Source organism: Chiloscyllium punctatum, chromosome 12 (assembly GCF_047496795.1).
Source record: "Chiloscyllium punctatum isolate Juve2018m chromosome 12, sChiPun1.3, whole genome shotgun sequence".
Taxonomy (NCBI): domain Eukaryota; kingdom Metazoa; phylum Chordata; class Chondrichthyes; order Orectolobiformes; family Hemiscylliidae; genus Chiloscyllium; species Chiloscyllium punctatum.
In genome coordinates, this window is record NC_092750.1 from 79,285,802 (window position 1) to 79,357,890 (window position 72,089).

The 72,089-nt window shown below is 42.4% G+C and overlaps 1 long non-coding RNA gene across 3 annotated transcripts; it reads left to right on the forward strand.

The window, feature by feature from the left end:
• The first annotated feature begins 19,240 nt into the window (after window positions 1-19,240).
• On the forward strand, window positions 19,241-51,163 carry LOC140483950 (uncharacterized). Of its 3 annotated transcripts, XR_011962071.1 has the most exons (7): window positions 19,241-19,298; window positions 20,956-21,062; window positions 27,394-27,482; window positions 29,910-30,017; window positions 30,284-30,463; window positions 46,298-46,415; window positions 50,392-51,163. It is a non-coding gene; the product is annotated as an uncharacterized lncRNA (long non-coding RNA). The 3 variants fall into 3 exon arrangements; XR_011962072.1 differs by lacking the exon at window positions 30,284-30,463 and having other exon boundaries at window positions 45,431-46,415; XR_011962073.1 differs by lacking the exon at window positions 30,284-30,463.
• The last annotated feature ends 20,926 nt before the right edge of the window (window positions 51,164-72,089 follow it).

The following is a 72,089-nucleotide window of genomic DNA, read 5'->3' on the forward strand; positions in this document are numbered from 1 at the left end:
GGTGCCTTTTCCTCAGGGTGTGGGATTCTCAAGAGGAGAGACCACATTTTTAAAGTTAGAAGAGAGAGATTTAAAAAAAAAGGCATGGGGGCAAATTGTCACACAGAGGGTGGTTTGAGTGTAGAATGAACTTCCAGAGGAAGGGGTGCATGTGGGTACAATTACAACATTTAAAAGACATTTGCATGAGTATGTGAGCAGGAATGGTTTGGAGGGATTTGGGCCAGCAAGAGGCAGCTGGGATAAGTTTAGTTTGAGATTATGGTGGGTATCAAGTGAAGGGTCAGCTTCCATTCTTTATGGCTCTATGACAAGGATATGGGTTAATTCCATTATTTAAGAAAAGCTGCAATAGAAAACCAGGGAACTAAAGACCAATTAGCCTAATGGTGGGTAAGTTGTAGATGTGATCCTGCCAGACAGGAGTCACATTCATTTGGAAAAGGCAAGGATTGATGAAAGATAGTCAGCACGGCTTTGTGCAGACAAAGTCAGGTCTCATTAACTTGATACTTTTGTTGAAGTGGTGACCATACATTGTCTACACTAAAGTCAGCAGGGTCTTTGACAGGATTTAGCAAGATATACTGGTTCATAAGATTAGTTCACATGGGATCAGGGGGAACTAGCCAACTGGATGCAAAATTGGCTTGACAATAGGAGACAGAGGGCGGTGAGAAAGGGTTGCTGTTCAGACTGGAGTCCTGTGACCAGCGGTGTGCCAGAAGGTTCAGGGCTGGGTCCACTGATATGCATCACCTACACAAACGATTTGATTGAGAATATAGGAGTCATTGTTAATAAGTTTGTAGATGATCAAATTAATGGTGTAGTGGGCAGTGAGTACAGTTATCGAATACAGTGAATACACTGACCAACTGGGCAAGTGGACCAGGGAATGAAAGATGGAGTTTAATTCAGGTTTTGGATTTTGTTAAGACAAACCAGGGATGAATGACACAGTTAATGGGAGGGCCCCGGCCAGTGTTGTCGAACAGTGAGAGACCAAGGGGTACAGTTACAGATGGACAGGATGGCGAAAGTGGCATTTAGGACACTTGCTGTCATTGTCCAGCGCTTTGTTAGATACGTTGGAGATATTTGTAACATTGTCCTAAATAGTTCTCTTGGGCAGAGGAGGCTACGGAGTGACGTTATAAAGTTTTACAAAACCATACAGTTCCTAAGAATGGTGAATAGCCAAGGGGAAGTGAGTCTAAAACTAGAGGCTATAAACGGGAGGTGAGAGAGCAAAGATTTAAAGAGGGAGCTGAGGGGCAACGTTATCCACAGAGGATGGTGCATAGACGGAATGGACTGCCTGAGGTACATGGGAGAAACAAGAATAATTACAACATGGAAAAGACATTTGGGCAGGAACATGGAGAGGTACATGGAGAGGAGAAGGTCAGAAGAGAAAAGAGCCAAATGCAGGCAAATGAGACTCGTTCGGTATAGGAAACCTGGGCAGCATTGAGGAGTTGGACCACAGATTCTGTTTCCGTGCTGTATGACTCTGTATGCAGTTAAAGAGGAGTAGAGTACCGAAATAAAGCATGTTGTAGACACTGAAGCACTTTACAGCAATAGGGATGGTAATCTAGAATGCAGTACCTTTCAAATATGCAGGGGGAGTACAGGGAAGGGAGGAGGTTACAGGGACAGGAACTGTTCTAGGAGTTACAAATTATTGAAGACACTGGTGCACAAGCCATGCCACAGATACAGTGTTACAGGTACTGAGTCTTAGTGCAGTGTTGGAGGGAGAACACAGAAGAGAAAGATCCCATGCAGCATTCCAAACGTCTTGTGGGAGGCCTGCTTTAACCTCTGTTGTACTGATGCTCACTAAGACAGCAGAGGCCTGGATTGATAGCTCTGAACTCCCGATGCTGTCTCACAACGTAAGTTAAAGTAGATGTGGTGATTGAGCCTGGGGTGTGTCTGTACAATGCTCCCCCTCCAGCACTGCATCTGTGTCATGTTTTGTTTGCCGGTGTTTGGAGCCCACTCATTGCTCCCTGCTCTGTGCACTGTGAGTGATCTCACCTCACTGCAGGATTTATTGAAGGCTCCAGATCTCTTTTCCCTTTGTCTCTTTGGCTGACCAAACATCTTCAATGTGGTGACAGACGAGACACCAAGCAGTTGCGAAGACTATTGAGCCAGGAACTTCCCGAGTACCTACAGGAGACAGGGAAATAGACAGAATGGGACATTAGACAGAATGGGACATTAGACTGATGCAGTGAGGGTTACACAAGGAGAATGGTACTGAGTCCCACAGAGATCTGGAAAATCCCAAACTCCATCCCTGCTCTGTGTTGCTGTGTCTTTCTGGAGGTAGAAATCTGTTGACCCAGGATCTAGACTAACTGCAAGAGCAGGAAGCACTGACAGAGACTGCAATTAGACCCACACCGTGAGAGATACGACATAGAGAGATACCGAGTGATATCACTAGAGTGCTGGAAGGTATTGGGATCACAGAATCATGGGTTTAGCTTCATGATGCACTGGTTTCAGGGATGAGCAACCAGTGAGCAGGTGAAGTGATGCCCTAGTGGTATTATTGCTAGAGCATGTATCCCAAACCACAGCTAATGTTCAGGGGAGACAGATTTGAATCCCACCACAGAAATAGGGAATTTCAAATGAATAATTTCAAAAATAGTAAGTAAGAATCCATAAGTAAGTATGAAACCATTGCTGATGTACAAAAAACCCAAACACTTGTCCTTTAGATTAGGACATCTGCCCATCCTCACGTGGTCGGCACGACATACCCGCAGCAAAGTGCTTGCCTCTCAATTACCCTCTGAAATGGCCGAGCAAGTTACTCAGCTCAAGAGCAGCTCGGGCTGGGCAAGAAAGGCTGGTCAGCCAGAGACACCCACATCCCATAACTGATTTAATAAATCGTCCATTAGGATGGTCCCACTGGAACTGGGTTGGGAGCAGTGTCCTGGCCAATCATGTCGGTAGGTTTATGGACAGGGCTTTAAACTGACAGAGAGGATGCAGGGCCAGGGTTCAGGTGAAAGGAGCTTTCCAAATCCAAAAAGAAAAGGTGAAGCACCGGAACAGCATGGGAATGTGGCTAAAGACAAGCAGAAAGGAACAGGATGGGACAAAGTTTAACTAAAACTGTACATCAGGGAATCGGTTTGTGACAGGAAATTGTGGGAAAGAGTAAAATATGACTTTTTTTTGGAATTGACGAATTCTCATCAATAAGGTAGATGGATTTGTGATGCAGTGATAAGAAGAGATTTCGTCACCAGGGAGACGTGGTTACAGGGCGAACAAAAGGTAAAACATAAATATTCAATGGTTCACAATCTTGTGGAAACTCAGGCAAAATCAGTAACGCTAACAATAATGGATAACAAAGGCATTACAGAGAAAGCATTTGGCCGCAGATCATGAAGTAGAGTCAGTCTGAATGTAAATTCTGGCTACTACTTGCCAAGGACACAAGCAGCAGAACAGTTTTTAGCCACCGAACAGTATTTCATTGCTCATCACTGCATTGAACAGGAACTCAATGGAATTTTTAACTAAGGCATTGTGATAATTTTGGGAAACTTCAATTTTCGCATAACCTGGGACAGTCAGATGGACAACTGTGATATTGGAAGAGGAGTTCCAAGAATTTTTTTTCAGTGTTGTTTTGAATAACACATTGGGCAACTGGCTAGGAATGTAACGATCTCAGATTGACCGTTGTGCGATGAAACTTAGTGAATGAGTCATATCACCTTAAGAGATCCTCTAGGAAATTGTGCTAAGTGCAGTTTTAAGAAATATAATGTAAAGAGACTCACAGAAAGGACAAGTTACAACTAGAAATGAAAATAGCCAATTACTTGTGTTTGAGCAGACAGGTGACCAAGGTAAACAGGCTAAACAGACTGAAATATGTGTCTGTAAATGAACAGTGGAAAACATTTGAAGGAACAGTGTAAAACACTCAACAAAAGGACATTCCATTGAAACAGACAAAACCTCAGCAAGAAATTCCCACTGGTCCCTCACTCAGGACAGAATGCATCATATTAGATTATCAGGCTGAGAGGATCACCAAATTCTGCAATAAGGGAGTGTTTAGGTGTAATTTTTAAAGGAATTACAAAGGGTCGTCTAGCAGGAGGAAGTCAGATGGAAGGGGTACAATTGTCAGGGCTTATTGTCACAAAAGGAACAGGGAGAGATGAAGGGGATGGAGGTGGTGAGTGTTACAGAGAGTGGTCAGGGCCTGAACGTTGTTACAAAGTCAGTACGGATTGCTGCAGCTGGAGGGGTTTGCAGAGGTAGGGAGCACTATGGGTATTTTTAGTTATTTATTCATGGGATGTGCGTGTCACTGCCTGGACTAGCATTCTTTGCCCCCACTGGTAATTACCCAGACGGCAGTTCAGAGTCAGCCATATTGCTGTGGGTCTGGAGTCACATGTAGGCCAGACCAGGATAGAATGTCAGTGGTCTTCCCTAAAGCAGGTAAGTGAACCAGGTGAGTTCTTCCTACTGATCAACAATGTTTTTTATGGAGGCCTCACCGATGTTTTGTACAGAGTAAACATGACATCCCAACTCCGACTCTCAATGCTCTAACCAATGAGGGTAACCATCCCAAACACCTGCTTCACCAGCCTGTCTACCTGTGACACTACTTTCAAAGAACTGTGTACCTACATCCCTGGGTCTGATTGACCACACCACCCAGGCCCCAAGCATTAACTTTACAAGTCCCACCCTGACTTGTTTTACCAAAATGGCACACTTCACATTTATCAAATTAAACTCCATCTGCTATTCTTCAGCCCACTATCCCAGCTGTACTGTTCATCCTGTAGAATCATAGATAACCTTCTTCACTGTCCACTTTACCACAAATTTCAGTATAACTCAAAAACAAAATCTTACTTTCCAGGATACCAATATTCCCATCCAAACCATTAGTCCAAATGACAAACAACAGGGGACCCACTGCACCGCTGGTCACATGCATCCAGTCAGAAAAACAATATGTCTCTCATCACCCTCTGTCTCCTATCATCAAGCCCAGTTTTGTATCCAGTTCCCTCACTCCTCCTGAATGCCATATCCTTTTACATTGATCTGAGCTCATTACCCACTTTACCATACGGAACAAAGAACACAGGACAGTGCAGCACCAGACCCTTCGGTCATGATGCCATGCCAATATTTTATCCAAACGTAAGATCAAACTAACCTACACACCCTTCATTTTATTATCCATGTGCCTATCCAGAAATATATTTAATGTCCCTAATGCGTCTAACTTTACTGCCACCTCTGGCAGTGCATTCCACTCGCCCACCACTCTGTATGTAACGAACCTACCTCTGAAATCTCCCCTTAAATACTCGCTAATCACCTTAAAATTACACCCCCTTGTAATAGCTATTTATGTCAGGGTAAAAAAAATGTCTCTCACTATTTACTCTTTCTGTGCCTCTCATCATCTGGTTCACTTCTGCCAAGTCATCCTCACACGTCTTCACTCCAATGAGAAAAGCCTTAGCTCCCTCAACCTTTCTTCATAAGACATGCCCTCCAGTACAGGCAGCATCCTGGTAAATCTCCTCTTTACCCTCTCTAAAGCTTCCACATCCATCCTGTAATGAAGAGACCAGAACTGAACACAATATTACCAGTGGGGTCCAGACAGGGCTCTATAGAGCTACAGCATAACCTCGCAGCTTTAAAACTCGATCCCCCAGCTAATGAAATCCAACACAATATATTCCTTCTTAACAAGCCTATCATCTTGGGTGGCAAACTTTGAGGGATCTCTGGACCTGTTACCCAAGATCCTTCTGTTCCTCCACAATGCCAAAGATCCTGCCTTTAACATTGCATTCTGTATTCAAATTCAATCTTTCAAAATGAATGACTTCACACTTTTCCAGATTGACTTCCATCTGCCACTTGTCAGCCCAGCTCTGCATCCTGTCATTGCCCCGTTGCAAACAACAACAGTCCTCCACACTATTCACCACTCCACCAACGCTTGTGTCATTGGCAAACTTACTAACTCACTCTTCCACTCACACATCCAAGTCATTCATAAACTCACAAAGAGCAGAGGTCCTCGCACCTCTCCCTGCAGAACAACACTGGTCACTGAGCTCGAGGATGAATGCTTTTCATCTGTAATCACCCTCTGTCTTCTGGGGGCCATTAATTCCATGTCCAGAAAGAGAGGTTTCCCGGCAACCCATGTCTCTGTACTTTCTGAATTGAGCCTAAAAGGTATTTTGTCACATTCTCAAAAGTTTCAATAAGATTTATACGGCATGATCAGCCCCTTACAAAGCCATGCTGACTATCTGTAATCAAACTATGGTTTGCCAAGGAATTATAAATCCTGTCTCGGAGTCCTCTCCAATAATCTGCACACCACAGACATAAGACTGACAGGTCTGTAATTCCCAGGATTCCATTTCCTCAACAAGGGAATAAAATTTGCAAATCTCTAATCATCTGGTCCGACTCCAGTGAACAGTGAGGGTGCAAAGGTCATCGCCAAAGTGCAACAATCACTTCCCTCGCTTCGTGCAGTAACTTTGGGCACATCCAATCTGGTTCAGCGGACTTATCTATCCTTATCTTTTACAAAATTCTCAGCATATCCTCATTCTTAACATCAATCTGTTCACGTATATCAGCCTGTTTCAGGCTGTCCTCACAAATGTCCCTCTCAGCAGTGAATACTGAGGCATAGGATTCATTGAGGTCCTTCCCAACCTCCTCCGACTTCAGGCACTAGTTCCCTCCATTATCCCTGACAGGCCCTACTCTCACTCTGGCCATCCTCTTGTTCCTCACTTAAGTGGAGACTGCCTTACGGTTTTCCTTAATCCTTCCCAACAATGATTTTTCATGTCTCCTTCTAGCTGTCCTAAGTCCACTCCTAAGTTCCTTCCTGGTACTTTCGAGAATCCCTACAGTATAGAAACAGGCCATTTAGTCCAACACCTCCATATCAACCCTGCAAACAGTATCCCACCCAGACTCATTCCCCCACCTTATTACTCCCCAATTGCCCTGACTAATGCGCCACACCTACACATCCGTGAATACTATGGGTAATTTATCTTGGCTGAGTCACCTGACATGCACATCCTTGGGATGTGGGGGGAAACCGGAGCACCTGGAGGAAACCCACACAGACACGTGAAGAATGTGCAAACTCCACACAGACAGTCGCCTGAGGCTGGAATCAAAATGGAGTCCGTGGTGCTATGAGGTAGCAGTGCTAACCACTGAGCCATCGTTCTGCTCTATGTTACCCTCGAAAAAGCTTTCTGACCCTTGCTTCCTCAACCTAAAATAAGCTTCCTTCTTCCTCTTGACAAGATGTTCGAAATCCCTTCGAACCATGTTAAATGCTTTGCTGTCCATGTGGACAATGTTCACTGGTCTGCCTTCATCGATCTCTTGGCTACCTCCTCAAAGAGTGAATCCGATTTGTGAAACACGGTTTTCCACTCACAAAGCCATGCTGACTATCTCTAATCAGCCCTTGCCTTTGTTAATATATGTGGTACCGTTTTCTCATAATCTCCTCCAACAACTTCCCTACCACTGGGCTCACTGGGCTGTAATTTCCTGGCTTTTCCCTGCAGCTCTTAAGTGATGGAACAGCATTATCCTCCCTCCAGTCTTCCGGCACCTCACTGCATCTGTTGATAATATAAATATTTCTATTAGGGGCAGTGCAATCTCTCCCCTAGATTTCCACAATATTCTAGGATGCACCTAATGAGCTACTGAGGATTGATCTAACTTTATTTGTTTTAAGATTCCAGCACTTTCTCTTCTCTGTTGAGGATTCTTTCTAAGACATCACTATTTACTTCCCCATTTTCCCTAACTTCCATGTCTTTCGCCACAGTAAATACTGACAACACTATTTTGTCTAATATCTCACCCACCTCCTCTGGTTCCACACATAGGCGAACTTATTCATATTTCAGAGGCCCTATTCTCTACCAAGTTACTCATTAGCCCTTATTGAAATTTGTGTAAAGGCTTCTGATAATTCAAAGACACCATTTCCCCTGTACCACTACACCCCTTCTATACCCATTCAATTCAGCCATTTATATTCACACAAACCAATTAAATCCAACAGGCTCAAAAACAAAGTCTTTTTTATAAAATGTGTTTCTAAGTGGCCAGTTATTTTATTTTAAAATATCCTTTCGAACAATTTTAATATGCTCCCGACTTAATGTCAGGCTAACACTATTTGGTTTCAGACTGGCAGGAGAAAGGGTTATGGGAGTTCTTGTTCATCAATCTAAAAAGGTTAGCTTCCAAGGTCAGCAGGTAATAGAGAAGTCAAATCAAATGCTGGCATTTATTACAAAGGGAATGGAGTCTAAAAATAGGCAGATCTAGCTAAAATTAGGCATGGTTCAAGTCAGACAATACCTAGAATATTATGAACAGTTTGAGTGCCCGAAGGAAAGATACTGTCGCATTGGAGGCAGGTCAGAGAAGGGTCACTCGGCTGATCCTGGGAATGGAGGGATTTTCTAGTGAGAATAGGTGAAGTAGATTGAGGTTGAACCCATTGAAGTTTAGATAATGAGAGAGAAATGGAATGAACCATCCAAGATTCTGAGGGTCTCTGATCGGGCAGATGCTGTGAAGTTAGGAAATAGAACAGTAGAGCACAGCAACAGGCCCTTCGGCCTACCATGGCTGTGCTGTGCAAGATGCTATTCTAACACATACCATCTGCCTGCACATGGTCCATATCCCGTATCCCTGTTCATGTTTCTGTCTAAATGCCACTTTGAAACTTTATTCACATTCTGTTGCTACGACATCCCTCGGTAACCTCCACTCTCTATATTAAAAAAAACTTGTCATACACATCTCGTTTAAACATCCTCTGTACCTGGTCTCCTGTCAGCCTCTGATACTCTCCCAAAACAATCCAACTTTGTTTAATTTCCTCTTACACCTAACACACCATGAAAAACCTAACACAGGCACCGTGCTGATAAACACCTTTTGTACCCTCTCCAAAGTCTCCCCATAATTCCTATTGCGTGGAGATGAGAACAGCACACAGTACTGCAAATGTGGCCAAGCAGAAGTTTAATACAATTACAACATCAGATGCCAACCACTATACCCAACGCTGTGACCGATGAAGGCCAGTGTTCTATTTGTTTTCTTTCCTGTCTGAAACACTTCTGTTGTCATTTTCAGGGAGTTAATGTCTTGCACCAAGATCTTTCTATTTATCAACTTCCCTCAGTGTCCTTAATTTCCGCTTGAATCTGACATCACCTCACACTTGTCCAGATTAAACTCAATTTGCCATTTCTCTGCACATCTTTCCAACTTATCTGTAAAGCTCTGCAACCTTGGACATTCTTGTTCGTTAACCCCATCTCCACCAATTTTCATTTCACCTCCAATAATTATCTTTGTCATTTCCCTTCGTTTCAGTTGTGTGAGAATCTGGAACCAGAGACCCTAAAATCCCATCAAGGGCTCACCTATTTAAGATGGAGATGAGGAGGAATGTCTTCACTCAGAGGGTAGTGACTCTGTGGGAATTCCTGACTGGAGGGGGCTGTCGAGGCTGGGTCATTAAGAATATTTACAGCAGAGATGGTCAGATGTTAATGAATCAGGGAAACAAGGGCTTGGGGAAAAGGAAGGAAAGTAGAGTTGAAGAGTATCAGGTCAGCCATGATCAGATTGAAAGGCAGAGCATCCTCAATGGGCCAAATGGTCTAATTTCACTCCTACTTCTCATGGTCCTAGCTCAAACTGAGCATCTACATTACAACATTGTGGGTCTCTGCTCAAAAAAAACACCTTTAGATTAGGATTTTTAGATATTTATTATTACACAGTATTTGATCTACAATAGACAATTTTGTTGATGGCTCCTTGATATGATGTTAGAGAAAACCATCTCGTAATCAATCCAGGATTCCATCCATTATAGCCCTGATATTCATTAGTTATCCAGTCGGGATGGAGACCACCGTCAGCCACAGTAACTATACTGCCCTTGCTCCAAGTATATTCAGTGTCCTGATCATAACCATCTTGACATTACCATCATTTTCTGGTGCCCATAAAATAATTCCTGCTAACGGTTGTTGCTGCTTGCTCCACCCAAACAGACTCCAACATTTGATCTTCAGATCCATATGACTGTCTCATTAATGCATTAACCTCATCCTTTCTTCACAACTTGTTGCCTTTTTGTATAGATCCCAACAACCCTTCAATATTCCCTTCCCAGCGATGGTGATTCTGCAGCTACATCTCCGGAATGACAGTTCCATCATATCTGTTCACTGTCTTTCCTTCTCCCTTATGGCGAATACAGGGAGTCATTCCTCAGTAGTGGGGGTTTGAACAGATGGATAAAGGTTACAGAGATAGGGAGGCTTACAGGGACACAAGGATGTTAGAGTTAAACAGAGTACATCTGATCAAGAATGTCAGCGGGACAAAGGTGTTTGGGGATTTGAGGAATTTACAGAGATAGAGGGAGCTGGATTTAATTCTAGAGATAGGGATTGGGATGGGTGTAGGGTGAGGCAGGCAGACTGAGAGGGACAGACAGGGGGTGTTTCCAAGAGAAGAGTCCTGAGAGAGGTATGGAAGGTTGTACTGACGGAAGATGTTTACAGATATTCGAAGGCTTCTAGGTTCTGAAGGCTCATAGATAGGAAGGCAATGGAGAATGCCAGGTTACTGGGTTAGAGACAATGACACAGATGGGGAGGGTTGCTCAAACTGAAAGAGGTTCCTGTGGTTGGGAGGGTTGGGGGAGAACTAGGGTGAAATGTAAAGAGATTAATTTCTAAGAATTGGAGAAGAATAAGCAGATTATAGGTAGGTTTTGATACTAGATAAACTGGCATTGAAAGTGAGTCTGATCGGAATTGGAGAGTCATAAAGATTGGGGAAACTGCTAAAATTGGGAAATCACCTGGAACTTCAAGAGATTACCCAACAAGGGAAGATCAAATGGGCTCCATAGATTGGGGGTTTTGACAGGACTAGAAGAGGGAATACAAATAGAGATGGATTTAGGGGTAGCAGGTGTTTATGGAGATAGTGAGGGGTTGGAACAGTTTACATAGACATGCACGTTTTTAGGCAGTACTAAGATACACAGGCTTTAGTTAATGCAAGAATGGGAAGCTTAATGGGACTGGAAGACCGAAGAAAGTTACGGACAGTAGTGGTGGCTGCAGATATTAACAGATTACAGAGACACTTGCAGATTAGAGAGAGTGTGGGCATCAGATTCTGACAGACATTGTAGGAACTGGAGTAGCCTTGGCAAACGGGCAGTTTGCAGTTATAGAAGGTGCTGAAGGGACTGGAAGCAGGAAAAGGTGTGGGGAAGGTTGTGGAGGCAGCTTGTGGTTTGAGATACGGATGGCTACAGAGACTGCAGGAGATCATACAGAGAGAGAGTGTTCTCAGAGCAGGAGAAAGTAGCAGAAATAGAGAAAGTGCAGAGCCTGAAGAAGGTTCGGCAATCAGGAGGTTTCAAGGTGCAGGATAATGTTACAAAAACAGGGGCAATTGTAGGGATTGGAGGACCATACAAATATAGGGAGAGCTTTTGACACTGCAGGATATATTACAGACATGGGGAGAGTTTCACAACTAAAGGGAGTTAGAAACACCAGGAGGCTTTGAGGTTATTGGAGCAGCTTTGACTGCTCCAGGGAGAGATGTGGAGGCTGGAACAGGAGACAAATTTAGGGAGGGTTTTATGAATCAGGAGGACTTTTCAGAAAAACAGAGGGATATAGGGATGGGACATGGTGAGAGTCGGTGAGAATTACGGAAGCTCATGAAGGTAACGGAAATAAATAGTGTAGTCACATGGGGAGGACGTTAAAGATATAAAGATATGTAGTGACTGAAGCAGATTACATGCACAAGGAGGGGAGTAGGGACCAGCAGAGTTTACAGAGATTGAGTGCGCTTTAGAGAGGAAGAGTTTATCATCATCATTAGGATAATAGAGACAAAGTTCCATGATAGGGACGGTTGAACTGGAAGATTTCTACAGACATGGAGGATGTTATCAGGTGGAGGGGTTCCTGAAGTCAGGGGTTCCTTGGGAGATTACACGGATAGTGAGATTCTCAGGTAGGAGCCTGACATAGTTTCAAAGACAGGGAGGTATTTAGATCTGGAAGGGATTACACAGATCGGGACAGCTCAATGGAGTGAATAATTTTTCACAGACAAGGAAGACTTGGAGGAGCTGGAGACGTTTACCCAGACAGGAAAGGATGGAGAGGTTAAAGGCAAATACATTTACATGGAGGGCAGTATTGGTAGGAGGGGCTTACAGGGATAAACAGGACTCTCGGGGTTAACCAGGATGAAGGAATTTAGTTTCTACTGGAGATGTATAGGGATTATGTTGTTAGGGATTGGAGAACCTGACAGAGATAGAGAGCATTGTGGGGACTAGAAGAGATTCCAAACAGAGGAAAGATGATCGGGAATGGAGGATATTACAGGGATCACTAATACAGCATGGGTCAAGATTGATACCTGGGACCACCTGGGTTGTCTCAGTGAGGACCATACATCAGAGGGGAAAGAAATGTCCTCACAAGATAGTGGGATTGAAGCCTCGAATATAGCTGTTCCTTGCCCAGCAGTGTCCCCACTCCCAGACCATACAGAACCTCATCACCTCAGGACATATCACACCCACAGCTTCCAACTTCATAGTCCGGGAACTCTGCACTGCCCGGTACTACCTCCTTCCCAAGATCCACAAGCCTGACCACCCTGGCCGACTCATTGTCTCAGCATGCTCCTGCCCCACTGAACTCATCTCTACCTACCTCGACACTATCCTATCCCTCCAGTCCAGGAACTCCTCACATACGTTCGAGACACCACCCACGCCCTACACCATCTCAAAGACTTCCGTTTTCCTGGCCCCCAACGCCTTATCTTAACCATGGATATCCAATCCCTGTGCACCTCCATCCGCCATGACTTGGGCCTCCAAGCCCTCTGTTTGTTCCTCTCCAGACGTCCCCAACAGTAACCTTCAACCGATACTCTCATTCGTTTGGCTGAATTGGTCCTCATCCTTAACAATTTCTCCTTTGAATCCTCCCACTTCCTCCAGACCAAAGAGGTAGCCATGGGCACACGTATGGGTTCCAACTATGCCTGTCTCTTTGTTGGCTACGTAGAGCAGTTGATCTTCCGTAATTACACCGGCACCACTCCCCACCTCTTCCTCCGCTACATTGATGACTGCATTGGCGCCACCTTGTGCTCCCGCGAGGAGGTTGAGCAATTCATCAACTTCACCAACACATTCCACCCTGAAATTAAAGTTACCTGGACCATCTCTGACACCTCTCTCCCCTTCCTGGACCTCTCCATCTCCATTAATGACGACCGACTTGACACTGACATTTTTTACAAACCCACCGACTCCCACAGCTACCTGGATTACACCTCTTCCCACCCTACCTCTTGCAAAAATGCCATCCCGTATTCCCAATTCCTCCGCCTCCGCCGAATCTGTTCCCAGGAGGACCAGTTCCACCACAGAACACACCAGATGGCCTCCTTCTTTAGAGACCGCAATTTCCCTTCCCACGTGGTTAAAGATGCCCTCCAATGCATCGCATCCACATCCCGCACCTCTGCCCTCAGACCCCACCCCTCCAACCGTAACAAGGACAGAACGCCCCTGGTGCTCACCTTCCACCCTAACAACCTTCGCATAAACCAAATCATCCACCGACATTTCTGCCACCTCCAAACAGACCCCACTACCAGGGATATATTTCCCTCCCCACCCCTTTCCGCAAAAACCGTTCCCTCTGCAACTACCTCGTCAGGTCCACGCCCCCAATCAACCCAACCTCCAATCCTGGCACTTACCCCTGCTACCGCAGGAACTGTAAAACCTGCGCCCACACCTCCTCCCTCACCTCCATCCAAGGCCTTAAAGGAGCCTTCCACATCCATGAAAGTTTTACTTGCACATCCACTAATATCATTTATTGTATCCGTTGCTCCCGATGCGGTCTCCTCTACATTGGGGAGACTGGGCGCCTCCTAGCAGAGCAGTTTAGGGAACATCTCCAGGACACCCGCACCAATCAACCAAACCGCCCCGTGGCCCAACATTTCAACTCCCCCTCCCACTCTGCTGAGGACATTGAGGTCCTGGGCCTCCTTCACCGCCGCTCCCTCACCACCAGACGCCTGGAGGAAGAACGCCTCATCTTCCGCCTTGGAACACTTCAACCCCAGGGCATCAATGTGAACTTCAACAGTTTCCTCATTTCTCCTTCCCCCACCTCACCTTAGTTCTAAACTTCTAGCTCAGTAACTGTCCCCTTGACTTGCCCGGACTTGTCCTACCTGCCTATCTTCTTTTCCACCTAACCACTCCATCCCCTCCTCCTTGACCTATCACCTTCATCTCCTCTCCCACTCACTCATTGTACTCTGTGCTACTCTCTCCCCACCCCCACCCTCCTCTAGTTTATCTCTGCACGCTTCAGGTTCACTGCCTTTATTCCCGATGAAGAGCATTTGTCCGAAATGTCGATTTCGCTGCTCGTTGGATGCTGCCTGAACTGCTGTGCTCTTCCAGCACCACTAATCTAGTATTTGGTTTTCAGCATCTGCAGTCAATGTTTTTACCTCGCAGTAATACCACTCGGCCATCAGCTCCCTCCTGTGATATTCATTATTTGTTGTTTTCAGTTCTCAAGAAATATGTTCTGCATTAATTTTGAACTCTGTAAAAGCATCCACAGTGAACACAAAAAGCCCACCTCCAGTCATGATGTTTGAGTCTGTATGACTCAGTCAGACTGGCTAATGAGGTGGAGTTACGCATTTTAATATCTGGCAGTTTCGGCTGGCGTTGGGCTGCTCTCATTCCTTCTGCGATGAAATGAAGAAATGACAGTCGATACTCCCCACTAAATCTCTAAATTCAATTGCACCGCAACCAAAGTAATTTATTTTAATTCAAAAATGTTTCAGTGAAAGACATTCCAGGAAGCTCACCACCACCTGTCTCAGTTTAATGGGAAATGGGATCAATTTTGTAGCGCCTACTGTCCCAGTGGAAAAGGCCACTGGTTTAAGCCCTTGAACAGGTTATCAGCTGATCTGAGTTTTCAATCTTATTCTTTGACAGATTGCAACATGTTTTGCACAAGGGGGCATGCAGACAGGGCAAACTTCAATTATATTCAACACAAGAAAAGGCAATTCCATTTAAATGAGGCAGATTAATTGAGATCAGGCCTCAGGTGAGGATACAAATCAGTCAAGTTTGGATTTTTCAGAGACCATCAAGATTGTCCATTCAATTACTGAAGTTTGTCTCAGTATTGCTTTCCCAATCAAACTATTTCAATGCATTATGACACCTCTGGAGGTGGGACAGTTCCAGGCCTTCTGGCTCAAAGTTGGAGACACTACCACAGAATCACAAGAGCACTGTGTTTTAGGCTGAGTGACTGGTGGGTTAATTTGCCCAATTATTTTACGAATCCGGAAGATGCTGTTACCATCCTAATGCTGCGAAATAAGCAAGGTATTAAGGGGAGCAAAGATGTTACAACAGTCTCTCTGACAAGGGACAAAATATCTTCCATCTGTTGTTTTGTTCATCCTTCGATAGTTTGAAATTTTTAAACTTTCTTGTCTACCATCATCTTTGCAGTTTTGTACATCTTTTCTTTCAATTTGATGTCACTCATAATTCCCTCAGCTATGCACCGCTATTCATCGTGCATTTCTTTTACAAGTTAATATATATTGTTGAGAATAATAAAATAACTGAATATATTCTTCTGCTTTGACATTCTAACTAGAGTCCCATTCCAGTTTAGCGAACTACTACCTTATCCCCTTGTCACTGCCTTTAAGTTTAGATACTAGTTGAAGAGTCAAATTCCTCACCCTAAAGCTAAATTCTATCATGCTGCATTGCATCTTACCAAAAGGGTCTTTTACTTTGAGCTCATTATTCAATCATATTATCAGGTCTAAAATAGCTGTTCCATGATTGGTTCCAGAGCATCTGTTCTGTAAAATTGCACAGAGCAGTCTACCTCAAACTGCTTCAGAAGGTAGCATAAGCTGAGTGCACAATACTATTTTAACTAACAGTGAACCCTCTGAATTCCAGGATTCTGTTAGATCCCCAAAATTACTCATAGCAAGGAATCCCTACGTTGTGGAAACACGCCCTTCAGCCCAACAAATCCACACCAACCCTGCAAAGAGTATCCCAACCAAAACTATTCCTCAATGTTTACCCCTGATTAATGCGCTGAAACTGTGCATCGCTGGACACTATGGCAATTTCGCATAACCAATTCACCTAACCTGCAATTCTTTGAATTGTGGGTTTGCAGCCCTGGTTCGCAGTTGCTTCGTGAAGTCTGAATGTTGTTGCCTCTATTAGTCCAACAGCACTGTCACTGACACAGGAGCTGTTCCCCCAGATCGGTTTGTGGCAGTCAGAGATCCTGCTACAACCTGCGCACATGCCAACCCAGTCATCTCAATCAGAAAGAATTAGTACAGCACAGATTAGAAGACAACTTGGATCACATTGTGCTTTTGAAATCGGAGGCCCCTCTTCAAACCATCACAACTGTGCTACCTTTTTAAAATAGGTATTTGGCTAGATCCCTGCTCTCACAGTAATACAAACAATTTCTTTTTGCAAGTATTCAAATTAATTTTGGAAATTAACAGCGAATCAGCTGTCACTTCCTTTGCAGCTGATCTCAGATCTTCTTTGAAACAGCAAAACCCAATGAGAACATTAAGGCATCCAATGTTTTAAAAAAAATCACATGCTCAGTCACTGTAATATGATGAGTTTTGTTTTACATAATTCTTAGCAAAAGTTAATTTGAAGCAAAAAGGAGAATGCGAAGAGAAAGGTGAACCGCCCGTGGGTAACAAAGGCAGTCAAGAGCAGTACCCACAAGGAAAAGAATGACATAGCCGCGGATGACTAAAAAGGGAGAAAACTGATCATGTAATTAAATTGACAAGAAACAAAAATGAATGACAAGAGTTGTACAGGTATATAAAAATTGAGTATCTAACGTCAGCATCGAACACTTGGAGGTTCTGACTGTGGAATTGATCATGGGTACAAGGAAACAGCAGATAATTTAAACCTATATTTTACATTGATCTTCAGGAAGGAGGATACCGTTATCATCCTAAAGGTAGCAAATAAGCAAGTTAATCATGAGTAGAAAAATGTTATAACAGTTTTGTCACAGGGGACAAAGTATTGACCAACTAATAGGACTAATGGCAGACAGGACCTAATGGCCTGGATCAAACACTTTTCGGGCAACTGACTGCAGAGATATTCAAGGCATCGATTGGAATATTCCAGAATCAGGGGATACAGGAAAAATCCAGTGGATTGATGCAGCTGTTCAAGAAGGGAAGGGAGACAGAAATCAGGAAACTATAGTTAGTTTAATGTCTGTGTTTGTAATATGGCAGAGTCGAATATTAAAGTAATAAATAGCAGGACATTTAGAAAAGCTTATCATTTAACATTGTAGACTGGGTTTTGTGAAAGAGACACTATGACAAATTTGCAACAGTTCATTTAGGAGATAACAAGCAGGGCTGATAAAGGGCAATCCAATGATGTTCTGTATTTGGGTTTTAAAAAATGCATATGATAAGGTGCTATAGAAAAGTTAATTGCATAATACAGGAGCTCACTGTGTCAGGGGTAACCTATTTGCATGGAGTGAGGATTGGTTAACCACACTGGCTGTTGCTGAGACCTCACTTGGAGTACTGTACACAATGTTAGTTCCCATATTTAATAAGGGATAAACCAGTATTGGAGACAATTCAAAAAAAATTCAGCTAGCCGCTTCAAGGATGAAAAGGTTGACCTATCAAGAATAGCTAAACAGGTTAGGTCATTATTCAATAGAATCTCGACAAACAGATTACATACAGTGTGGAAACAGGCACTTTGGCCCAACAAGTCCACACCGATCTGACGAAGCACAACCCACCCAGATCCATTCCCCAACATTCACCCCTTCACCTAACACTACAGGCAATTTAGCATTGCCAATTCACCTAACCTGCACTTTTTTTGGATTGTGGGAGGATACCGGAGCACCCGGAGGAAACCCACGCAGACAACGTGCAAACTCCACACAGAGAGTCACCTGAGGCAGGAATTAAACCCAGGTCTTTGGCACTGTGAGATATCAGTGCTAACCACTGTGCCACCCACATAATATAAGGGGTGATCTTATGGAAACAAGGTTCTGAGGAGCTTGACAGGGTAGATGTTGACTCGATCTTCTAGCACCAATGAAGTCTCAAACTAAACATTACATAAGGGAACATTCATTTTGTAAAAAATGTAAAGAATTTTTTTCTCTCAGTGAATGGCTAGAATTTTCTAGCCCAAAAAATTGTGAAAGTTAAATGTGGAAGGGGAATGGATCTGGTTGGGTTAGTCATCAGAGGGTCAGTGTGACTTGTTGGGCTGAAGGGCCTGTTTCCACACAGTAGGGAATTTATGATTCTGTCTCAAATTATTCTAAAAGAGGCCAGATAGATTTTTGAAATATTGAGCAGTTGAGGGATATGCGGATCAAGCATAAAAGAGGTGTTGAGGTCTGGGTTGGCCCAGCCATGATCTGATAGAATGGGGGAACAAGCCGAAGGGAATGAATGCCCTATTCCTGTTCTGATTCCTTGAGGCTCCATTTCATGCTTTTTTTATCTCCAAAGAAGAGTGTGATACAATGTGCTGAAGATCTCAGATGTTGTGAAAATGGTGTGTTTATGTACTGGTTCAGATGGCATTGATTCATCAATCACAGCTATGCAGCCATGAGTAGGAAGGGAATTCCCTCCATGAATAAAGGAAATCTACTGCAGAGCTCACACAAAGTGATCCTTCCCCTCAGTGAACTCTCCCATCACATGACCCAACATATCAGCGAAAGCAGGACGCACAGTGCATGCTCGAGCCAACAAAGGGACCAGGGGTGATTGATGTCAGCACCGGACCAATGAAAGGACGGTGGGCGGAACTGGAGGACCAGGGGAGGTTGGTCCTCCAACCAATCGAAGTGAACTAGGGGCAGAACTAGACTAAACCACGTGGTTACCCTCGCGCGCAGCGGAGAGTCGCTGTAATGAATTTTCCGGAAGTTATGGAGCGAAAGGATACGGTAAGGAAAGAAACAAATAAACAGAGGGAAACGGGAGAAAAACTGTATTGTATGAGGGGAGAGGTTTTACAAGCATGTTGTGCACGTCGGAAAACACAAATTTGAACTTCCCAGTCCCGTGTTTGTAGTAAAAGGGAAATTGCCTCAGCGCGGCTGCAGGCCTGAGTGAGCACCGCCATCTTTATTCGGGGCAACGATTCACTGGACACGTGCGCAGCCGCCATCTTTGTAGGGGGCATGGTGCAGCCAGGCGCATGTGCAGCCTTTCTCTGGTACAGAGTCATTGGGCAGGATTTACACAGTGTACATTCAAACTCAGAGTAATGAATGTTTATTTCTGGATTTGTTTCGTCATTCATTTAAAGGACTTGCTATCGTAACTGAGTTTGCAGGTCAATCAAAATTGGAGGTATTGTGCATAGGGAAGAAGGTTACCTCAGGTTACAGTGAAATATTGATCAGGATTCCTGAAGAAGGGCTCATGCCCGAAATGTCGATTATCCCGATCTTTGGATGCTACCTGACCTGGTGTGCTTTTCCAGCAATACGTTTTTCAGCCCAGGACTTATGCACTGAATGGAAAGGCCCTGGAGACGTTTGCAGAACAAAGAGACCTTGGACTGCAGGTTCACAGTACTTCCAAGTCAAGTTGCAGGTAGATAGGATGATGAAGAAGGTGTTCAGTGTATTTTCCTTTATTGGCTAGAGCATTGAATATAGGATGTGGGAGGTCATGTTGCTGTACAGGACATTCATTAGGCCACTTTTGGAATATTGTGTGCAATTCTGGCCTGCCTCCTATCAGAAGGGTGCTGTGAAACTTGAAAGGTTTCAAAAAAGACTTACAAGGATGTTGTTAGGGTTGGAGGATTTGAGCTACAGGATGAGGCATAAAAGGCTGGGGCTGTTTTCCCTGGAGTGCCATAGGCTGAGCGGTGATGTTATGGAGATTTATACAATCATGAGGAGCATGAACAGGGTAAATGAACAAGGTGTTTTCCCTGGAGTAGTGGTGTCCAAAAGTAGAGGACATTGCTTTAGGGTTAACGGGGCAAAAATTCAAAGGGGGCTAAAGAACAACTCTTTCATGCAGTGGGTGGAATGAGCTGCCAGAGGAAGTGGTGGAGGCTAGTACAATTAAAACTTGTTGAAGGCATCTAAATAGACACATGATATGATTAGGAAGCGTTTACAGGGATATGGGCCAAGTGCTGGCAAATGGGAATAGACTAGGTTCGGATACCGGGTTGGCATGGATGAGTTAAACCGAAGGGTCTGTGTCGGTGCAATACGTCTCTATGACTGTGGGATCATAACAGCTTCTACAGCTCTACTTCATCTCTGGGCTCCCTTATGAGCACTTTGTCAATATCTAGCTTGCTCAGTATCAAACAATGGGTGTATTTTTGGTCTGTTTAGTATTTTACGATTACTTTTACAGACATTTTTGTAAGTTAATTTTTCTCTGCCGCCCAGCCCCTGACCATGTGCTGCTTATTAATTTTTTTTCTGGAAAATCTTTGACACTCAAGAATTATTTTTCCAATAAGCAAGTGTATTTTCCTTCCATTTCGGACTATCAAATTCTGCACCATTTTCATTCCCTGTAATCTGTTTTGCACTCCCTGAAACATCAACTGTGTTTCTCCTTCCACAGGTACCAGTGATTAATGCCAAAGCCCTGTTGCCTGTGGAGAGGGTGATGTTTGACTTTCTTGTACAGCTGCAGTTTGTGTGGTGAAGGTACTCCCACAATGTGGTTAGGTAAGAGATATTACAGAGTATTCATTACAGCAACAGTGATGATTTGAAGGTAATGTCCAAATCAAGAACAGTTTGTAGTTTTATCATCATGCTTATAATTTCACAAAAATATTATTGGGAACTTTAGACATAAGGTCAGAGACTGATGATATTAGGTCAGGTGACCAAAAGCATTGCCAAATAAGCAGGCTTTGAGGAATGTCTTAAAGGAGGAAAGCAGACCTGTGAGGTTTTGGCTGCGAATTTCAGAAAATGATGCTTTGGCAACTGTAAAAGCAGCCACACAGGTGAAGTAATGAATTAATAGATCATTGGGAGTCTCGAACAGAATGGGTTGTCGAGGTCTTCACGGATGTCTGATGCGGCAAGCTAGGGATGATCACAACCAGGAATTAAAACAAGGGTCAGAATTTTAAATTGAGGGATGTGGGCCGGATGCTGGCAGGTGGGACGGAATTGGGTTGGAATATCTGGTTGGCATGGACGGGTTGGATTGAAGGGTCTGATTCCATTCTGTACATCTCTGTGGCTCTATGTTGTTGATTATGAATAGGAGCCTTGTGATGGATCAACAAGTTTTGGTACGAGGGAGTACTTGGGCAGCAGAGATTTAGTTTTTCTTAAGATTACAGGGAGATTGAATGTGGGAAGCTGGCCAGGAGTGTGTTTGGATACTGACGTCTGGAGATAACACAAGGTGGATGACAGTATATGAGCTGAGACAAGGGTAGAATCAGCTAGAAATAGTGATCTTGGAGTGGGACTGGGCTGTCACCCTCACCTCACCTCTGGGATTCAGCTGGTTGTCAGGTTGTGAATCAGGGCCGTAACACAATCGGGAGCTGAGTGACCCTGGTGGAGCCTAAAATGAGTGTCACTCAGCTGGCTGTTGCTGTGCAGATGCTGCTTGATACCCCTGTTGATGACATCTTCCATCACTTTACTGCTAATCGAGTGTGGACTGATAGATGGAAATTGCTTGGGTTGCATTGCCCTGTGTTTTTGTGCTGAACATCCCTGGGCAAGGTTCCACATTGTCGCTAGATGCCAGGGCTGGAGCGGTCCTTAGCTTGGTGGGTGGCAAGTTCTGGAGCTCAAACCATCAGTATTATTGCCAGAATATTGGTAGGGCCCGTAGCCTTTGCACTACTTAACCATTTCTTGATGTTATTCACACTGAATCAAACTGGCTTAAAACTCACATCTGTGATGTTGGAAATCACTGGAGAAGGCTGAGATGGATCATCCCACTTTGCACTTCTGGCTGAAGATTGCTGCAAATGCTGTCATCTTATCTGGTGCGTGGGCGTGTGAGACCCCTTCACCGGTAAGGGTGGGGATATCTGTGATGTTTCCTCCAGTGAGTTGTTTAATTGTCCATCACCGTTCACAACTGGGTGTGGCAGAACTGCAGAGCTCCGATCTGATCTATTGGTTGTGGGATCGTTTAGCTCTGTTGCTTGCTGCTGATGCTGTTTGACATGAAATAGCTTCAGGAAATGGTTTAAGTAGAATCCAAAGAGATCAAACAAATATATCACAGGCAAAAGATTAACTGGACCAGAGAATAGGACCCCTTAAAGATTAACGAGGCTGTCTATGGAACCACCAGGGGTGGGAAAGATATGGAAATATTTCACGTCATTTTTACTGGAGAAAGATATGGAAGCTCGAGAGTTTGGAGAAATAAACAGAGAGAACTTGAAAAGTATCCATGTTACACTGGAGGTGTTACTGGATGTCTTGAATCGCATCAAGTTGAATAAAGCCCTGGGACCTGATCAGATGTATCCCGGAACTTTCTGGAAATCTAGGGAAGTGATTGTTGGGCCTCTCCTGAGGTATTTGTATCATTGATAGCGACAGATGAGGTGCCATTATTTTTAAAAGGTGGTAAGGAGAGGCCATGGAACAAGAAAATAGTGAGCCTGAAGTCAGTGGCAGGCAAGTTGTTGGAAGGGATTCTGAGGGACAGGATATCCATCTATTTGGAAAAGTAAGGAATAATTATTGACTGTTCTCAATGTGGCTTTGTACGTGCACAATAGTGTCTCACTAACTTGACTGAATGTTTTGAAGTGACAAAGAAAATTGATTAAACCAGGCTGTGAACGTTGTTTATATGGACATTCGACAAGATTCCACAAAGCAGACTGGTTAGCAGGGTTACATAACATGGAATGAAGGGGAACAAGCCATTTGGGTACGAAACTGGCTTGATGGTAGGAGACAGAGGGTGATGATGGAGATTTGCTTTGTGGACTGGAGGACTGTGAGCAGCAGTGTGCTACAAGGATCAATTATTGGGTCCTTATATAAATGACTTGGATGTGAATATATGAGATATGGTTAGTAGCTTTACACAAGACACCAAAATTGGAGGTGTAGTGGACAGCGAAGAAGGTTAGTTCAGAATACAACAGGATCTTGATCAGATGGGCCAGTGGAGCAAGGAATGGCAGATCGAGTTCAATTGAGATAAATGTTAGCTGTTGGATTTTGGAAAGACAAATCAGGGCAGGACTTATACACTTACTGGTAAGGTCCTGGGAAGTGTTGCTGAACAAAGAGACCTTGGAGTGCAGGTTCATAGTTCCTTGAAAGTAGAGTCACAGGTAGGTAAGGGAGTGAATGCAGCGTTTGTTATGCTCTCCGTCATGTTGTTGCTGTACAGGACATTGATTAAGGCTCTTCTGGAATTCTGTTTTCAGTTCCAATCTCCCTGTTCCAGGAATGATGTTGTGAAGCTTGAAACATTTCAGAAAATGTTTGCAAGGACTTTGCCAGAGTTGGACAGTTTGAGGGCAGTGCATGTTTGGAGTGAGCTGCCAAGGGAAGGGGTGAAGGAGAGTACAATTACAACATTTAAAATACATTGATTAAGCCACTTCTCGAATTCTGTTTTCAGTTTGATTTTCCCTGTTCTGGGAAGGATGTTGTGAAACGTGAAAAGGTTCGGACAAGATTTACAAAAACGTTGCCAGGTTTGGAGGATTTGGGCTACAGGGAGAGGCTGAATAGGTTGGGGTTAATTTCCCTGGAGAGTCCAAGACTGAGAGGTGACTTCATGGAGATTTATAAAATCACGAGGGGCATGGATAAGGTGAGCAGACGGGGTTCTTTTTCCTGAGGTTAGATGGGTCCAAAACTGGAGCACATGGTTGAGAGGGCAACGATTAAAAGGAATCTAAGGGCAACGTTTGCAAGCTGAGTGTGGTGTGTGTATGGAATGAGCTGCCAGATGAAGTAGTGGAGGCTGATAAAATCACAACATTTAAAAGGCATCCGATTGGGTACGTGAACAGGAAGGGTTTTGATGGATACAGGTCAATAGCTGGCAAATGGGACTCCAGTAGTTTAGGATTCCTAGTTGGCATGGATGAATTGGACCGAAGTTCTGTTTCTGTGCTGTATATGTCTATGACATTAATAAACTAAGATGCATTCCTCTTTTGTGGAGAGCAAGCTGAAGCACAGATAATTGTCCTTGGAGCTGAGAAGGTGAAGCAGTGATTTTGACCTGGTGCAGATTTGGTTCCAAGGTCTTGAATTTGAGGAGAGAGAGGAATTGTTAACACTGTCATAACTTTTAGTAACTACTTTCAAGTAATTGTCAAATAATACAAAGTGAAAATGTGAACATTATTGTACTCAGTAAGTTCTGAGCATCTGGAACAGTCTGAATGACACAGATTCAGCAGGTATTCTGAAAGAGACTTGGAATTTTAATTTTTAAGGAAAGATTTGGGGGGCTGTGGGCAAATAGGAGGGGATTTGGGACAGATTTGCAGCATCTCCAGAGGGAGAGAGTACAGCCCCAATGGGCTGAATAGCCCCCAGGCCCTGTGCTCTGTGGTACTGCCCCATTCACTGTGAATGATGAAGCTCATCCCAGGGCAGAGAGAGGGATTAGCCCTCCACTCTCATCACAATGGGGCCCGGCTGATTGACGGCAGCTCCAGACCAATGGGAGGAGAGTCTGTGTGGTCCTGCAGCCAATGGGAGTGAATGAGGGGTGTGGCCAGCAAGATGACACAGGTCCATGAGCTGTGCAGGTGCCGTGTCACTGGGTGGGGTTGGGAGAGACAGCAGAGACTGGGACAGAGGCTGTTGGACCTGAATTACAAACTCCCGGGAAATTAAAACCAAAAGAACTGTGCAAGATGTAAATCAGAAAAAACAACCAGGAGGTTCTGGAAAAGCTCAGCAGGTCTGGCAGTATCTGTGATGAGAAATCAGAGTTAACATTTCAGGTCCGGTGTCCCTTCCTCAGAACTGATACTGAGAGAAAAAAATGTTGGTTTATATGCAGAGGGAAGGGTTTAGGGGAGGATGTAAGGATTAAAGGATAGGTGGGAATAGAGCGAGAAGAAGGGTTGGATAAAGGAGTGGATAACGATCTAGCTGGGGGAGGGCTACTAGCTGTTAGTGGAAACTGTTAGTGGCTAACCATAGGTAGTGTGTAATGACAGGCTGTGAGAACAAGTACTGGTGTGTGGGGTAGGGGGGCTAGGACATGGGGTTGCTAAACTACGGTTAGCCACTAACTGTCTCCGTCGTAAGCTGTTCTCCACAGACATCACTCCATGATTGGAGCTGCAGAGGACAGAGTTGCAGATGGGCGGCACGGTGGCATTGTGGTTAGCACTGCTGCCTCACAGCGCCAGATACCCGGGTTCTATTCCCACCTCAGGCAACTGTCTGTGTCGAGTTTGCACATTCTCCCAGTGTCTGCGTGGGTTTCCTCCGGGTGCTCCGGTTTCCTCCCACAGTCCAAAAATGTACAGGTTAGGTGAATTGGCCATGCTAAATTGCCCGTCGTGTTAGATGTAGGGGAATTGGTCTGGGTGGGTTGCTCTTTAGACGGTTTGTCTGATCTAAAAATCTCTTAAATATCCTTCCCAACCCCCTCTATACTCCTCAAAGATGTATCTTAAAGTTGTTCTCTTTAATCAACATTTCCAGCATTCGTGAAGCACTTTAGGAGATTTGTCAGTGTGAAAGGCTCCATACAATGCAGGTCGTTGTTGTTAATGTCTGACATTAGGAGAAACAGGAATGAACACTCTCTCTCTTATACCTGATAAACAGCAGCAAAAGCAGGAAGCACTGAGCATGCTCCAGCTCACAAAGGGCCTCTGGTGATTGATCTCAGTGCAGGACCAATAAAAGGATGGGGACGGGGCTGAAAGACAAGGTAGTGCCGGTTGGTCTGAGTGAATGAGGGGCGTGGCTACACTCAACCACGTGATAAGCCTCTCGATTAGTGGTGCTGGAAGAGCACAGCAGTTCAGGCAGCATCCAAGGAGCAGCAAAATCGACGTTTCGGGCAAAAGCCCTTCATCAGGAATAAAGTGATACCACGTGATAAGCTTCACTGGCAGCACTGTGATGTTGTGATCAAGGCAATGGAAATGTGTGAAGGTGCAGGGCATGGTTAAGGAAAGACATATTGATCAGGAAGAGAAGGAAATTTTAATGGAACGGGCTGAGACGTTTTACAGAACTTAGTGCACATCGGAAAACACAAATTTGAAAATCCCAGGCCTGTGTTTGTGGCAAACGGGAAAATGCTTCAAATGGTGAAAGGTGTGAGTGATCGCCGCCATCTTTATTGGGGGCAGTGATCCACGGGACATGTGTGTGGCTGCCAACTTTGAGAGGGGCAAGCTGTAGGGGGACGCATGCACAGCCTTCCTTGGCAGGGAGTGATAGGGCAGGATTTACACAGTGTCAGAGTCAGGATGTTTTCAATGTCAAAGAGTGTGATGCTAGAAAAGCACAGCAGGTCAGGCAGCAGCTGATTGGTGGGAAGGAAGATGGAAACGTAGGACAGGTCAAAAGGGCAGTGCCGAGTTGGAAGGCTGGATCTGGGATAAGGTGGGTGGAGTGGAAATGAGGAAACTGGTGAAATCCACATTGATCCCATGTGATTGGAGGATCTGAACACAGATGATGAGGCGTTCTTCATCCAGGCATCAGATGCCTGGGATTTGGCGGTGGAGGTGGCCCAGGACCTGCATATCTTTGGTGGAGCGGGAAGGGGAGTTAAAGTCTTTGGGCACAGGCTGTTTGGCTTGTTTAGTGTTTTACTGTTACTTTCACAGACCTTTTGTAAGTTAATTTTCCTCTGCTGCCCAACCCCTGACAATGTGCTGCTCTCTCAACGGACTAAATTTTCCACAGTATCTTTGCCAGTGAATAAATCTTTTTTTCAACAAAAGAGTGCATTTTCCTTCCATTTCTGACCATCAAATTCTGCAACATTCTCACTTCCTGTAATGCATTTAGCACTCCCTGAAATATCAACTATGTGTTTCTCTCTCCACAGACACCAGTGATTAATGCCAAAGCCCCATTGCCTGTGGAGAGGGTGATGTTTGACTTCCTTGTACAGCTGCAGTTGGTGTGGTGACTTGGGTAAGAGATGTTACAGATTATTCACTCAGTGACAGTGAAGAGTTGACAATGTGTGTGCAAATCAACAACGGTTTGTGTTTTTATCATTTTTATAATTTCACAGAAATTGAGAATTTCTGACATAAGGCCACAGATGGGGATATTAGGTCAGGTGATCAAAAGTATTGCCAAATAAGCAGGTTTTCAGGAATACATTAAAGGCGGAAAGCAAGTCTGAGAGGGTCAGGGTGCGAATTCCAGACTGTGTTCCCTTGACCGTGTCGAAACAGCCAGACTGGTGAAGCAATACATAAATGCATCTTTGGGAGTCTGAAAGAAAATGAGTTGTCGGGATCTCACAGGTTGTGTGGTTCAGGGAGACAGGGATGTTCACAGCCAGGAATTACATCAAGGGTGAGAATTTTAAATTGTTGCTTGGAAGGAGCCTTTTGATGAATCAACAAGTTTTGGTGCAAGTGAGCACTCGGGCAGGAGGGTTTTCGATACTCTTGGGATTATATGTAAGTTGAATGTGGGAGGCTGGCCAGTACTGTGTTTGGATAACGTAGTCTGGAGATAACACAGGGATGGACGAGTATTTCAGTAAATGGGCTGAGACTATGGTGGAGTTGGGTGATGTCACTGATGTAGAAATAGCAGTTTTGGAGTCGGGCCCCTCCTCATCACTCCCCCTCCCCAATTCACAAATATTTTTCGTTGTTCTGTCTGTCTTTTCTGGTTATGTCCTTCTCTCCAATTCTGCTAAGAACTAATACTTGACCTCAAGGTTGTTGGAAAATCCTGCTCCATCTCCACTCTCCCTTTCCTTTCTGAATTCCTCATATGTGGTGTCCATCCAGGATCTATCTTTGTCCCCTCCTGTATCTCACCTACATACTGCCAGGAGGTGACATCGTATCGGTTTCCCATGTACACTGACGATGCCCAGCTCTCTCTCCCTATCATCCCTCTCCATTGCTCCACTGTTACTCATTCATCAAACTGCTTACCAAACAATTGGCTGCAATTTCCTCCAATGAAACACTGCAATGGTTAAACCCATTGCCTTCAGTTGCTATTACAAATTACTTTCCCTTACTGCTCAGCCCCTCCCTCTTACTGGGAAATGCCTGAGGCAGAACTTAACAATATTGCTCTCATGTTCTGACCCCAAGGTAACCTTCTGATCAGACATCTACACAATTGCAAACACCTGGAATTCCGATCTCTAAAATGTTGCTTTTCTCCACCTCACCCCAGCTCCATTGCTACTGAAACCCCTTACCCATGTCTGTGTTGCATTAAAGTTGACAAATCTAAAACAGAACCCTTGATTCTGCAACTGACCCAGAATCTGGTTCTAGGTTCCCTCATGATGGGACACATCCTCTCAGTATTTACCCTGACATACCCCTTAATAAGCCTATGTTTCAATAAGATCGCCTCTCATTCTCCCCCAAATCCAATGAGTCCAGTCCCAACTTCTTCAGCCTTTTCTTAAAAGATAGTCCCTGCAAACCAGGGATCATCCCAGTAAATCTTCTCTGAATGCTTCCGATGAAGTGATGTATTTCCTTAAATAAAGGGACCAAAATTTCTCTCATTACTCCATATGTGGTCTCACTCGCATATATAAAGTGGCTCTCAGGTATATACTCCAAACTCTTATACTGCAAATCCCCTGAAATCAGGAATAATATTCCATTCCCCTTCCTGATGACCTGTTGTAACTGTGTGCTAGCTTTCTGTGTTTCCTGCACAGTTACCCCCTGGTCCCTTTTGTGTTGCAGCTTTCTACAGTTTCCACCATTTAAATAGTCCTCTGTTCTTTTATTACCTCCTCCAAAATGAACAACTTCACATTATCCCAAGTTATGCTCCATTTACCAACTTGTCCACTTCTCCGAATCCATCTCTGTAAACTGTTTATAATCCTTTTGGAATTTTACTGTTCTACATTTTCTAGGAGACTCCCCCCTCATTCTTCTAAATCTTTCCAGGGAGCACCAGGCAGTGGGAAGCATGCTGAGTTGCTGTCTTTTCAGAGAGACTCTTTGGAATGACTGGGAGGATCTTGCTGCCCTTTGGTCAGAATGGAGACAACTTGCCCATCGAGCTGCATGAGCCTTTCACCCCCCCCCCCCCCCCCCCCATGTCTTATTGATGAGGCACAGCGGCAGAACGGAAGGAAAGAAAAGGAAGGAAATCCTGCTCTCCAAATCTCACTGACTCTTGGAACATTCTGTCCCATGTGTCAAAGATCTGCCCTGTTCAGTCACATGAAGTCCCAAGTTGGAAAATCATAGAAACCCCCACAGATTTCCCCCTGAACTGACTACTGACCTCCACAAGGGGTAATATGTACAGTCATCCTGGACCAGGAGGAGGGGATGGTGTGAGTTTCTAACCTGAACTGACAGTGACAGATTTTATAAATTTGTATTACAGGATACTACAGGTGGATATTCAGATGGCAATCTCAGTAACTGTAATGCCAAACTCTGTTTGAATTACTCCATTCATCAGGACCTCAGGACCTGGATATTTGCACTGTGTGTGAGTATTTTGTTCCAGCTCAATTCCATTTTCTGCATAAAAATTCTCCTTTGAATCAAACCGTCCCTCAATAGATCTCCCCAAAATCTTCAATATGTGTCCAGTAATCCTTTTATGATGAGTTGATGAGTGCAAGGTTTAACATCCTGTTGTATATGTTTTGTAAGCACTTGTCTCTCAGCTCCCCTCAATTTCCTTTGCTACAATGAGAACACCTCAGTTTCCCCAAACCCCTGATTCCCCAGTGTCTGTTTGCTCTCTATAAGGTACACATCAGGATCGTGTTGGAACATTCTCCACTTGCCTTCATCAGTGCAGCCCTCAACAGTATTAAAGAAAGCGAACATCCTCCAGGACAAAGCACTGTGCCTGAGTGGTGTCCCATCCACCACCTTCAGCATTCCCTCTCTCCACCTCCGATGCACAGTGGCATCACTGTGTAAAAGGTAAAGTCAGCATTGTCCTACCAGACCATAGGGCTGCTCTCTCATTAGGGAGAGATGTCTGGTGGTGGTTTAACCTGAAGGTTACCACAGCCCAGGCAAGGGGAGAGGTTGAGAACAAGAGTCCATCTATTGTAGATGGCTATTCTTGATATGTATTAACAACACCCATGTCCCTGCAACTAAAATCCCCCATTCCTTGAACCATCCTGGTAACTCTCCTGTGCCCCCTCTCAGGGACCCTGCCATCCTTCCCAATGTGTGGGCAAACTCTGGTTTGCACAGACCCAGCTGCTCTGTGTTCCTGTGGGTGATGTCATCATCGAGCAACACTTGCACTAAACCTCACTGTCTGTGAGGGTGGGAGACACAAATCCCGAAATCATTTGAGATGTATTTAGTGTGCACTTGCTATGCCATGATAGATGACACTTTTCCACATGTACTGGAAAATAGAGGAGGATAATAGTATGGTGGTAGTTTTCAGTCGTAGTTTTCTTTCTCTCAGATTCGATGGACCACCAGAGCGTTTTTCTGTTCTGTAGACCGCTGAGATGTTTATTATAGGAATATGACAGGCTCCATTGGACATCAGGTCAGAAACGGTGATACTAGAATAGATGACACATGATTGGTCGATTTTCTTGGGAGGAAAGTGAGATGCAGAGATTTAAGAGGAAATTCAGAAGCTCAGCGCAGGAATTGTAAAGGGCAATCATCAAGTGAGAAATAAACATTGGGCATCCTGAAAGCTGGAAATAAAGAAAGGCACATATAGCAGAGCTTTGAGAGACTGGAGGGGATTAGACATGGGGAGGATAATGAAGCTGGAGGAGATGCAAGTTGGAAAGGATTGTGAGGATGGAGGATGTTACAGAGATAGAGATATTTGTGATAGAGGTTTTTGAATTTTGAGGCTGGAGTGGAATTATAGAGATGAGGAATATTTGTAAGGCTGGATGAGATGGCACTGATAGGGAGAGTTCCAAACATAGAGGAATTTACAGAGGTAACGAGTCATAAAGTTACACAGCATCGACACAGAACATGTGGTCCAACCAGTCCGTGTCGACCATAAATTCGAACTGAACTAATCGCACCTGCCTCCACTTGGTCCAAGTCCATCCTAGCATTCCCTATTGATATACGGGTCCAAATGTTGTTTTCCTATTAGAATCCCATTCCCCTACCCTTTTGCTCTACATTTACCCCGACTAATTCACTCAACCCAATCATTCCTGAACACTATGGGCAATTGAGCACGGTCAGGTCACCTACCCTGTACATCTGTGGATTGTGGCAGGATATGGGAGTTCGTGGAGGAGCCCACGCTGTCATGGGGAAGAATATGCAAACTCCACATGGACAGTCACCCAATACAGGAATTGAGCCTGTGTCCCTGGTGTTGAGAGGTCGCAGTGCTAACCGTTGAGCCACTGTGCCACCCTGAAATTGTAATTGCATTCACATCTACCACGTCCTCTGCAAGTTTATTCCACATGTGAACCACTCTTGTGCAAAAACAAAAAATAACATCGGAACTTCTTTTTAAAGCCTTACTTTTTAATTTGAGAAAAGGATGTCCCCAATCTTGAATCGCGCACCCTCCTGAAAAGGGCACCTGCTGTTCACATTACCAAAACTCTTCAGGATTTTATAAACCTCTAATAAGTTCACCCCTCACCCTCCTGTGCTCCAGTGAAAAAGGACCCAACCTATCCAGACTCTGCTTATAATTCAATCCCTCCGTTCCCATCACCATCCTGGTAAATCTCTTCTGAACCTGCTCCGATTTAATAATATCCTTCCGATAACAGCACAAGCAGAACTGGGCACAGTATTCCAGAAGAGGCCTCCCCAACATCCTGTACAACCTCAACATAATGTCCCAACGCCTATATTCAAAGATCTGAGCAATGAAGGCAAATGTGCTAAACCCCTTCTGAACCACCCTGTCTGCAGGTGACACATAGTTCAAAGATCTGAACCCCTCGGTCTCTTTGTTCCATATCACTATCCGAGGCCCAACTTTTAATCAGTCTAAGTCCAGCCTTCGTTTGTTTTACCAAGATGTAATATTTTGCATTTACTCCAATCCAAAAATCACAAACATCCTTCAAGTATAGAGGCAAGAGGAGTATACTTAAGAGTAAAATCAGTAAGGCAAAAAGGGGACAGGAGACCGCTTTGGCGAATAGGGAAAGGGTTTTTACAAATACATTAAGAGCAAATGGGTCATTAGAGAGAGAATAGGCCACCTCAAAGATCAGCAAGGCAGCCTATGTGTGAAGATGCAGGAGATGGGGTTGTTGGGGGGGATACTAAACGAGTGGCATCAGTTTTTACTGTGGAGAAGGACAGATTTGTGGGGGTTGTCAAGATTAGAGATCGTGAGGGTGGGTGATGAGATGGGAGGCAATTGGAGGATGTTACAGAGATGCTTGTGATACCAGAGATAGTGATGGTTCTGAGGCGAGAGAGGATTTCTAGAGATAAGGAAGAGTTTAGTCTGGATGAGGTGACAGTGATCTGGGGAGTTGTGAGCATGGAGGAATTCAGAGATAGCGAGAGCTTGAGTCCTAAAATGATACAGAACAGAGACAGACCCTGTGGTTAAACCAGTCCGTGTTGACCATAATTCCCAACTAATCTAATCGCACCTGCCTCCGCTTGGTCCACATTCATCCAAATATTTCCTATTTATGGACTTGTCTAAATGTCTTTTAAACATTGTAATTGTATTCACAGCTGCTTCTTTTTCTGGGAGTTCACTTCACACATGTAAAGGTAAAAATAAATCCCCAATTTATTTTTTAAACCTTTCTCCTCTATTTTCAAATTGTATGCACCCAGGTCTTGAATCCCCCCCTCCCCCTTATCTACACGCTTCATGGTTTTATAATCCTTTAAGGTCATCCCTCAACCTCCTACGCTGTAGTGAAAAAGCATCCCAGCCTATCCAGCTTCTCCTTGTGACACAATCCCTCCATTCATGGCAACATCCCGGTTAGTCTCTTCCGAATCCGCTCCAATTTAATAGTATCCTTCCTATCACAGCACAACCAGAACTGGACACAGTATTCTAGAAGAGGCCTCCCCAGCATCCTGTACAGCCTCAACCTAAATTCCCAACTCTGGTACTCAGAGGTCTGAGCAATGAAGATAAGTGTGCTAACCACCTTCTTAATCACCCTGTCTACATGTGACACAGACTAAGAAGACCTGTACCTCTCAGTCTCTTTGTTCCATATCACTACTCAAAGCCTTACTTTTAATTAGTGTAAGTCCTGCCCTCATTTGTTTTATCAAGATGCAATATTTTGCATCAGTATTTACTGTGGAGAAGGACACGGGAGATGTAGAATGTGGGGAAATAAATGGTGACATCTTGAAAAATGTCCATACTACAGAGTACGGGATGTCTGGAAACGCATAAAGGTGGATCAATCCCCAGGCTTTGATCAGTTGTACCCTAAAATTCTGTGGGAAGTGAGGGAAGTGATTTCTGGGCCTCTTGCTGAGATTTTTGTATTATTGATAGTCACAGCTGAGGTGCCAGAAGACTGCGGGTTGGTTAATACGGCGCTACTATTTAACGAAGGCAGTTTGGACAAGCCCAGGAACTACAGATGCTGTGCTAGACTAGGTGTTGGAGGGAGCCCTGAGCGACAGGATTTGCGTGTATTTGGAAAAGCACAGACTGATTAGGGATAGTCAGCATAACTTTCTGCATGGGAAATCATGTGTCACATACTCGATCTGGTTTTTAAGAAGTAACAAAGAGGATTGATGAGAGAAGAGTAGTAGATGCGATCTATATGGACTTCAGTAAGGTGTTCGACAAGGTTCCCCATGGGAGACTGGTTATCAAGGTTAGATCTCACGGAAGTAGCCATTTGGATATAGAACTGGCTCAAAGGCAGAAGACAGAGGGTGGTGGTGATGGATGATTATTTTTCAGACTGGAGGCCTGTGACTAGTGGAGTGCCACAAGGATCGGTGCTGGGTCCACTACTTCTCATCATTTATATAAATGAATTAGATGTGAACACGGGAGGTATAGATAGTAAGTTTGTAGATGGCACCAAACTTGGAGGTGTAGAGGACAGTGAAGAAGGTTACCTCAGATTTCAATGGGATTTTGATCAAATAGGCAAATGGGCTGAGGAGTGGCAGATGGAGTTCAATTCAGATAAGTGCGAGGTGCTGCATTTTGGAAAAGCAAAGCTTAGTAGGACTGATACACATCATGGTCAGGTCCTGGGGAGTGTTGCTGAACAAAGGGACCTTGCTGTGCAGGTTCACAGCTCCTTGAAAGGAGAGGTGCAGGTAGATAGGATAGTGAAGGTGTTTGGTATGATTTCGTTGATTAGTCAGAGTATTGAGTAAGAGAGTTGGGAGGTCATGTTGCGGCTGTTCAGGACATTGGTTTGGCCACTCTTGCAATATTGTGCGCAATTCTGTTCTCCACCTATCACAAAGATGTTGTGTAACTTGAAAGGTTCACAAAAGATTTATAAGGATGTTGCTAGGGTTGGAGAATTTGAGATATAGGGATAGGCTGTACAGGCTGGGGCTGTTTTCCCTGGAGCGTCAGAGGCTGAGGAGTGATCTCAGAGGTTTATAAAATCATGAGCATGGATCAGATAGATAGACAAGGGATTTTCACTGGAGTGGGGGAGTCTAGAACTGGAGGGTATAGATTTAGCGTGAGGGAAAAGATATAAAAGGGACCTAAGGGGCAACTTTTTCATGCAACGGTGTTGTGTTTATGGAATGAGCTGCCAGAGGGAGTTGTGAAGGCTGGTACAATTGCAACATTTATTCGGCATCTGGATGAGTATATGAATAGGAAGGGTTTAGAGGGATATTGACCAAGTGCTGGCAAATGGGACGAGATTAGGTTCGGAAAACTGGTCGGTATGGACGAGTTTGACTGAAGGGTCTGTTTCCATGCTGTATGTCTGTGACTCACAGCCGGGGATCAGCTCAGTGGGTTTCAGTCTCTTCAAAGGTAAATCTTACTCTGTTTTACTTTTTCAAATCTGCAACATTCAGTAGGGTGAGTGTTTACTAGTTTAAGTGCCTCTGTTATGATCTTTTGGTTGAATGTTTTAAATGTAAAATACAGGTACTAATGTATTTGAGAGTAGTCTTTTGTAAAGCTGTAAGACTCTGCCTTTTTCTGGGTCTACAGATTAAGGTGCAGAGATGGCCATTCGTACAGTGATGTGCACTTCCTGGAGGAGAGTAGGGGGAGTTTGAATGATCCTGAGGATAGCCTACAGGAAGTGATGCAAATCCTCTTGGATCACATGGATCAGATGGAGCGGTGCTTAATGGTAATGAAGAATTTACAAAAGTCAGGATGTGTGATAGGTGGCAGTTTCAGGCCGAAAAACTGCCGATACAGTCAGGTAGATGGGTTACCTCTCGGAAAGGTAGGAGAGGGAGGTAGGTAGAGAAGGAGTCTCCTGTGGCTATCCCCATCTGAAACAAGTATACTATTATGGATAATGTAGGTGGTCATAGACTCTCAGGGGAATTTTGCACTGACAGCCAAGTTACTGCTACTGAGACTGGCTCGACTATAATGAGAGGTATATCAGATTCCAAACGCTCAAGGATGATAAGGGACTCTGTAGTTGGGCACAGACTGCCCTTTCTGTAGCTGACAGACATCAGAATGGGGTGGTACCTCCCTGGTGCCAGGATCAAGGATGTTTCGGACAGGTAGCAGAATATTCTCAAAGGGAAGAATGACCAGTGAGAGGTCATTGTACATTGGTACCAATGACATAGGAAGGGGAAGAGATGAAGTCCTGATGAGAGAATATAGCAAATTAGCCTGGAATATAAAAAAGTAGGTCCTCGACCATAATATCTGCATTACTTCTGGTGCTACATGCTAGTGAGAGTAGGAATAGCAGGATGGAGGAGATGAATGATTGGCTAAGGAGCTGGTGTAGGGCAGAAGGATTCACATCTTTTGATCATTGTAATCTCCTCTTGAGTAGAGTTGACCTGCATAAGAAGGATGGATTGTACCTGAATTGGAAAGTGTCTAATATCCAGGCAGGGAGATTTGCTAGTGTTACTCAGGTGGCATTAATCCAGTGAGGGTAAACCCAAAGAGATAGTGAGAAAAGAGGTAAGTCTGAGGCTGGTACAGTTCAGAAGTCAGACAGTCAAGACAGGCAAGGGCAAGGCACAGAACCAGGTGGAACTGACAAGTTACACTGCATTTACTTCAATGCAAGAGGCCGGACAGGGAAGGCAGATGGGCTCAGGGTGTGGTTTTGAACGTGGCACTGGGATATCATGGGTATTACAGAAACGTTGCTCAGAGATGGGTAGGACTGGCAGCGTAATGTTCCAGGGAATCGATGCAAGAGGAAGGATAGAAAGGGGGACATGAGAGGGGGCGGAGTGGCCTTTTTGTTTAGAGGTAGCATTACAGTTGTGCTGAGGGAGGATATTCCTGGGAGTACGTCCAGTGAAGTTATTTTGGTGGAACTGGGAAATAAGAAAGGGATCATCACCTTGTTGTTACTATCTGCGTGGGTTTCGTCTATTTGCTCTGGTTTCCTCCCATTATCTAAAGATATGCAGGTTGTGTGGATATTCCAGGCTGAATTGCCCATATTGTTCAGGGATGTGCACGCTAGGTGGATTAGCCATGGGGAATGCAGTGGTAAGGTAGGAGTCTCTGAGGGTCCGTGTGGTTGTGATGAGCTGAATGGCCTACTTCCACGCTGTCAGGGTTCTTTGATAATTCTACTAGTTTTAAAATAGTTACAGAAAATAATAGACCAGATCTAAATGGTGTTCTAAATTGGACAAAGGCGAATTTTGACAGTACAAGGTATTCCTTTGCTATTCCCAGGCTGGAAAGTGGGAACATAAGAACATAAGAAAGAGGAGCAGGAGTAGGCTACATGGCCCCTCAAGCCTGCTCTTCCATTTAATAAGATCAGGGCTGATCTTTTCATGGCCTCTGCTCCACTTTCCTGTTCTCTCACCATAACCCTTAATTCCTTTCCTGTTCACAAATCTACCTTTTGACCTAACGATAGTCAAGTCGATAACCTAAACTGCTGCACTCAGCAGCAAATTCCACAGATTCACAGATTTAGCTGAAGAAGTCCATCCTGAACTCAGTCCTAAATCTGATACCCCCTTATTTTGATGCTCTGCTCCCTAGTTTAAGCGACCCCTAGCGGAAATCACCTCCCTGCTTCTATCTTATCTACTCCGTTCATAATTTTATTTTTTTTCCCATCCAACCTCCCATATTTCGAAATTCCAATGAGCATACTACCAGTTTCCTCAATCTCTCTGCATCCGCCAACCCTCTGAAAACCTGACTGAAACTAGTGACCCTCCTCTACACTCCCTCCTGTGTCAGTACATCTTTGCGAATGTAAGGGGACCAAACCTGTACACAGTACTCCAGGTGTAGCCTCCCCAGCACCCTGTACAGCTGCAGCATAACCATCCCTCTAGCAATGAAGGACAATATTCCCTTCACTGTCTTAATTACCTGCTGTACCTGAAAACCAACTTGCTGTGATTCGTGCATAAGGACAACCAGCTCCCTCTGCACAGCAGCATGCTGCAAGTTTTCACCATTTCATCATCAGTTTGCTGTTAGTCTGACCAAAATGGATGACTTCACGTTTCCCAATCTTGTCCTTCATCTGCCAGATCCTTACCCACTCACATAGCCTATCTGTATCCCTGTGCAGACTTACAGTGGCCTCGGCACACATTGCTCTACCACTCATCTTAGTGAAGTCTACCTTTCATGAATCGATGCTGTGTCTGCTCAATGAGATAATTTCTATCCACATAGCTCACTATTTCTTCCTTAAGAGATCGGGCATTTTCCCCACCAAAGACGTTATGCTAACAGGTCCATTTTAAAATATTCGCATCACATTTGTAGCTTGCCAATCTGTCAGAGCTGTCCCAGAGTCCAGCAAATTTTAGTGAATTATCACGAGTGCATTTGCTATTTACCCACTGCCATCTGTTAACGTCCCCTGGGATGCACTCCATCACGGCCAGGAGACCCATCTACCTTTCGGCTGTTATCTTTCCCAACACCACCTCTTTACTGAGAATGATTGCTTCTTTGTCCTCATCTGCCATTGCGTCCATAGGCCTGCAACAACGAGAGTACACAGACAGTATGTTCCTGTTAAGGCCTTAATAGGTAGTGTAGGGAATGCTGCCTGTCGAGAGAAATTGAGAGTCTCGTCAAGAAAATGAAGGAGCGATACGGCAGGTGCAGACAGCTGGGTTTGTGTAAATTCCTGGAGGAGTATAGGGGCAGTCGGAGTCTCCTCGAGGGAAACCAAGAGAGCAAAAACGGGACATGAGAGAGCTTTGGGAAATAGGTTCCCAGAGAATCCAGAGATTCCAGAAATACACTAAGGATAAACGAGTAAGCAGGCAGAGAATAGGGACCCTCAAAGATCAAGAAAAAGGTCCTATTTGTCCGAGATAAGTATATACCTGTCAGGCAGGGCGGAAGCTGTAGAGTGCAGGAGCTGTGGTTTACAAAGGAAATGGAATCTCTCTTCAAAAGGAAGAAGGCGGCTTATGTTAGGATGAGATGTGAAGCGTCTGTTAGGGCGCTTGAGGGTTACAAAATAGCCAGCAAAGTCCTAAAGAAAGAGCTCAGAAGTGCCAGGAGGACACATGAGAAATTGTTGGCGGATAGAAACAGGGTAAACCCTAAGGCTTTCTATAGGTATTTAAAGAATGACGAATAAGATTAGGGCCAATCAAGGATAGTAGTGGGGAGTTGTGTGTAGAGTCAGAGGAGATAGGGGAAGCACTAAATGAATATTTTTCAACAGTATTCCCTTTAGAAAATGACAATGTTGTTGAGATTACTGAGATACAGGCTACTAGACTAGGTGGGATTAAGGCTCATGAGGAAGAGGTATTAGAAATCTTGCAGAGTGTGAAAATAGATAAAACCCATTTGGCCCAGTGAACTTATTCCAGGATCCTCTGGGAAGCCAAGGTAGAGATTGCCGAGCCTTGGCATTGATCTTTAAATCATCATTGTCTACAGGAATAGTGCCAGAAGACTGGAGGATAGCACATGTGGTTCCCCTGTTCAAGAAGGGGAGTAGAGACAACCCTGGTAATTATAGACTAGTGAGCCTTACATCAGTTGTTGGTAAAGTGTTGGAAAAGGTTATAAGAGATATGATCCAGAAAAGAATAATTTGATTAGGGATAGTCAGCACGGTTTTGTGAAGGGTAGGTCGTGCCTCACAAACCTTATTGAGTTCTTTGAGAAGGTGACCAAACAGATAGGTGAGAGTAAACCGGTTGATGTGGTGTATATGGATTTCAGCAACGCGTTCGATAAGGTTCCCCACAGTAGACTACTGTACAAAATGCGGAAGGATGGGATTGTGGGAGATAAAGCAGTTTGGATCAGTAATTGGCTCGCTGAAAGCAGACAGTGGTGATTGATGGGAAACGTTCATCCTGGAGTCCAGTTGCCAGTAGTGTACCGCAAGGGTCGGCGTTGGGTCCACTGTTGTTCGTCATTTTCATAAACTACCTGGATGAGGGCGTAGAAGGATGGATTAGTAAATTTGCAGACAACACGAAGGTTGGTGGAGTTGTGGATAGTGACGAAGGATGTTGTACGTTACAGAGAGACTTAGATAAGCTGCAGAACTGGGCTGAGAGGTGGCAAATGGAGTTTAATGCGGTCAAGTGTGAGGTGATTCACTTTGGTCAGAGTAACTGGAATGCAAAGTACTGGGCTAATGGTATGATTCTTGGTAGTGTAGATGAGCAGAGAGATCTCAGTGTCCAGGTACACATTTCCTTGAAAGTTGCCACCAGGTTGACGGGGTTGTTTAGAAGGCATACAGGGTTTTAGCTTTTATTAACAGGGGGATCGAAATCCGGAACCATGATGTTATGCTACAGCTGTACAAAACTCTAGTGAGGCTGCACTTAGAGTATTGTGTACAGTTCTGTTCCCCACATTATAAGGAGGATGTGGAAGCTTTGAAAGGGTGCAGAGGAGATTTACTAGGATGTTGCCTGGTATGGTGGGAAGGTCTTACAAGGAAAGGCTGAGGGACTTGAGGCTGTTTTCGTTAGAGAAGAAGGTTGATACGTTACTTAATAGAGACATACAAGATAATCAGATGGTTAGATAGGGTGGACAGGGAGAGCCTTTTTCCAAGAATGGTGACGGCGAGCACGAGGAGATATAGCTTTAAATTGAGGGGTGATAGATATAGGACAGATGTCAGAGGTAATTTCTTTACTCAGAGAGTAGTCCGTGTATGGAATGCTTTGCCTGCAACGGTAGTAGATTCACCAACTTTAAGTACATTTAAGTCGTTATTGGACAAGCAAATGGACGTACATGGAATAGTGTTGGTTAAATGGGCTTCAGATTGGTATGACAGGTCGGCGCGACATTGAGGGCCGAAGAGCCTGTACTGTGTTTTAATGTTCTATGTTCTATGAGCAATATGCTGTAAGGATCGTTTCTGGGTCCACTGCTTTTCTTCATTTATGTAAATGTTTTCTATGTGAATATAGGAGGCATGGTCAGTGACTTTACATAGATACCAAAATTGGAGGTGCAGTGGACAAGGAAGAAGGTTACCTCAGATTACAATGGGACTTCAAACAAATGGGCTAAGGAGTGGCAGATGGAGTTTAATTCAGAAAAATGTGAGGTGCTCCATTTTGGAAAATCAAATCAGGGCAGGACTAATACACTTAATGGAAAGGTCCTGAGGAGCGTTGCTGAACAAAGATCTTGGAGTGCAGGTTCATAGTTCCTGAAAGTGGAGTCATAGATAGGCAGGGTAGTGAAGAAGGCGTTTAGTATCCTTGCCTTTACTGGTTAGTGGATTGAGTACACGAGTTGTGACGGCATTTTGTGGCTGTTCAGCACATTGATTCAGCCACTTCTGAAATTTTGCTTTCAGTCCTGGTTTCCCCGCTATCGGAATGATATTGTGAAACTTGAAAGGGTTCAGAAAAGATGTGCAAAGATGTTACTAGGGTTGAGGGTTTCAGCTATATAGGGATGGGCTGAATAGGCTGGGGCTGTTTTCCCTGGAGCATCGGATGCTGACAGATGACCTCAGTGGTTGATACAATTGTGAGGGACATGGATAGGGTGATCAACCAGGATCTTATTCACAGGTTAGGTGTGTCCAAATCTATGGGGCACAGGCTTAAGGAGTGAGGAAAACAATTTATAAGGGATCTGAGGGGCATTGTTTTCAAGCTGAACGTGCTATGTGTATGGAATGAGCTGCCAGAGAAAGTGTGGTGGCTGGAACAATTGCAACATTTAAAAGGCAACATTTAAAAGATTGGGTAAGTGATTAGGAAAGGTTTAGAAGGTTATGGGCCAAGTGTTGTCAAATGGGACGAGATTAATTTAGAATATCTGATCGGCATGGACAAGTTGGACCAAACGGTTGGTTTCTGTGCTGTACATCTCGATAACACTGAAACATTAAAATAAGATACGTTTCTCTATGTGGAGAGTTAGCAGAAGGTCGGATAATTCTCCTTGGAACTCAGAAAGTTAAGCAGTGATTTCAACTAGGAGCAGATTTCTTACAGGCAAATGGGAGGTGAGTTGGGACAGACTGGCACCATCTCCAGAGAGAGAGAGTACAGCCCCAATGGGCTGAATAGCCCCCAGTCCCTCTACTCTGTGATACTGCCCCCTTTCACTGAATGTTGAAGCTCATGCCAGTGCAGAGCCATAGAGATATACAGCATGAAAACAGCCCTTTTGGTCAAACTAGTCCATGCTGACCAGATATCCGAACTTAATCTCGTCCCATTTGCCAACACTTGGCACACATCCCACTACACCCTTCCAATACATACACCCATCCAGATGCCAAATGGTCTAGTTTTACCAACTTCCACCACTTCCCCTGACAGAAGATTCCATACACACACCACCTGCTGTGAAAAAAGTTGACCCTCTGATCCCTTTTATATATTTCCCCTCGCACATTGAACTTATGCCCGCTAGTTCTGGACACCCCCACCCCAGGGCAAGGACCTTGTCTATTTATCCTATCCATGCCCCTCATGATTTGATAAACCTCTATAAGGTCACCCTTCAGCCTCCAATACTCCTGGGAGGAGCGCACAACTCGTGTCACAATGGGGCCGGTGAGATTGATGGCAGCTTCAGACCAATAGGAGAGTTGATGTGATCCTCCAGACAATGGGAGTGAATGAGGGGTGGGTCCAGTGGGCCAACATGTGACCATAAACTGTGCAGGTGCACTGTCACTATGGTGCGGGTGTACTCCGTGAGTGTGAAGGGAATGAGAGAGACAGCAGAGATTGGGAGAGAAATTGAGTTTGTATGGACTGGGAGTGTTGATAAACACACGGTTTTAGGTGGCTAGACCTGAATTAGAAATTCCTGGTAAATTAGAACCAAAAGAGCTGCGGATGCTGTAAATCTCACAATAACCAAAAGGTACTGGAAAAGCTCAGCAGGTCTGGCAGCATCTGAGAAGAGAAATCAGAATTAACATTTTGGATTCGCTGAGCCTTCCTCAGAGCCGATGTGACTGAAAAGAAATGTCGCTTTTTATGCAGAAGGTAGGGGTTAAGGAGTACATGATAGGTGGGGATAGAGTCCAAAGAAAGAGATGGGAGCAGTTGGACAACGGAGTGGATAACGAACTGGCTGGGGGAGGGTGAATAGCTGTTTATGAGGACTGTTAGTGGCGAACCATAGGTAGTGTGTAATGGCATGCCCGATGATAACAAGGACTGGTGTGTGGGTTAAGAGGCTAGGGCGCTAGGACATTGGAGAGTTCAGGGCCTAAAATTATTGAATTTGATAGAGGTGTTCAGGATGTCCAAGTAGAAAATGAGTTCTTGTTCTTCCAGCTTGTGTTAAAGTGTGGCGCTGGAAAAGCACAGCAGGTCAGGTAGCTGACCTTCAGCACTTGATCACCCTGAAGCTCTACTTTCCAGGGACTGTACACTTGTTCTGAGCCCTTCAGAGGGATTGAAGGGGATAGGGAGAGAACAGGAACAAGGTTGTGTTGTAATCTACAAAATAACGATCACCCTCCCCCTCTCGGTGTCTCCCCTCTGTCTCCCATCCCCCATCATGCCTCCTCCCCACCGCAGGGAAAAGATCTTGTGTATTTTCCCTATCCATGCCCCTACTGATTTGATAAACCTCTATAAGGTCACCCATCAGCATCTGACGCTCCAGGGAAAACAGTGTATTCATCCGCTCCCTTTGGTTCAAATCCTCCAACCCTAGCAACATGCTTGTAATACTTTGCTGACCCCTTTTAAGTTTCACAATATTGTTTTGATAGGAAAGAGATCAGAATTGCATGCAATATTCCAAGCATGACCTAACCAAGGCCCTGTACAGCCGCAATATGACTTCCCACCTCCTATACTCAGTGCTCTGACCAATAAAGGAAAATATACTAAACACCTTCTTAACTATCCTATCTACCTGTGATTCTGCATTTCAAGGAGCTATGAACCTGTACTCCAAAGTCTCTTTCTCAGCAGCAATCCCGAGGACCTTATCATTAAGTGTATTCACCCTGCTAATATTTGCTTTTCCAAAATGCAGCACCTCACATTTATCTAAATTAAACTCCATCTGCCAGTCCTCAGCACATTCAACCATCTGATCAAGATCCCATTATAATCTGAGGTAATCCTGTTCACTGTCCACTACACCTCCAATTTTGGGGTCATCTTACGAACATTACTTCCTATATTCACATCCAAATCATTTATATAAATTATGAACATTTCAGGATCCAGCACCGATACATTGTGACATCCCACTGGTCACAGGTCTCCAATCTGAAAAGCAACCTTCCACCACCACCCTCTGTCTTCTCCCTTTGAACAAGTTTTGTATCCAAATGGCTAGTTGTCTCTGTATTCCATGAGATCTAACCTTGCTAACCAGTCTCCCATGGGGAACCTTGTTGAATGCCTTACTGAAGTCCATGTAGATTATTTCTACCGCTTTGCCGTCATCAATCCTCTTTGTTGTTACTTCAAAAAAATTGAATCAAGTTCATGAGACGTGATTTCTCACACACAAAGCCGTTATTAATATCCCGGACTTAACTCTGTACATTGGGGTCTGCGTCACCCAGTTATGGGTGTTAATATTCTGGATAAATTTCACATACACCAGCTTTGTGTTGGTGACTGTGTACTGAGTCTTGTTAATAACACCAACACAGATGAGTTCCTTTTGAAAGGCAGTCCCTATATCCCTAACCCCCTTCCAGTTGCTCTGTCTCCTCCATTCCCACCGTAGACAGTAAGTGGGAGGAGCTCATGGAGTTTCCATGTGAGTGAGATTGAGAAAATCTTCCCTTCTTTCCACGAGCCCACCAAGAAATGGCGGTAGTGTCCTTACCTCTGGACCAAGAGAATCGGGTTCAGAGTTTGGTAACAGCGGCTTTGAAGAGGCTGATTGGAAATCATGCCCAAGCCACCAGGCCATACTGTCTCCCAGCTGTCCCTGCCTGAGTCTCCAAACAGAACCATCCTGTCGTTTCTCTCCTGTCAGACTCTCCCATTGCTCAGTTTGTCCAGGATCCCCTCCTGCTGCTGCACTGCTCCTGTCCCTCACTGACCTGTCCATCCCCAAGTGTCCTCCACATTCATTCGTTGTTTACAATCCCATTGTTCCAGTCCTCCAGCCCCGCTCCCACCACTCTATTGGGCACAGCTGCTGTCAATCACCCAGGCACCTGTGTGATCTGGAGCATGCTCTGTAGGAGGGGAGACCTGTGCACGGGCGCAGTGCTGGCCAATTGTTGGCGTATGTGCAGTATGGGTCAGTGCCAGCGAGGGAGGCTTTGGATGTGTGGGATTAATCTGTCATTGGCTGCTCCCTCCCTTCCTCCCTCCCTCTGAGAACAGGACCCAGGGGACTGGTCCCTGCCCTGGTATCGTGACAAGTGGTCGGCGTATCGGTGGGGGGAGCATTTTGCAGAAAGTTATCAGAACTCAGGTGAAGATTCAGGAATGTTATGGAAAGGAACAAATGTAGGCCTGCAATTAAAGTTCTAATTTGGTTCATTTTAGTTCAACCAGATGTGATTTGTCCAGTGTGTGCAGGATGGTTCTTATCAGAGGGTTGGTGTGGAGGAAATAAATAAGAGGTTCCAGATTGGAAAAAAAAAATCAATGTTGGTCTGACTAGGAAACCTTGGGAGGTGGGGGGAGGATTCACCAACACCCAGGAGACTCCGAGTCAGATTCATTGATTTGATTAGATTAGACTTCCTGCAGTGTGGAAACATGCCCTTCGGCCCAGCCAGTCCACACCGACCCTCGGAAGTGTAGCCCACCCAGACCCATTTCCCTCTGACTAATGCACATAACACTATGGGCAATTTAGCCTAGCCGATTCACCTGACCAATGCATCTTTGGATTGTGGGAGAAAACCGGCGCACCCGGAGAAAACCCACGCAGACACGGAGAGAACATGCAAATTCCACACGGACGCTGTGAGGCAGCAGTGCCATCGTGCCACACCTTTGTTTTGGTCCTTAGTCTGCAGGCAGGAGCTAAGAAGCTGAATTCAACGAGAGGAGAGAGCATTAGAACTGGGTGTGGAGGAAAGGGGTGAGGAGATTGGTTTGGATTTCAGTTCACAGAAGGGAGAAATTGTGAGACTGAGAATTAAAGCTTTGGGGGAACAAAGAAACTACAATTTAATACTATAATTGTCTTATGAATTTCCATCCTGTGTTAATGGTGGTGACTTGTTTTCTCTGTTGTAGGGTACTGAAAGGGCAGATTTGTGAATGAGAAATTCAGATTGAACTTCATGTTCAGTTTTGACAGTTACTTAATCCGTGCCGATCTGAATATCATTGGCCTTTTCATGTGGAAAGAAAGGTGTGTATTCTGTCCGTGGGCGAATATTTCAAGTGTCAATGTGACTGGAAAAATTACTGAGACACAGCCAAGTCCATGTCAGCGTGGTGAATGTGGAGAGAGCTTTCATTTGTTTTTAAAAGTCTGAAAATACATGTCACATTTCCCAGGAATAATGAAGTTACAGATTTGTTTTGTATGAGGACAAGTTTTTAATTAACCATGCAACCAGAAAGACAGAAGGATACCTGCACCATGGAAAATACAATGAAAACGGGATTGTTGTAATGGGGTTAATTTTCGATCATGGCTTGTAATCCGTTGGCGATGTCACGTCTGTTCCAGCGCCGTGGGGAGACACTGGAAATGTGATGAATGCAGTGAAGATTTCGGTTATTCAACTGGATAAGGTGCAGAAGAAATGGGCTCAGGGGTCTGAGTTAGAGGGAGAGGTTGGACAAGCGAGGATTCTTTTTTGTTTAGAGCAGAGGAAACAGAGGGGAGATCTATTTCTGGCAGTGTATAATATTGTGACAGGCTTGGGTAAGGTGAATGCACTCAGTCTTTTTCCCAGGAAATCAAGGAGTAGAGGGCATCAGTTTAAGGTGAGAGGAGAAATTATGAAAGGGAACCTGAGGGGCAACTGTTTTACATAGAAGGTGGTATGTATATGGACTGAGCTGCCAGTGGAAGTGGTTGAGGTGGGTACATTAACAACATGTAAAAGACATTTGGACAAATACATGGATAGCAAAGGGTCAGATGCAGATGGGCCAAGTGCAGGGAAATGGGTTCGCGTGGATGGACATATTGGCCGGCATGGGCCAGATTGGGCCAAAGGGCCTGTCTCTGCTGTAGGACTCTGACTCCAAATATATTTTCTATTTCTCCCGCCACCTCTGGTAGTACCCTGGGATGTATTCCATCCTGGCAAAGAGACATGTCTACCTTTAGCTCCATTAGCTTGCCCAGCTCTAACACTTTCGTGATAATGGTTGTTCCTTGGTCTTCACCTTCCTCAGTCTCCTTATCAATTCCTGGCATGTTCTTCGTATCCTCCACTGTGAAGACTGACTGCTGTGTACTCATATTCCTGAACCCTGCTGGATAGGAATAACTGGGCACAGAACTCTGAGAGGTCTTCTTTGAGTCTTTATTGATGAGACATGGCAGTTACCTGGATAGTGTACATGCAGAACACCTCCAGGCAGCATCAGGTAACTCCCCGCCTGTCCGATGTGCCGCTCCCATTCTTATACCTTTGTGGTTTGTGTTTTGAATAGACGCTGTCTCTCAATATTATCTCCATGGCAATGGCAGTTAAAAAAGTCGAGTTCAGCTCAGCACTTTGTGGTTAAACCACATACCCCTCCCTCACGGCCCTGTGGCTCAGTCAGGTATCTGACAGGCACTTCAGTTTCCGTGGGGCTGTCTATCAGGATTCTGATGTGGAAGAACTGGTGTTGGAGTGGGGTGGGCAAAGTTAAAAGCCACACATCACCAAGTTATAGTCCAACAGGTTTATTTGGAAGTACAAGCTTTTGGAGTGTGCTGAGATTTTGCACTTGATCAGGATTATCTCTATGGTAACAGTTAAGTGCTTCAACAATTACAGAGGCCATATGTTCCCCAAATAATAGGTTCCCCTCTAGCAGTGTAAACTGCTATTCCAGCCCTGGGGATAGCTACTCATCACTTTTCTCCCCCAATCCCATCCAGCTTTCTGTTGATCTTTAAAGTTTTTCTAATCTCCTAGTTTCTTCTTGGTCTTTGCCAATTTGAATGCTTTCTATTTCAGTTTGATAGACTCCCTTATTTCCTTATCCACCCACGGCAGATTATTCCATTTCCTACAGTCCTCCCTTTTCACTGATATATAATTTTGCTGAGCAGTTTGAAAGATTATTTGATATTCCTCCACTGTCTGTCAACTGTCCCACCCTAAAGTCTTTGCTTCCAGTCTACATTAGCCAACTCCTGCCTCATCCTATTGTAGTCTCCTTTGTTTAAACACAGGATCTTGGGATTGGATTTAATCTTCCCGCTTTCCAACTGTATTCTAAATTCAACCAGATTTATCACAAGTCTTTTATCAGATTACGAGGTGAGGCCATGTTACCTGGATGTTTTGGTTTTCATTGTCAGAGACCTTGGCTTTGTAATAAAGTACAGGATAAATGTTCAAAACAGAGTATTCTGGACGGTGTGAATGTACTGAACAGTCTAAAACCATAAATCACTGTCTCCCCTCAGTTTACATGATCTGGAGATGCTGGTGTTGGACTGGGGTGTACAAAGTTAAAAATCTCACAACACCAGGTTATAGTCCCTCAGGTTTAATTGGAAGCACACTGGATTTCGGAGCGTTGCTCCTTCATCATGATCCAATTAAATAAGTTGGACTATAACCGGTCTAACTCACCTCAGTTTAAAATTGAAAAATCATTTTCTCCCACATGCTTCCTTACTTTCGAAGTTTGAAACGCTAATCCACCTGACTATCCTGCTTTTTCCAAAAATCTCCTTTGGTGAAGGTGGTGAGTTTTGGATTCAGCTTTTCCGTTATTACCGCAAGAAGATAAGCACTGGGCACAGGAGAGGCAATGCAGCTCCACCATTTAATACCATGCTGATTGAGCTCGCCTCGGTCTCAGCTGGATTTTCCTGCCTGCTCTCTCTTACCCTTCAATTCATTGCAAATTCAACATCTGTATTTCTTCAGTAAATTTGCTCATTGTCCTAGCATCTACCGCATTTTGAATAGGGAATTCCACAGATACACAGCACATTGAGATAGGTACATTCTTCTATATGAGAATGGAATAGGAGCCCTACCGTGCAGAAATAGGGTAATCGTCCATGGAGTCCACACCAACCCTATCATGAGCATCCCATTCACACTCACCCATTCCCTGTATTTCCCATGGTTAATGGCTTAACCTGCACACGTATGGGCACTGGGAATTTTGCATAGCCAATCCACTTTACCTGCACATCTTTGGACTGTGGGATGAAACTCGAGCACCCAGAGGAAACCCGCAGTGACGCAGGGAGCACGTGTAAACTCCACACAGTTGCCTAAGGCTGTAACCAAATCCAGGTCTCTGACACTGTGAGTCAGCAATGCTAACCATTGAGTCACCTCTGCTTAAAATCTCCTGCTCCTATTATCCTCGCCACACCCCAGTTGGCTGAATCTATATTCCTTACATCAGAAAATCAGGTTGTGGAAGCAGATGTTTCAATAAAACCCAGTGACAATCCAAATGTTATGTGTGTCTGAATGGGGATCAGATACACAACACCCTCCAGTCTACACTTTTCGTTGACTTTCCAGAGACAGGGCTCCAATGGCGTCATGGGGACTACAACTCCCACAATCCCTGAGGCAGGGACCACACGTGTGTGGGGAAACACGGCACTGTACATGTACAAAATGTGTGCGGGTTTTGGAGCATGTGCTTTGGGTAAATATGCTTTGCGGAAAGTTTTTCACACTGTGATTGGCTGGAGGAGGAACGTATTTACTCATAGTATTGATCTGTTGGGGGAGGGGGTCAAAGTATCACTACATCCATGTAGGACCACTCTCCATCCCCAATTCATTGTAATGGTCGGAATCAACTAATGGGGAACGAAGAAGGATCTGATCCATTCTCCCAGATTGAAGGTTCCTCTTCTGTCCAGGATCTGCCACCTCCCTTTCTTTCCTTTTGTTTCATTCTGCTGTTACATTATTCACTTGCAGCAACTGAAGGGAAAGGAAGTGAACCCAGAAAGGGTGCAGAGTCTAACCAGGGACGGGAAGTGGTGGCATGGATCTGTTTATCAGTTACTCCATGGGAATGGGGAGGGTGTACATTAGGGGGTAGCAGAGTCAGAATGGTGGGAGAGAGTAAGTGGGCTGGAGGGTTACAGCTTTGAGGGAAGAAAGGGAAAAAGAGTAAGTAGAATTGTCTGCTCTGAATTTCTAACATGTACATATTCCTTTATACAGGGTGCTAGATGGTGAAGATTTGCAGACTGAAATCTCAAAGTCATGTGCAGATCATGATTAAGTTAACCAGCATTTGAAGAAGCAAAGACAGAGAATCACTCAGCCAAAATCCTGCAACACTCTCATCGCAGCATTTTCGATCTCTCTGCACCAAATGGACTGTGAATTGTACAAGACAGCAGCTCCCTACCATCTTCTCAAGGGTAACTAGAGATGGGGAATAAATGCTGGCTGAGCCAGTGATGCCCATATCCTGGAAATGGTTTCTATCTCTAGTTGCTGAACCCCAGTTGATGTTCCTGCAGGATGATGAGGGACGCTGAGTGCATCCTCCAGGAGGTAGCACCATCACATTACCCCTGCCTACAACCACACAGTAACACAGCAACATCACTGGAACAAAAGGCAGTGAAGCTAAAGGAGGACTTAGATATAGTTCTTCAAGGTAAAGTCATGAAAAGGGATTGGAACACAGCAGGAGACTGAGCTGGATGGTCAGCTGTTTCCCATTGAATGGTGGAGCAGGATTGAAAGGCTGAATGGTCTCCTCCTGCTGCTATCCCCCAGGTCTGTATATAGTCATGGAGCCTGGGCAGGAAGGAGTTCGCAGGGATTCTCCAGGAGATTGCACTTCCACAACAGTTTTCAGTGAGGGATGGTTTGATGGATTTTATTTAACATTTATCTTTAACAAAAGGTTTGTAAATTTTGGTTTTAAAATGTTGTAAAAGTTATTTTGCACAGCAAATAAAATTAAAGAAAATAACGTAAACTGTCTGAATATAACAGTTTTAAAACTTTCAACCCTTGTAAAACAAAATCCTGTCTATTCCTGGACACAATCACTTTCCAGCTACTCAAACTCCAGGGAAATATTCCCTCCCTGTCTGAACCTTTGGTTTGATTTAACTGCTTTTCAGTTCTCGTTCTGTTAGCTGTGAAGCATTCTTTTTCCCCATTTCTCCGACCCAGAAATGTGAGCACAGCAATCTACCCACCATCAAAATCATCAGTACGCCATTTTGCTTTTGGTTAACATATAATCACCAGCAGTGCAAATGTGAGGACTGCAGATGCTGGAAACAAGAGCCTAGATTAGAGGGATGCTGGAAAAGGCCTTTTGCTGAAATGTTGATTTTCCGGCTCCTCAGATCCTGCCTGACCTGCTGTGCTTTTCCAGCACCACTCTAATCTACACATATAATCACCAGCAGTCAACCATTTGTGTAACCAATTGAATATTTCCAAACAAAGCCCATTTCGGGACAAGCAAACCATTACAAGTGTCAGAATGAGAAGGGACTAAATCAAAGTAGAGTTGTGGGGAGGGGGCAGCGATGGAGATAAAGCACTATATCCCCTGCGGTGCCCACTTCTATCTAAAGGCATCGAGAGCATTGATCCACACCACATGCTCCTTTTCCAAGGACACCCTTCTGTGTAGCATTTATCCTCAATCATAGAATAAAATCCCTACAGTGTGGGAGGAGAGCATTGGCCCATCAAACCCCACCGACCATCCGAAGAACATCACGCCCAGAGCACTCCATCACTGTAACACTGCATTTCCCATGGCTGATCCACCTAGTCTGTACAATTCTGGATCCTGTGGACAATTTAGCACGACTGATCCACCTAACCTGCACATCTTTGGACTGTGGGAGGAAACCAGAGCACCTGGAGGGGACCCACACTATCATGGAGAGAATGTGGGAACTCCACACAGGCCGTTGGACAAGGCTGGACTCCAACTTTGTACCTGATGCTGTGAAGCAGCTGTGCTACAATCACAATTTAAATCAAAACAGATGATCCCTGCTCATTGTCACATTGCTGTTTGTGGGGACTTACTGCCCAGAGAGACATCCTGAGGTTCAGAAAGTGGCAATGTAAGTTCAGTCACCTCCAGCCCAGTTAATGTGGTTAACAACAACATCAATACTCCAACAGTGTCATCATGTACAAGGTCCACTCCTGACTCTGATGGACAGTAACATCAGAATCAGAGTCCTGCAGTCCACATGGAGCAGGGGGATGACCACTTCCCTGTGAGCACTCACTGGGCTCTCAATCGTGTTGAAGACGCAGCAAATCTCTTGTCACACAGAGGGGTGAACAGCTCCTACCCAGTGTGAACACGCTGGAGTCTCAGGGGGTGGGATGAATAACTGAATCCCTTCTCTTCACTGAGCATCTGAATGAGATCTGCCTCAGTAGATTGTGAGGTCGAGTAAATCCCTTCTCATACGTGGGGCAGGTGAAATGCCTCTCTGCAGTGTGACTGTGTCCGTGAGTGTCCCACTGTTCGGGTGAAGTGAATTCCTTATTCTGATTGAGCCCGTCCTCCTATTTCTCTCAATTATCATTGACAATCTCACACCAGAACTTGTTCCAGAGAGTGTTCCAGAACAGGCAGAATGGTCAGCTGCGGCTGGTCACCTGACTTGTCACTGGTCCTGAAAGGTTCACTCTCCACAAATGCTGCCAGATCTGCTGAATTTTTCCAGCAATTTCTTTTATTTTTTTCAGTTTTTCCCAGCATGTGCAGATGTTTAGTTTTCCAATTCTCATCTTGTCTGTTGCAGAGGAGTTTATTGATGAAATTAGAGGGTTTTGAAAATTGTACGTTATGTCACACATCAGCTATGATCATCATGAATGGCAGAGCAAAGTCGAGGGGCTGAATGGCCTCCTCCTGTTCCAAGGAAAGTTTTCCATTGTCAGCTTGTGGTAACATTTCCCCTCACTGCTCCCTTCACCTCCATATCGAACACATTGTTACTGACTGAACAAACCTCCTGTGTTTGAAATAAACTTACTAATGTTCAGTGACTCCCTCTCCTGCCACCCGGGTTTAACTCTCATCATGGAATACTGTCGTGTATTACTGCAGGAATGCCCACAAAGACTAATCCTGGAGTCTGTATCCCCTGGGATCCACAATCACCGTTTATTGACTTCTTCCTATTTCATTCTGGCTATTGAACTCTTGGTTTCAATCCAATCTCCTGTCATGCTCTTCAACATGTCCACATGGGTGGACTAGAGGTAGCTGGGATTTAATGAAGGGAAGTGGGGATTAGGTGGAAGCATGAGGAGCGGTGACAGCAAAGACAGTTCTCATTGTAACAGCAGAGTTTCTCCATGACCTAGTGAGTGGTGAGGCAGCTGAGTTTGTGGGCGGAGACAGTTTCAATCAGGGATTTGGTAAGACACTCAGACATTGACCTGTCCAACTGATTGTTAACTCAGACAGATAGAAAGAAAGATGCACATTTAGATATCACCTTTGATGATCTGGGGCAATGAAACATGCTTCCAACCCAAAGATTTCAACCTCAAAACTCTGAAAACACAGACACAATGCTTTCTGTTTGTACCAGGCTGTCTCTGAGACTCCTCTTTTCTTGTGAAAAGCGTTTCGACCTGTTCAGCCTTTCCTGGTGATTATAATCGCTATGTTCCTGTGAGATTTGTGACTGAACCTTTATTTTCCTCTTCCTTGTGAGTGATGAAAGTAGCAGAAACAGTTCCTGACCTGTGAGGGGTTTTGATTGGAGTATTTATATTTACAAATCCATTCCCACCCTCACATACAGTGTGAAATTGATGTAAAACTGAAGGAAATGAGTGAGTGAGCACCCACAGAATCATAAAGGAATCATATGTATCTGAGTTGAATGAACAACAATCAAAACTAGTTAGAATCACAGAATCCCGTGGGTGCAGAAAGAGTTTATTCTGCCCATCGAGTCTGCAATGACCTGCTCACCCACCCTACCCGCATAACCCCACATTAACCATGGCTAGCCCAACCCACCTAAATTGCACACTGCGACCATGTTAGCATGGCCAATCCAGTGACGTTACACATCTGTGGGAAGGTCACAAATTACATTCAAATGCTGAGAATTGTGGAAGATGGCTCACAAATACTAGACTCTGACACAAATGCTCTGCTTTTCAAAATAAAATCTGGGGGACACTGCAACCGGAAAAAGTTCTGATTTTCTTCGGAGGAAGAGAATTCAAAACTCACGCCACTGACCCAGGGGGCGCAGTGAAAGTTACAGAGGTCTCGGAACCATCAGAAATGTAAGAGGTTGTGAGCAAGGTGGGGGTGAGACAAGGACACAAAGACAGTCTGTCACACGGGGGAAGGCAGGAGAGGTTCAACAGCAGAAATGGTCGTCCCTCAAGGCCATGGAGAATGGAGTTAGAGCTGGGAAAGAAACAAGGAAATAAGGTGTGCAGCTGCCAAAGGAATATGTTAAAAAACAGATTATAAAAGCATAGAGGGCAGAGTTCAGTCTGAAATCTTTGCTCTCAATGATGAGTAAAAAAGCTGTAACGCCTGGGGAGTTGTATTTCAGCCAACACTTACCCAGGATTGGCCAAGTGTGCTGTCATTTTCTGATAATTTTTTTTCTGGCATTTGTAGTTCAAGTCTGATGACGCTAGTAACTTTTCAATTTGGACTGGAGTTTAAATTTCTGGAGAAATGTCAAATAAATCACATTGATCACATTCTGCACATCTTAGTCCATTACCCTGCATGTTCCAGTATTTCAGTGACATCCATGTCCTGCCGGTGGGACAGGACATACAGGGATGGTGACGATGGTGTCTAGGACATTGTAAGCTATGATTCTGTGCGTATGACTGTGTCGGCTTGTTGCTTGACTTGTCTGCGTTCCAGCTCACCCAAGAAGATGTTGGCAGGGTGAGACAGTACAGTTGGAGATCCTCTGCTCGCCAATTCCTTTCCTTTTTGTTTTTTTAGAATTTCATTCTCTCTCATTCTCCCCTTTGCAGACTCTGACAATCATGACAATTTTTTTTTTAAAAAAACATGTCTCTATTAGAAAACCAATCGAGGAAAATATATTATTCTTGCATCAACTGCATTTTTAAACAAAATCCATTGTGTTCAATAAACACTGTCTCATTTTTTTCCTTCAATTCTATCAAGTGAGCTATTATATTTTGTCCCTCAGTTTACCGATCTTAATAAATATCCAATCAATTTCAGAGCAACATGCTGACAAAGTATTGAAACAATTTATCTGTTTAGGTTTTAGCATTAGTTATAACGTCATTACAATTACAACAATTGCAGAATAATTGGTCTGGGTAACAAGTATACTGAGGTTTACAATTTAATTTATTGATTGTTTGAAAATTGGTACAATATATCCTTTTTTCAGGATTCTAGCAGTAATTGTTAAGGCATTTGTACGACAATAATTATAGTATGCTTTAGTTTAGTTTTGCTAACAACGACAGTGATGTTTATATTTGAATTTAATCCAATCTTCCATAGTACCTATATAGTAATATAAAACTCCACTTTATTTCCAATCAACACACCTACAAAAGAATCCATTATTTCTGATGCAATGCGCACTGTTCAAAATATGACTTTTTCTCATTTGAATGATCTGTGTAATCCCAGCCTTATAAATTTAGAAAATCCTATTTACTTTTCCCTGCAACAATTCCTGTTCATTTTTTGCAGATAGCACAGTCAAATAGCAAGATGAAATTTATCATTATTCTTAAGTATGCCAGTAGAATTTTGAAAATCTCTATGTTGCTAATATATAATAATTGTTCATTTCAATCCATAGAATATAGAACAGTACAGCACAGCCCTTTGGCCACGATGTAGTTCAGACCTTTTATCATACTCTAAGATCAAACTAACCAACATGCCCTTCATTTACTATCATCCATGTGCCTATCCAAGAGTCGCTTAGATGTCCCTGATGAATCTGAACGTACTACCACCACTGGCAGTGCATTCCACACACTCACCACTATCTATAAAGAAACTATCTCTGACATCTCCCCACAACTTCCCCCATTCATCTTAAAATTATGCCACTTTGTGGGGAAACGTCTTTCATTATCCACTCTATCTATGCCTCTCATCATCTTACACAAAGCTATCAAGTAAACTATCATCCTCTTTCATTGCAATGACCAAAGCCCCAGCTCTGTCAATCTTTATTCATGAGACATGCCTTCCAGTCCAGGCAACATCTTGATAAATATCATCTGCACCTTCTCTAAAGCTTCCGCATCCTATGTCTTATGAGGTGATCAGAACAGAACACAATATTCCAAGTGTAGTCTCATCAGGGATCCACGGAGCTGCAGCATAACCTCGTGGCTATTAAACTCAATCTCGCCACTAATGAATGCCAACACCCTATGCACCGTCATAATAACCCTATCACCTTGGATGTCAGCTATGAGGGATGTATGGACGTGCACCCCACGATCCCTCTGTTCCTCCACATTGTCAAAAATCCTGCAAATAATCTGAAAATTTGCATTCAAATTTGAAATTCGAAAATGAATAACTTCACATTTTCCCAGGTTGAACTCCATCTGCCACTTCTCAGCCCAGTTCTGCATAGTCAATGTCCTCCAGCAACGTACAAAAGCCTTCCACACTATCCACAACTCCACCAACCCTCGTGTCATTGGCAAACTTCCGAACACACCCTTCCACTTCCTCATCCAAGTCATTTGTAAAAATCACGAAGAGCAGAGATCCCAGAACTAATTCCTTCAGAACACCATTGGTCACCGTGCTCCAAGCTGAAAACTATCTATGCAATCTCACCCTGTCTTCTATGGGTCAGCCAATTTATTATCTAACCAGGCAGGTTTCTCTATATCCCATGCCTCATTACTTTCTAAATGAGCCTACCATGGGGTACCTTATCAAACACCTTGCTAAAATCCTTATACACCACACCCACTACTCTGTCCTCACCAATGTGTTTGCCACAACATCAAATAATTCAATGAGCCTTGTGAGGCATAACCTGCCACTCACAAAGCCATGCTGACTATCTCTAATCAATCTAAGCTTTTCCAAAGAATCATAATCCTGTCTCTCTGAATTCTCTCCATATATTTGCCCACAACTGATGTAAGACTGACTCATCAATCATTCCCAGGATTATCTCAATTTCCTTTCTTGAATAAGGGAATAACGTTTCCCACCCTCCAATCATCTGTTATGACTCCAGTGGACAGTGAGGATGCAAAGATCATTGCCAAAACACAGCAATCACTTGCCTCCCTTCTCATAACAAACTATGGCCCAGGGGACGTATCTATCCCCATTATTTTTAAATGTTTTCAGCACATTCTCTGTCTTTACATCAACCTGTTCGACCATATCAGCCTGTTTCATGTTGTCCTCATAACTAAAAAGGTCCCACTCACTCGTGAATACAGAAGCAAAGTACTCATTAAAGACCTCCCCAACCTGCTCAGACTCCTGGCACAAGTTTGCTTCACTATGATGCGTATAAATGTGGAATTATGTCTCAGCACTGAATTACTGTAAAGATATTGCAGTGTACAATCACTCGACTACTTTGAATATTGAACGGTATTTTAACTGAGAAAACACAGTTGAATTCATTTGATTATATTTCACTTCATGCTAACATTTATTGCATTTAGGACAACAATAAGAGTTTCCTTTTTACATATATGAAACTTACTTAAATTAATCACACGTTTATGTGAAGAAAATAGAATTAACATCTCCTTGTTCCTTCCTTTATCAATGACTGTTCATTTTGAAATTGTGGAAGTTGTACATTGTTGAAAGGAAGGGAACTTGTCGTCAGCTGAATATTCACATTGAATGACTGATGTATATTTAAAATTAATGTACAATGATCATGCAGTTTTGTCAATTTGTCTTTCAAAGAATTGCCATGAGATTCCTCTTTATTTAAGACTATCATTCATTTATTCTATTGTTATTGTAAAATATTGTTTAATTTCCAGTCCATTACACACAGAAACCAACGAATTAATTCCCAATCGAATTACTACAATAAACAGCTGATTAGTTTTCATTTGTGTAACCATATTAAACATAATATTGCAGTTCTGACCGTCCTGAGTGGGAATATTATGAAAGGAGCCTGTGGAGCTGTGGCAGTGTCTCTATTACTAGACCCGAGGGAAGGTTTCAAATCAAACCTTCAACACAAATATATCAAGAGCTGCTCTGAATGTTGATTAGAGAGTAACTAAGCACAGATTGAACTGCTTTTCAATCCACCATTAGATCTGCTTTTATCTATTATATCAATAATCACAAAATCTGATACTTATTTGAGTCAGGTTACCAAGAAATATGTGTTGGAAAATTCGTTTTAGCCACTTTGCTTTTACAAAAGACATACATCTGTCCCTGTTTTCTCTGACTGAAAGAAATCTGAAGAGGATTTTCACTTTTACGAAAAAAGGGGAGGTGTTTCCCATATAAATTAATGCTTCTTCGATTTACCCCTTTTCAGTTTGTGTAAGGTTTCATAATAACGCTTTACATTCGGATAGTGGGGAGACCTGTATCTAATTCTGTTGCTTATAAGTTCCTGGAGAGTATTTGAAAATGCTGCAGAATTAAAGATTACGATGTCTAAGTAATGAGATTGATCTTTTATTGCTGCAAAGGGGCAAGTCCAAACAATTGAAACACTTTAAACATTATTCTCTTGTGCTATAAATTTGAAATAAAGTTGATATCTTCTTCAGTAAACTAACGAATGCTACCACCTATTACTTGTCAGTCAGCTGATTATCTACTTTGTAACTAAATGTTGTGATTCATCTAAATATTACTCTGTCCTTTGATGAAAGTGAATTTGTAACTGTTGTTCAGTTTATGAATTGTCAGAAACTTGTTTTTATTTTCCCATTCACCTGTTCATTTTGACCGTAAGATTGAAATGCTTTGAAAATATTGGAGTTTGTTCATTTAAAAATAAGGTTTGCACATCTCTCACATATCTCACTTCTTTTATGATGATTCAAGAATGTTTTCTGGTGGAATTCTAGTAAAGACCAAACATTTGTTGGCTTCAAATAAGGTCTTTAACATCCAGTTATCCATCTGTTGTTAATGTTTCAGCTGTTACATTGACATTGATTAGGTACTCATTCAGAGAGATCAACTGACAATTATAAACTACTTGCAGGATTATTGAATTGAGAAAAAGATACAGACGTGGAAACATTTTTTAGAAGGAATTGCTTTTTCATTCAAATATGTGGGCTGTTCAAGCATTCTTTCACGCCTTCCATTGGTTTTGTTGTCGAGAATGTAAATTTATAATTCATGTGAATTTTAATGTGTTCTGTATTTTAAAATTTGTATCAGATTTAAGAAGAAAAAGAGGTGCAATTAACATGAAAACTTCAGTGAATAGAAAGCACAGTAAATTAAATTGACAGAGGTAACTTTTAGTATTGTCTCTGAATATTCAGTCAAATATTTCTAATGGCACGAGCATTGTGCCGGTAAAGCACAGCAGGTCAGGCAGCATTCAAGGAGAAGCAGAATCGACGTTTTGGGCATAAGTCCTTCATCAGGAATCTTTTCGATACTCCTGCTCTTTGAATGTGCCTGCACTTTTCCAACACCACAGCTTTCCTCACTTTCTCCAAATATGCTTAATGAACATGAACTGAAAATGTTAGCATCAGCAGTTGAACAAGACCAAATAAATGCAAATTTTTTTACAATATTTATCGTGAAAACTTGTTTGAGAACATGCAACAAATCAAATCGAACAACATCTCTTGCCGTTAGAACCCTTGGCCATTCATAATAAAGAATAACCATGCTTTGAACAACCAGTATGGTGTATAACGACTGAACTGAAATACCAGAGGACAACTATTACATTTATTGAAGGGAATGATAACCAGATCCTTACTGTGATAGTGGGGATTGATCTCAGTAACAATAAAATTTTACTGTGATTATTCCACTGAACAGTAATTAGATGGTCGTGAAGATCTTTGTGTGGCTTTATGTGCAGTGTTTTGTTTGAACATTGATTTCAGTAACATTGAGATATTTTACAAGATTGACAAGTGACAGTTAAAGATAAGTTTTAAATGCAACATTTAAAAAAATTGTCAGTTTTGTTTAGCAAAACACAATTCTAATTATATGGAATCCCTACTGTGTGGAAACAGGCCATTTGGCCCAACAAGTCTACACTGACGGTCCAAAGAATAATCCACTGACTAATGTACCTAACCTATACATCCCTGAACAGAACGTGCAGCTTAGCATGGCCAATGTACCTAACCTGCATATCTTTGGATTGTGGGAGAAAACCAGAACATGCAAACTCCACGCAAACATGTGGCCGAGGATGGAATCAAACCCAAGTGCATAACACTGTAAGACAGGCGTACTAACCACTGATCCTCTGTTCTCAATGCCCAACCCCATGCAAGAAGTGAGTTAAGTGAGAGACGTGCAAAGTCAAATTTCAAATGAACACTCTCTGATGTTGCCAAAGCATATCAATCTTGCATTCAATATGAATAGGTGAATGGAAAACAAAAATAAAAACCCCTGACAAAGCATTAATGTACAATAATGAGAAAATTAATGTGATCAACGGGCACAACAATATTTACGTGAATTGCATTGTTTAATTAAAAATTTGGGAATTAGCTAACTTAGAATAATGGAAATTGACATTTGTTTATTTCACTGATGAAGAAATTTACTTGCTTTTCATCTTTGTAACACTGCAGAATAGAAATTGATGTGCCTGAAATGTTTGAATTAGCTTTTTCCAATTAAAAAAATCAATAAAATTAGATTGACTTCTTCAGCTTTAAGACTGCAACAATATCAAATACTTTCCAGGAATTTAGAACCAGCAGAATTAATTCATTTGGTTGCTTGGGAACTCGAAGAGAATAAACAGCAGATTCTGTGAATTAGTCATTCAATGTTATTATTCAGCTGAAGGCAATATCCCTTCTTTGCAAAAATGCTCAACTTCGAAAAATGCAAAATGTATTGTCATTGCTAATGAAACAAAATAGAAATGTTAATTCTTTTTCATTTGACTTAACAAAACGCAGGAATTTTACATGATATTGTGTCATGAAAAATACTTAAATCTTATTATGGTTAGAAATATAGTAAATGTTCGCATCAAAGTGAAATATATTTAAATGAATTCAGCTATGTTTCCGCAGGTAAAATAAGAATTAATATTAACAATGATTGAGAGATTGCACCTTACAATAGTTATTCATGTAAAGAACCATAATTCCACATTCATAGCATGTACTGGATTGAATAATTTTTAGGTTTGAGCAACAACTGAATTATAAAATTCGACAAATGAATTTAGAAACAATGAGAAATCTCGTTTTGCTATGTGACTGAGGAATATGTGCAAACAAACCGGAATTATTGCAATGAAAAGTAATTGCCGGTTTGTGAATTTAAAGTCTGTGGTTACGGAGATCATTCAAATAAGCAAACATTAGGCATTCACAATTAATGTTGGATGAGAAGTCATTGGATCCATTGTGGGAAACTTGACCTGAAAATAAAGTATCATATTGCAGTGTTGGTACTTAGAAACAATTGGTCAAATTAAAATGTGAATCTCACTTTACTTGTTCAAAAGATTTTCTCAAACAATTGTGCAATTATTATTATGACAATGACTTGATAATGTTGTTATATGAGCAATTAAAATGATTCATTATATCAAAAACACTTTGCTGTTATGTTGATAGGATATTTATTAAAATTGGTAAATTGTGGAATTAAATATAGTAACTAGCTTTATGAATTGAAGAAAAAATGAGCCATTCAGTGATTATGGAAACTTTTTTTCTTTCATTGCTATAAAATGAAGGTAACACAAGAAATATGAATTTCTATCAAATGGTTTCATCATACAGACATATTATTTTAATTTAGATGATTAATGTTATGATCAGAGTTCAGACATTTGTGTTAGAATTTGGAAGCAAGTTAATAGATAATGAAAGTGAGCATGAAAGTGAACAAATGATGCAGTCAATGACATTTGGTACATAAAGGAATTATCATAATTGTTCATTATTGTACAGTGATGAATAATGTTGGTATAGAAAAGACAAAAAGAATCGACATGTTCAAAACAGTTATTTTCTTACAATTAAATGAAACCAATAATCATTTTGCAGAGCGCGTGATTTGGAAAAAAAAAGTTATTTAATGTGTTATATAAACTGAAAACTACTTCCGTTTTGCAAAAATGAAGACTTTCCCAAATTCAAATTTAGGATTGCTGAATTATGCAACAACAATGGTTGTAATTTGAAATATCTCTTGCAAACAAATTTAAAATAAGTAAACTTAAAGATTTTTAGAATGACAAACGTTTGTTGTTTGCATGATTGTATTACAGTCAATATCCGTAATAAAGTAGAAGCATTGTTTTAAGCAACATAAATCATCTTTAACTACTGAACTGAAATAGAAGATATCAATTGCACTTGTTGCATGGAATAGTAAACAAATGTTTACTGTTGTCATTGGTTTCAGGAGCAATAAGGTACTTACTCAGGTTATTCTACTGAAAAATAATCAGATGGCGATGGAAGTCTTTGTGTTGCTTTGTGTGTATTGTATAGTGTTAACATTGGGTTCGATAAAATTGAGGTATTTGTATGAATTAAGAACAAAGTGATAATTGGGTGCAAATGATCTGATTTAAAATCAGACAGTTTTTGATTTTTTCGAGGATTGCTGAGTGAAACGTTCTTAAACCATCATGCAATCAACGGGATAAGTGAGAGATATGCAAATTGAACTTTCAAATGAACAAACCCTGATATTTTCTCACCATTTCAATATCACATTCAATGTAAATAGATGACTGGAAAACTAAAATTAAATCTCACACAATTCATAAACTGACCAATAATTATTAATTGATAAATAATAGCAAGTGACATTTGTTTACTTTACTGATATGTAAGTGATCTTTTCTCATATTTATAGCACTGGAACATAAAATTCTGTGTTGTTTTAACTAAGATCTACAGAACAAGAGAAAATTAATGACTATCGTGACTTTGTATATTTCAGCTTTATGACCACAACATTCTCAAATATTTTCTGAGGCATATTGATTGAGTGGAATTAGATACATTTTGCTATGAGTGACCAGAAGAAAGAATATAGCAGATACTGTGATTATTGGAATGGACGATGATACCTCCAAATAATCTACTGATATTGTGATTGTATATACAGTAAGTGTCAGCATCGAAATAAATTATAATCAAATCATTTAAAAAATGTTTGCAAGTTTAAAATAAATACAATTTTCACAATGATTGAGAGATTGTACTTTGTAATGACCTTGCAGTATTTATTGTACTGAAGCATAATTCCACATTTGTAGCCCTTACTGGATTGCACAATTATTAGATATAAGATATATTAGCAACAAACGGATTTTAAAAATCATATTCGTGAATTTGAGAATAATAAGATATCCCATCTTGATATTAGACTGAGTAATATGTAGAAATGAAGAGTAATATTGCAGGGAAAAGCAATTGGAGCTCTCTGAATTTCAAAAGCTGAGATAATTGTTATATTTCACCTGAGCAAAAATCAGACATTTACAAAGAATTTTGCAAGGGATATTATTGGTCGTTTGGTATGTGTATGGGCCTGAACAAATTGGTATTAATAAAAAATAATGAATGAAATTTTTTAAAAAACTGCATTTTTACAAAGTCTATGTTAAATTTCTGTGCAATTATTGTAATTGATAAATTGATTTTAGAATCCTGACAGATAAATTGACTTAATATTTTGAAAACACTTTGATTTGATGTTGATTGGATATTCATTAAGATTAAGAAACTGAAAATTAAAGCATAACACTTAGCTGTATGATGTAAAAAAATCATTCAGCAACAATTGAAAAAAAATGATTTTATTTAAAAATGCAGGCAATGCAAGATTTATATGCTTCCAATGGTTTTCTTGAAGAGTCATGCCAATTTTGTTGATGTAATTTTTACCACAATAAATGCTTCGATATTTATTTCAGAATTAGGAGGAAAAGAATTAGGCCATAAAAGTGACTATTATTGTGAACAAAATATAGAGTCACTGACATTTGATACAGAAAGGAATTCTCATAATTTTGTGATTATTGTTCACTGACACCTAATATGGGAGGAAAAGGAAAATTGTCAACAATTGTCCAAGCAATTTTTTCTTATAATGAAAATAAAAATCATTTTGGAGGGCACATTGTTTGAAAAAAGGAAACAGTCATTTCATATGACATTTGAGCTGAAGACTCGTTCCCGTTTCCCCCATTGTAGTCTTTACAATAATTTAAAACTTAGTGTTGGTTGAACAAAAGAACAAATGGATATAATCAAAACGTTTTCTTGTACACCAAACAAAGTAAATGTAAAGCAATTTTATCATGAAAATTAAATCACTCTGAATGTAATCATTTCACACACAATAAAAGTTTGTATTGAATTGAAATGTCATCATAGTGTAGAAGTGCTTTCCCTGACAGAGAATGAGGACTCAGGAGGCAGGCTGAGCTCAAGCATGTGGAAGATGTTTACTCATGCAGCAACTAGTTAATGAAGGGATCATCCCCCGAGGCCAATCTCGGAAGGGAGATCCATAACACACTGTAACATGCACAGTAAAAAAGCAGCATTTTTATGCACTTTCTGCATCACAAAGGCCACATGCAATGTGGTTACAGCCCTTCTCTCCTCATCCAGCCACCCAATTGAAATACATAATCGCAGATGGGCATTCTAATGGACATCCCCAGATTCCTATTGGGATCTTTCCATGCATCTTATTAACTTAGATTCCAAAGTTATTCCTGAACTCCCTCGCGCCTCTCAGGATACCTTATCAGTTGGGACATTTTGAATTCTGCTATTCATCATATTTTATTTTATGAAAGCCAATTACTCCTCATATTGTTCACTGTCTTAATTATATATGTACAAACAAATAGAAAAGACAGTTAATTTTAGCTTACTTGCCATAAGATTAGTAATATGACTTATGTTATAAAGTTCGTTATATTGTGCAAAATTATACAGCTACTCTTTCTGTCAGGACTTTATAATTAATGGGCAGTCAACATCATACCGTGAAGTTAATTCCTAAAACTAGCTAACTTCAAATCTCAGTCTAAATGCTTTTCTATAATGTTTTTAGTAGGCATTGGTTACATGTATCAAACTTATGTTGCAAATTTCCCCTATTATACTCAAGAATCTGTAATTAGAACCTTTGTTTAATATTCTGAGTAACTGTAAAATAATAACTATATCTGACAAATGAACTCTTCTGTTGTCATGATAGCTGCTTAGTGAGGTAACTGGGCTGCACCCTGCAGCTGCTGTGTATTCATTTCCTGCGACAATAATCCTTTCATTTATGAAGATCAGGATTGGTCATTTGTCTGCAGGTCGGCATGCTCTTATTAAGAAATGTCTGGAATGCTGTTGTCCTGGCGTTGGAGTAGGTCAATTGGTAGTGTGCTTTCTTTTAATTTAAGGCTGGAACAGAATGTTAGTCTAGTTTATCATCCCCTGACACCTTGTATTTTAGTTCTAAGGTAGGCTGCCTGTTTTTGATTGTCAGGCATTTTGTATGAGCCAATATGGACCATTCTATTCCAGGTTGGGGCAAGCCATGCCCAGGACAGCAAATTAACTAAGATTCAAGTATTGAAATAAAAATCACCATTCGCTATCATTGGTTTCTGTACAATGCAATACGTTTACGTTACTGAGCCTTAATTTCACACTTAAAGCTGGATATACTGGAATTGATCAATTCTTAAATATTAGATATAAGCAACAATTAATCTTAGAAACATTTCATAGCAAACTTAAAAATGATTAGAAATCTCATATAGCTGCCCGTCATGTGTAAAAATGAACAGCATTTGTTGGAGTGTAAAATAATCAGACGTCTCTTAATATGTAAGGACGAATATTAATCCAATAATTTCTGTGAACATTCAAATGAGAAGGGACCAGATATTATCTTTGAGTGTTGGATAGGGAATCATTAATTAGGTTGTGTTTGTGTTATCCTGGAATAAGGGAACTACTATCCTTTTTTTTAATATTGACACTAAGAAATACTGGAATAAATTAAAATGTGAATTTGACGATGTTTGTTACAAAACCTAAACTGAATTGCTGTGTGATTTTTGGAATGACAATGAATTGATAATTAATTTTAGAACTTTGGCAAAGTAAATGATTCAATATTGCTAAATGGATTTGCTTTGATGTTGACTAGATATTTCTTAATCTGTCAGCTGAGACTGCAAATTCTGGCATGATGATATGGAAAGACATCAGACATTCAGTGGATGTTGATCAGAAATGGTTTGTCATTCAAAATTCTCAGATCTTCAAGATTTCTATACTTGGTTTCTCTACTTTTCTTCTGGAGAACTATAATATATAGCAAGAACAAATTCTGCATTGTATTTAATTCATGCAATTTTTCATATCATCAATATTTAGACATTTGAGTCAGAATTATAAAGAAAATAAGTCAATAAGGAAGGTTTATTTTTACAGAAACATACAGTCAACAGCATTTATCAACGTATTTGTTTCAATAGTGTCTCTGAATAAACAGATAAATACGTTTAATGGGAATCTGTTGACAATGAATGAGCCATAATTACATTGTTATCATAAGTTTTGGATTGGAAATCTATCAGAAAAAAAATCCTATATTCAGGACTAGCTTCATCTCGATAAATGTTACTCGTAGTATCCTCAGTCAGAAGAAATAAGGTGTCATCATGGGTCTGGAAAAGATCTAGTGTTTAAATTATAATAAGGTTTCTCTTACATATCTTTGGATCTGGTGAGACTGTGATGTTTGCTGTGATAATTAAACCTGAGAACAATTAGACATGTACAAAGTGTTTTTCACCGAACAGTAATTAGGTGGTCTTGAAGACCATTAGGAGTACTTTGACTTCAATAATGTTGAGCTGATTTCCATGATCAGGGAAATGTTTCACAACATTTTACCAAAATTCTGGATTCTAAGCATTCAATGGGTTTCGTACAAAACACCCTTCACTTGTCATAATTTTCAAGCGAGGTGTATAACACTCAGACATTGGATGCAAGTCAAGGTGCCAGGAAGTCTGCTTCAAACTCTCCAAAGCACAACTCTCGGGCTGGTTGTGATTGGATCTCTCGAACCTTTGTGACCTCTTTGACTGGGCTTTCCACAGTTTTCTAGACCTGATTATTTTGTCTAATGTTTGATTTAGTTTGGCCTTTTTAGCTCCGATTTCTCCAGCTGTAGGAATATTTAGAATGTTCAATTATGGGCGATAGGTCACTTGACCTTAGTGGACAGGTAAAATATGGTTCACTTATTGTTTTAATAACGAATTGAGAATGAATCTTTTCATTTTAACAAATAAAAGTTTCAATTTTTTCGGTGGTTTGCAATGACATTGATTAGATACTCATTAAGAGAGATCAATTGACAATTATAAGCTATTTGCAGGATTAATGAATTGAAAAAGGATACAGACATCCAAAGATTTTTTTGAAAGGCATTGCTTTTTCATTCAAATATCTCGGATGTTCAAGAGGTCAATATAGCTGTTTATTGGTTCTCTTGCCCAGATAATAATTTATAATTCATATCGCTTTTATTGTGCCTGGAATTTTGAGATTTGTCTCAAAGTTAAGAAGAAAACGAGGAGCATTTAATATGAGAACTTGAGTGAATAGAAAGCACAGTAAAGTTAAATTACAGAGTGTGAGAAACACAGCTCACTCACTTCAATAATTTCAGTCCAAGACCAGATCTGAAGCAATCAGTATGTTTATTGGACGCTTGCAAGCGTGGTGCCTGGAATAAGGCACACAGTGTTTAGCAAATACATATCTTGTATAGGATTCACTACTCCAAACCCGGTGCCCATTACTATTGTTTCTCGCTTGCCTTATCCGGCCTTGTGCATAACAATGTACAAGTTTTATTTCGCCATTTCACCGGATCCTGCTGCGGCCCACTGTTAGGTATATCCTCCATCACCTCTATCTAAATCCATCACTTGTGACATTTCCTCCCTTTTCCCAACCATATTGATCCTTATGACCATTTAATTGGGGTTTGCTTTTGTGTTTTTGCAAAAGTGGGCAACAGATGCTTATAACTACTGCTTGTACAAGCATATTTGGCTTAACCTACATCCCACCAGCACCTTATCTCGTTGTCTGTAATATCTACCATTGTTTGCAGGCACGTTTCATTCTTGTATGCACATTTTAGCTAATACTAAAACAATTATATATTTCCTCCACATAATTTTCATTCTTGTTGATTCAGCTCTTGGTTGAAACAATTATACACTGGTGTGAGTGCATTTACCTTGCATAAATAATTATGATTGCAGAAGTAACACTGCTTTACCTAGATCCTACAATTTCCCCCTTTTTCTTTAATTACCATTTGTTATCTTCTGCACTTTTCTTTTAAGCATTGCCCCCAAAATTCACAAGCATCATTCCGGAGATTTCATCCATCTTGGTCTCACTCATCCCTCATTATTTAATCGACAAAGTTCCTCTGCCTGATTGCCTTTTCGGGGCATTTGTTTTATTAAAGCTGTCTCAATCAGTCTTTGGGTAAGTCCTCGTATACAGGGCATGATACAACAGCCAATGGCTACCAATACCCCGACTATTGCTATCAGGGAAGTAAGGATGGAAACCACCACCCCCTTCCATTTTCCAAACCATGATTCAATCCATCCCGTGAGAGATGTGTCTACTCCTGAACTCTCAGCCAGTTACTCTGCTAAGGCAGTCAATCCCCTTAATGCCCGAGTAATTTAACCAGCAGGTGTAGTGTTATTAGGAATAAAGTTGCAACAGCTTCCTCATGACATCACACACACACAGACTTTTTCTGCTAAAATCATACCAAGGGCCATTCTGTTTTCCCATGCCATCCTACTTGTCACATCAAGCTGTTCTGATATTCCTTCAACTGCATCACTTGTATAATTTATAAATTTCTGTTGATTATAGAAAATGTAATTTATCCAATCTACGCTTTCTGTGCCTCTCTTAACAATTCATCTAATGGTGTTTCGCTCCTCCCTTCTATCTTCAGTGTCTTTCTCTGTGTCTGGCCATACCTTTGTCACAAAATGTACTTTGAAAAGACCCACTGGGTCCTCAGGATTCATTCCAGAGTATTTCTGCATTGAGTCTCTTAATCTTTGTAAGAAAGCTAAGGGAGTCTCATCTTTCTCCTCTGTAACTTCAAAGGCTTTATTCAAATTCTGTGACTTCGGAACTGACACTCTTATACCTTTTAGCATCAGGTCTTTCAATTCCCTCGTTTCTTCCCTATGCTCTGGGTTTTTATTTTCCCACTGGGTGTCTCTGAGGGGAAACTCCGTCTCTTCCTGTCCAGTATCCCCATCCCCAATGGGAAGTTCCCTGTCCCATATTTTAATGGCTGCTCCTGGCAAAGTCCCCTTTCTTCCCCAGTAAATAGTATATTCAAAATAGACATTAACTCAGTCCACGTATACAGACAGGGCCCCAAGAATTGATCAATTTTTTCAGGCAACCTGACCGGATACTCAACCAGGACCTTCATCTCCTTTTTAAACGTTCTGACCTCCCCACTGGTGAAGGGGGCACTTACAAACCCAACCTCTTTGTACCCTATTGGTACCTCCCGTTCTTCCCCTTTTTTTTGCTTTTGTTTTTCCCCCTTAGGCTTTGGTTCAGATACTCCAGAGGCCTTCTCTACATCTACTTTATCTTCCCTTTCTTTTGCTGAGGATTGAGGGTCGGGAAAAACAACATCCCCGTCCACCGCCCCTTCGTCCTCCTCTTGAGGGTCATCCATTACCTGTCCCTGTCGGTCTGTCTCTCCTCCTCCCCCATTTTCACCTCATCTGATTTTATGGTACGTGGGGGGGCGGGGAGGGGGAGCGTGCAAGCAGGCAAATGGATCCCAGGGACTGGGTGGGGCAGAGGGGGAATCCTTTGTCTTTACTACCATCATTCCCAAACTGCCCTTCCAACAGGACACATAGTCCGCCTCCTCTTGACTAAAAGTTTGTTTTTTATTCGCATGCAAATCTAAATTCTGAAATACACAATCGTCATCCGAATATACTTTGGCCAGAAGACAGCCGGATGAAGAATTGGTTCTTTGGTCCATACTAAACAAAAATATTTAATCATTTTCTTTTTATCTTTTTCCCTTGTACAAGTCTTACTTGTCCATTCCCGCAACATCCTCCCCAACGGACTTTCAGGAGGAATGTTACCAGGGACGTTTTCTTCCTTTACTCCGTGACAGTTCGACTTACTCTGTCTACCCCCCATTTCCCGGGGCCCTCACCAGTCCCTCAGCGATTAAATACCCCTTTTCCCGGCCACCAAGGCAATACTTAAAAGTCAGTTTTCTGACGTTGTCTGTGCACAGAGTTGCCTGGCCCCTTTTTTCTCAAGTTTTTTTATCGACCTCCTTTCACTGTCTGATTCAGATATCTCTCTTGTGGGATTCGTACCAGTCGCCCAAGGGAGCGGACAAAACCGGGACCAGAAACTGCTCCTCAATTGTGAATGGTGGGCATCTTCCCAGTGTCCAGGGCCAGCCACTCCTCCCGGGGATGGAAGAATATCCCGGACAATCCCCCAGTTGTGAGAAACTTCAATAATCTCAGTGCGAGACAAGATCTGAAGCAATCAGTATGTTTATTATATGCTTGCAATCGTGGTGCCTGAAATAGACACGCAGAGTTTAGCAAGTACATAGGAGTCACTACTCCAAACCCGGTGCCCATTACTATTGCTTCTCTCTTGCCTTATCCGGCATTGTGCATAACAAAGTACAGGTTTTACTTGGCCTTTTCACCACATCCTGGCTGTGGTCAACTGTTAGGTATATCCTCATTCACTGCGATCTATTTCACCCACTTGTGACATTTCCTCCCTTTCCCCAAACATATTGAATCTTACGACTTTTTAATTGGGGTTTGTTTTCTGTTTTTGCAGAAATGGGAAACAAATGCTTGTAACTACTGCTTGTACAAGCATATCTGGCTTAACCTATATCCTCACAGCACCTTAACTATTTGTCTGTACCATCTACCATTGTTTGCAGGCACCTTTCATTCTTGTATGCACATTTTAGCTAATATGAAAACAATTATATATTTCCTTCACATGGGTATCATTCTTGTGGACTCAGCTCTTGATTGAAACAATTGTGCACTGCTGTGAATTCATTTACCTTGCATAAGTAATTATGATTGCAGAAGTAACAATACTTCACCTGTAATGCACAGTTGGTCGTGTAGTGAACAAAGAATAACAAAGAATACAGAAAATGTGCAGCCCAGCAATAGGCCCTTTGGACGGCCAAGCCTGAGCCAATCCAAATAAACTATCTAAACATGTCGTCCAATTTCTAAGCATCCATATCCCTCTGCTCCTCACTTACTTGTGCATCTGTCCAGGCGCACCTGAAATGAATCTACCATGTCTGCCTCTACTACCTCTGCTGGCAATGCATTCCAGCACCTACCACCCTCTGTGTAAAATAATTTCCATGTCTATCTCCCTTAAACGTTTCAACTCTCTCATTGAATGCTTGACCCCTCATTATTGAATCCTTCATCTTGGGAAAAAGCTTATCTCTATCCATCCTGTCTGTGCTTATCTCTCTCACCCTTCATGATATTGTAGACCTCAATCAGGTCCCCTCAATCTCGTTTTTTCTAATGAAACAGAAGTAACCTACTCAA